At 39.7% G+C, this 58802-nt stretch overlaps 2 protein-coding genes across 2 annotated transcripts; both read left to right on the top strand.

The window, feature by feature from the left end:
• Window positions 1–5807: 5807 nt before the first annotated feature.
• Window positions 5808–6680, top strand: LOC307107896 (putative G-protein coupled receptor 141; the record flags this gene model as incomplete). Its single annotated transcript, XM_079785448.1, has 1 exon — window positions 5808–6680. The coding sequence occupies one exon, from the start codon at window positions 5808–5810 to the stop codon at window positions 6678–6680; it is 873 nt and encodes a 290-aa protein (XP_079641574.1).
• A 7763-nt stretch (window positions 6681–14443) lies between these two features.
• On the top strand, window positions 14444–51528 carry NME8 (NME/NM23 family member 8; the record flags this gene model as incomplete). Its single annotated transcript, XM_079785457.1, has 15 exons — window positions 14444–14476; window positions 14555–14612; window positions 14810–14916; window positions 17998–18069; window positions 21873–21989; window positions 27093–27159; window positions 28128–28201; window positions 31003–31095; window positions 32150–32340; window positions 40778–40947; window positions 46019–46163; window positions 46845–46952; window positions 49733–49884; window positions 50461–50605; window positions 51246–51528. 15 exons carry the CDS (start codon window positions 14444–14446, stop codon window positions 51526–51528), a joined length of 1815 nt encoding a protein of 604 aa, XP_079641583.1.
• Window positions 51529–58802: the final 7274 nt, after the last annotated feature.

Genomic DNA, 58802 nt, shown 5'->3' on the forward strand with positions numbered 1-58802 from the left:
CTCAACACAAAGGCTGAGATGACACAAAGCGAAGACTCCCAGGGCCAGCACAGGAGGGGATGTGTGGGGAGGGAACATGTGCTGTGTTTTAGAGGAAGGTGAATGGAGAAACAATTGCTAGTGCTCAGAGCTTAGCTCTTTGACCATAACTTTACTGCCATCATTTAATAATGGACAGACCATATGGAATTTATGTAGTAAACTGTACAGGGACCTGCTTCCTGCATTTAGAATCCTTTGTTTGTGTTACTGAGAGGAAAGATGAAGACAACCAATGTTGCCTCCTGGAGAGGTGTCCCTACTCCTTCCTTGTGCACTGCAGCACAACGCATTTCAGTACTGCAGGGCCGTCGGCTCAGGGGAGTGAGACCATTCTACAGCCACAGGGTGTAAGGTTCTACGATCGGTTGTGGAGTCAACACATGTCCTGTTCTGGCCAAAGAGGTGTATGGACAGGTCTGCTGGAGGGCTTCCAGAAATGTTTTTCTCCCTGATAAAAAGAGGCACTAGGGGGATACAGCCCCTTTTTCTGTCTCTCCATAACTAGTGTGAGAACCTGCAAACTGAAGCAAATGCTGCCATTTTGTACCCATGAGAGGAAGGAAAGCCATGAAATTCACAGGGAAGCCACATCAAAGTTCCACCATCACTTAGTGCTCAGAAGTAACCTATCCTAGTTAGAACTGCTATTCACACTCTGAACAAGGCATCAGATTTTGATTAACAAAATCCTTTGGGGCTTGGCCTCTCCTGGAGAAGACAGTTTATTTTTGAAGGTCCAGTGAGATGTTGAGTAACTAGACCCTGCAAAAGATCCAAGAGGTCTGTAGTCGCTGGTATAATAAGACAAAGCAATTACTTGCCTACTTAGCAAGAAGAAAATGTGAGGTTTCTTTGAAGGCTTAAGATATGCACCTCAGAATTGAAATCCTTCATGACTGTAGTAGTTTTTTTGTAAGAGTTTACTTGAGTCAAACTGATGACATATGCCAGGAACAAGATCTCAAAATCACTTTATGACTATGCTATTTGAGTTTTTCAAACATTTAGAGCATGAACTAGGTCACCACACGTCCCATTTTGACTTCAACATTCAAAACCAATATATCCCTATGGCCAGTCTCCCTTGTGACTCATGACTGGCATTTTCAAATTTTATCATATAAATAAGCAAAAATCTTCTATCTTTAAGAACCCTCTTTAGATCCTATATTCCACCAACTATTTCCCTCTTACTCTACCCACACCTTCACAGTCAATGGACAGTTTTCAAACCTTAGCTTGTGTGTCCTCTTGGCAACATCTGACACTGTTGACCTTCCCGTTCTTGAAATCCCTTTATTCTTAGGATTCCTCAACAATTCTTCTCCTGGTTATTTTCTGTCCCATCTCCTCCCAGGTCCAAGTACACCTGCTTAACCATGAAGTGCTTGCCATTCTTCACATAAAAGCTGGCAGCATATCGCTAGGAAAGAGAGGAGGTAAGATCACGGGGGCTAGGAATTATTTAATAAATTGTGCTTTCTTTAGTAAAGCTGTCCAATAAAACTTTCTGTAATTGAACACTTGAAATGTGACTAATGCAACTGAGGAAGTGAAATGTTAAGTCGATTTAGTCTGAATTAATTGATACAGCCACATGTGTCAAATGTCTACCATGCTGAACAAGGCAGTATAAGTCTTTTACACAAAGTGTGGTCCATGGATCAGCAGCTTATGTGTCACCTGGCTGCCAGTTAGAATTCAGGCCCCTACACAGACATACTGAATCAGAATCTCCAGGTGATTCATAACCATAACATTTGAGAAACATTGCTCTAGAAGGTTATTTTTAAAGCACTACAATGACAAACACATGTGTGTGGCCTAGTACAGCTTCTGGATATTATTATACCATGAAAAAGGTTCTGTCTGTGGATTTTCATGTCAGGAAGTCCCTCTGGATATTGAAGTACATGATATCTCTCACTTCAGAAAGCAGTTGAGTTTAATCTATTGATCTGAGCTACATCTCACTCTTCAGTCTAGCATGTGATATGTCATGTGTTAGTAAAACCGCCTGTTCTTTTTCTGTGTTCTGAAGAAACATTATCTTCCTTTCATAAACGAGTAGTATAAAGCAGAGCAAAAAAATTAAACCACATTACACCGTAACCTCCAAAGAAGTAACCTGCTTTTTCTATACTGAAATCAGATCGGTATTCTAAGGCCGAATCGGTATGATTCTAAGGCCCAAATCATCGGTATGATTTGGGCCTGAGTTTGCCTGAAAATTCTGAAGATATGTTGGTTTCCTACACCTTCATGTGTACTAAACACAGTATTTCCTTAAAAGTATGCTAGAGTTCTTAGCACAGCTAAATATGACTATCAAGTTAGTGCAGGAAGTGAGAAGGTTGATGTAAGAAAATGAAAGATTTTTGAGAAAAACGAAAGGAATGCTCTTACTGAAGTGACATCACCAGAGGGTCAAGCTTCGAAAGATCCATATCTCCACATGGCAGTTAATGAAGGAAGACAGTCTTTGGAAATTGAAAGGCAAAGATAGAAATATTTTTAGTTTATTGCCGAGAATATGGAAGTCTCAGAGAAAGTACTTCTCCAGGTCATTCTAATTTTGAATGTGAAGCATTTTGGGTAAAACATACAAATGTGATTTAAAAAAAATAGCATTTGAAAAAAACACACACACCTGTAATTTTTTCACACTAATAGGAAAAATTCTTCCAGATAAGTCATTGATAGAGAAAATGCAAGTTGTTACTTATAGAAATAATGTTAAAACTGTTTAACCACTAGCTATAGAAATAAACATCCGTTTGTGGTCAAGTCAGTTTATCTGGGTCCTCCATCTTGACTTGTAACTTCAGAAACCTCTGTCCACAGCTTGAACTACTCCCCAATTCATCATTCAACCCAGATCTCTCTTGACTGTAGTCGGTAGTGGAGCCTTGATTATAGCAAACTGCTCTTATTCCCTGCCCTGATGTGGATCACCAGCAAATGACCAGGGTGCCTTGAGTCTTCCACCAGAAGCAAATCATAAGAGGAAAAGAACAAGTAAGTAGTTTGGGGAGTAATTTGTTTCTTCATAGAAAACAGATTTAGAAATTTTAGTACTTGTTTCTAAAAAATATTTTGAATTGATTTTTAGAGAGAGAGGAAGGGGGAGAGAGAGAGAGAGCAACAATGGTGCAAGAGTGTAACATGGATAGGCTGCTTCCTGCAAGCCTCCAGGTAGGGACTGAGCCCACAATCCGGGCATGCCCTGACCAGAAATCCAGGAATTGAACCAATAACTTTTCGGTACATGGGACGACACCCAAGCAACTGAGTCACACTGGCCAGAGCTTAGTATTTGGTTTTAATGAGCAAAGAAATTACAAGCTATTGAAGGATAATGTTGGGGCTGTGGTGGTCATAAGGGTAAGATTCAACTTCTCCCTTTCCTATGAATTTATCACTACGCATTTAAATATCCGTAAGACAATTCTGAGAAGCAACTATAAAAGAAAGGGATCTTGTGTTTGTGAAAGATCTTTGTGCACATTAGAGGGGAGAAATAGTATTGACACTTTGATGAACTATGTCAACGAACCTGTTCTTTGTAGATACAATCTAACATACTTCTCATAACCTCCTTGCAAGATAGATGTTCCTATTTTCATATTTACAGCTGAAGAGACAACTTTATAGTTAAGTATCTGTCCCATGATTAGCCGGCTAGTAAGAGGCAGTGCAACCTGTTTCTCAATGTGTCCATTCAAAATGTGGAACTGATAAATAGAGTAATTTAGATTCTCAATGCTTTAAAATAATTTCAAACTTAAATCTTGTCTGCGTAGACTTGAGGACTGCCAAAATGTTAAAACTAAGTTAGTATCTTACTTGTTGTATAAGCATTATATATTTTATATATGTGTACTTTGTTAAAATGTATCTTTCAGCACATAAAATTTAGGTTGTTACTCAAGTTATAATTATGTTTTTAAGCTACAATAAATCCTTATTTGAGGGTATTAAATATGCAAGTTCCAATATAATTTTTCACAAACAAAACCAAGTTATTCTAAGACGATTCTGTTGTAGCAGAAGAGAAATGTTAAAATATTTAGATGTTCACTGTGGAATAACTTCTTCCTCAGATACAAATGCTCAAATTCTGCTCCAGCCAGGTGGGCAGAAGATACATGAGGAAAATGGACACAGACACTTTCTGAGGGGAAAGTCTGATCCGTGCTGATGCCTGGGTCTCACACTGTCTAATCAAAGGTCTGAAAAATATTTTTAATTGTCAGATATTAATTAAATGCTTATTGACGCAACAACAATTTTATGTAACATAACTGTGTATCTACCCCTATGTAGATTAAGGAGAAAGGGGTAAATAATGTCTTTTTGTTTTTATTATTTCACCTTAAGAATCATCACTTTTTGAAATTTATCTTTATTGTTGAAAGCATTACAGATGTCCCCCTTTCCCCCCACTGACACCCTCTCCCCCTTCCCCACCCCGTCCCCAAGAATCATAACTTTTATATGGACTTTTATTTCAGTTATAAAGCTGTCTCAAACACACTAACTCATTTAGCTTTCTAGTAACCCTTTAAAGTAAGCAGTATGGCCATTCCCATTTCGTAGCTAGAGCTCCATGCACATCCCCACAGCAGCTAACTGGCAGGGTTGGCTCTTACTTGCAGGGCAGTAGATTGCCAGCGCTCTTCCTGCTACACCATCACTACCCCTTATGCATCCACACCCGAAAAACTCAAATAAAAACTCAATAGAACCTACTCTCAAGCCCAAACTTTTTACCAAAATGTTAACACACCAGTCTAGGAGAAGATTCAGGATTAGGAAGAAGAAAAGAATGTAGGTAATATACACTGAGTGGCCAGATCATTATGATCTCTGAACGCATAATAATCTGGCCACTCAGTGTATATCCTATATAATAAAAGGCTAATATGCAAATTGTTCCCTCCACCAGGAGTTCGACCAGCAAGCAGGCCAGCCAAGCTGTCCCCTCCTCCTGGCCAGGCTGGCCAGACCCCACCCATGCACAAATTCATGCACCAGGCCTCTAACACATACACTGAGTGGCCAGATTATTATGCATTCAGAGATCATAATAATCTGGCCACTCAGTGTATATTCTATGCTGCTCCTTGCTCAAAAATTATTCACAGAAAATATTTTTAAACATTGTCTGATACACCTTCTTACAAGAATTACACATGATTGAGACTGTCTTCTCTGCACAAATTGGGTTTTCTGGCAATAGGAGGGATGGTCTTTATAGATCTGACATGAATATGCACTGTGAGCATACTGACCTGGCCTTTATTAAAAAAATATTTTTATTTTGTCCATCATGAATTTTTTGCATTGATTTTGATTCTAAAAGATATTGCCTTAAAATAGTATTCATTGTGATGACTGAGTTTTTGGCTCTTCCTTAAATTTCATGCTAGAGGCTAACATGTCTCAGGCTGATCCCGGCCTTGATACTTGAGCCTAGACGTATAGGTTAATAGAATACCTGAGTGTACACCCAAATTTTATATAAAAAAACCCTCTTATTTTGTCCCATTCACCTCTGTTTATTCAATATGTTTGGATAATCAAGTGGAGCCTCTGACAATATTTATTGGGTACACAGTTTTAGGTTTGTAAATAATTGGCTAGGATTGCAAAACTCAAAACGATTAATGTGCAGTTGCTGTAAAGTTTCAATATGTTCATTATACTTTTGTAAAACTTTTCATTTAAGGGTTTGTGGTCTTCTAAGCATTTTGTGGTGAAACATGGATTCAATCAATGCAACCACCCCATCAAACGCACACTGCATCTCAAACGCACCCTGCAGGATGATTCTGATAATCATCTACGGCATGGTTTTGCTTGGAGGTACTATTGGAACAGTATTGATGTCACGTTTGATGTTCAAAAGGAAGAGCCGATCAGTGATGGCCACTATTGTTCTTAATATCATAGTGCTACACTCAATCCTCTTAGTCAGCCTTCCGTTCCGCCTCAGCTATTACGTATTAAATGTCTGGGAGCTTGGATCCTTTACCTGCCGATTGGTTAGCAGCATAGTATACTGTCATATGTACTTCACCTTTGTTTTCTATGTGGCCATTGTCATACTCCGATTGCTCATCTATTTTAACAAACTCCAAATGCAAGAGTTACAAAAGTACCATGCGGTAGTTTTAAGCATTTTTATTTGGATGGTGGGTAGCTTAATTTTTTTGCCAATATTTTTTTTACTATACGGCATAGATCCAAGTTACTCAGGATACCGATGTTTTGAGTTCCACAAAGATCTCAACCGCAGGAAAGTCATTATTGTGAACTATTCTCTGATTGTCGTTATGATCACAGTGGTCATGACCCTCTTTCTGATACAGGTGGGTGTCATCGTTCAACTGATAAGGGCTCTTTGGCCTGGTATGTGGACCCATCAAGAGTTTAGAGCTCAAATCAAGAGCTTCTTTTTCCTTATAGTGATAGTTGTCTGTTTTGTACCCCACCATGCATTCCGGGTACACTTTATTCAAAATTATTCAGGGACAGAAAATTCTGAGCTAGTTCTTTATAATGAAATTTTTATTGCTTTAACTACTCTCTGTTGCCTGGATATGCTGTGTTTCATAGGTGGAGTTATTCATTAAACAATGTTTTGTCACTTGCTTTGTAATCAGTTTTCTGTCATTGTAACAAAATAGTTTCAATTAAATGGATTCTACTATGATTTCAAATTTTCTGCTCTTAGTCATCACCAAATTATTTTTCCATGAAAAAGTGTGAGAATTTATCTGTTTCCTTCTTCTCAAGAGAACCTTTGTCTGTTCTCTATTAACTGTATAATATAGTTCAATGTCCTTAGCTCTGTACAAGTTGACCCTAAACATCCCTTCGAGACTTAACCCCCACTTCTTTTTTCATGCACTATTTGTTTCTACTAAGCACAGCTATTGGCTTTCCCTATACACCATCCAGGCTGTTATCCTTTTTACATTTACTCTCATGGAGCTTTAGTCTTACAATGTTCTTTGTCTCCATCTCCAAACTATCTATTCTTTGAGGTCCATAGATCCTCAAGATAGTGACGTTATAGAAACCTTAACTCATTCAATTTATGTTTATGAAAATGACTGATAGCTAGTAAATTTACTGCTGCTGGCTGTGGTATTTGAAGGAAAAGAATAGCTCAGATAGTCAAGAGATTTAGAGGAAACCATTTCAGAATTGAAGGGAAATTGACGTACTTTGATTCTTACTAAGACACAGTAGGTATCAGAAAGCTGAGAGTGCCTCCCAGACATGGATCCAGTAAGCAAGAAAAAGAAATTTTAAAAGGTGGAAGACATCTGGATGTAGTCAAAGAGTACTAGAAGACTGTATTAGAGTTCAAAACATTGAGACTGTGGGACTGTTATTAACCTGTTCAAGTTACCCTACATGACCAAGCAGTGTTACATAACTAAAATCAACACTGGTGCCCTGGGCTGGGTGGCTCAGTTGGTTGGAGCATCGTCCCATGCACCAAAAGGTTGCAGGTTCGATTCTCTATCAGGGCACATACCTAGGTTGTGGGCTTGATCCCCAGGAGGGGAGCGTATGGGAAGCAACCAATCAATGTTTTGCTCTTACATCAATGTTTCTCTCTCCCTTCCTCTCTTTCTAAAATATCAATAAAAACACATCCTCAGGTGAAGATTAAAAGAAAATCAATACTGGTATCAGTTAAATGAAATAAAAACAACCAAGACAACCAACTTGGATTCTAGTTATCTGATATAAAAATCGACATGCTCTTTTGCTTTGCTTATAACTATGCTGCCTTCAAGACTAAATTCAATGAATCAATTAACCAAACAATGCCCTTACTGGTTTACAAGGCAGCCTAGCTAACACAAGAGTTTTAGAGTCATCTGGAGACCTTGGATTCAAAACTGGTTAGTAACTATGAAATCTTGGATTAAGTATTTATATTAGTGGCAAAACAGCACCAGAATGTGCTGAGCTATGGGTATTTTTTACTAATGGGCCACTGGTTGGGTTTGGCCCTTGGGAGTTACCGGTAGGAGATGCCATCCTGAGGGAGGAGTGAGGTTGCAGGATTTATTCTCTGTTCCTCCCCTAGTACCAGCAGGGCCTGCAGCCCTTCCGGCTACAGCTCCTGCCAGGTGGCCTCTGGGTTCCATTATGGACTTTTCTCCCTTTGTGACTTCAGGCCTAGATGCACTGTTGCTAGTCTCACTCCCTTCTCAGAATGTCTGGTGGCCTCAGCAACTCTCCTGGATGCAATGCTTATCACAGCTCGATTCCTCTGGGAGTTAAGCTCCCTCCTGAGTTTGACTCCTCCTTTTTCCTCTCACTGTGGGGCTGGTAGCTACTCCTGCCACCTCTCAGGGGTGTGTTTGCTGCCATGACCATCATCGCACAATGACCTGCCCCGATGCCCAGCATAGGGCTGCATTCCTTGATTGGGGAAGTGTTTCCCAGACTTAGATACTGTTTGGACTCAGGAACATAATACAAAGGCCTTTATGTGAAGGAAGCAGAATTGATCACAATGAACCATTACATTTTCTTTCTTCTTCTCCTCTCCCAACTACTTTTAGGGCTATCCTGCTAGGCCTTATTTTCCCACTCCAGATGGTATATCCCACTCCTAGAAATATCTTCCAAGCTGGAACTGTAATCTGGTTGTTTGGGGAACTCCACTTGGGGATAACTGATGAATCACATCTTAAATTCATTTCTGGGAAATGTTAAATTTTGACCGCATAAGAGAATTTTTATTTATTTATTTTTTGCCACTGTGCTATCACAGATTGGAAAACTATTGGAAAATAATTTAGGGAGTCAGAAAAGCTGGTTATGGATTGAGGGGGCTGTATCAGATACGAATGAAAATTTTGTCACGCTGGGCTCTTTAGGGGCCACAGAAGAGGGAGTAGTGGTGGCAGAGGTTAGACTTCAGTGCAGCAACCTCAGTACTTGCGTTCTGGCTAAGAAAGAATTCAGATCCAAGACTCCAGTTATAAGAGAGAGTTGATTTAGAAAGTCACAGAAGTAGAAAAGATGAGCCAGCTGGGCTGTGTGGGCTCAGGAAATAAGTTACAGTGGCAAAAGAGCCCTTGGAGCTTCGGAGAAAGGCAAAGGTAACATGCCTGGGGGAAAGTAGAGGGAGGAGGGGAAGGCACAAGCACTGCACCCTCCAGTGAGATTGGGCTGGGGAGAAGGGAGGGGAGGCGTGGGTGTGCTCCCTAGGGGGAGAGCCCATGCTGGGTCCTTTGTCTTAAGTTTTTGTCTGTTTTCCAAAGGTGGGCATTCTAGGGGAGCTCTTAGGGGAGGATCTTAATAGAATATTTAGCAGCTTTATGCGGATGCACCAAAATGAGATTTATTCCCCTGGCTTCATTCATCCTTGGGTGTGGTTGGCACAAATGGCACTAATTGATTTCTGTTATCCGTCTCCCTGAGTAGGGTGATTTAAACTATTTTTTACCCTCTGGTTAGATAAATAGCTCTGAGAAGTGTAAACCATTTACTCTTAAGTGTCCTTGGTTAGGGAAGATAGGATTTTGTGATTCACTAGATGGCTGTAAACTGCTTGGCTGTTTAACTATCTGTCTCTGTTTCCCTATTTTACTTGTCCTGGCTTACTAACCTGTCTCAGTAGGGTTTGTGTTAGAGAAGAGGAGAGAGAACCCTGCTCTGTGCCCAGACTAATCTTGGAGGGAGTATTCCTCTCCGGGCACAACAATGGGACTCATGTTGGACTTCTAGGAGGATCTAAGCACAGGCCTTCAACTCTAAACCCACAGAAGCTTCTGTATTGGAGCCTTTGAGGCTCTGATGAGAATGGGTCTGAGACTGAGAAGAAAAAACTATCCTGAATGACCGTGATGTCTGCTTGGAAGTGGGAAGGTGAGGGCTGGCTCCCTTGCTACACATTGATCAGCTTTGCTCTATGCCACGCTGTCAGGCTGCATTGTCAGGCTCCTAGGAAGTCCTTTCACTCCTGAACAGAGACCCTTTAAAGCTGGGAACGACTTAGGTGCAGGACCTCTTGGGAAGCTGTGAGTCTCAGAGCTTTATGTATCTTACAAGCGGGGATGTGTCATGTTGGAACTGTGGTGAATGATGACTGACCAGAGGAAAGACAATGCTGAGCCCCATTGGAGAGTATTAGTCCTCCAAACGGGCAAGGGTGGGAGGGCTTCAGAGGCTTGGCGCAGGATGTGGTCAGAGATGTTTGATTTCAGAGCAAGCCGCTTCTCAACTGCCACCACAGAAGTGCAAATAGCCACCATAGGGACTTTCTGAACAGTCACTTACACATTATTATGTATAAAATTCAAAGGGTTCAGACAGTAATGTCGTGAGTTGTTTTTATAAATATATGCAAAGGAACAATTCACATAAAAGCTTTAGGCAGAATATATTAAAATAGAGAGTTTTGATTCAGATTTTACTGAAGAAATTAAATAATAGTAACAAGAGAGAAAAATCTCAGAGCTCTTATAAATTTTGGCATTTAGAAATTTGTCCTTTTAAAACTAGGACCAAGAACATCTTGTTAGAAAATGTCAATTCAGTGTTGTACTAGTTGAGACAATTTATATTTTTAAAAATTCTATAGCCATCATCAGATCCTGCCTCAGAAGGAAACAACCAAAAAAAGCAAGGGGCAAGAAGTAAACATACGTGCCAACCGTGGAACACACTCTGTTAGGCACTTTCCATCATTTATATCATTAATCTCACAAACATGCTACTATAATCCCCATTTTAAGATAGAAAAATTAGGGTTGAAAAGGTTATATAATTTGTTCTATGTTAGTCTAAGGGTAAAAGGAATGCCAGGGTTTAAACCTAAATTATTAGACTCCAAAGTCTATTCACTTTCACATCAAAGAGGGAGGGGAAATTGCCTTGTGAAGGGCATTGAGCTATCTAGTAAAGGTAAGAGGGTAGCATTAAGATGTTTCTGTAAAGATGGCTATTATGATGGGGGGGAAAGATGTCTTTGAAAAAATGCCCATTAGCTTAGAAAAAAAAGCAATGCTCAGAAAATAAGTGAAATGTCATGTTAAAGTAGCAAGGAAAGCCAGATTAAATGAGAATTAATCTTCATAGTTAAAATAGTTGAAAGTAGCTGAGAAAGAACCCAAGGACAATAAAAGAAAATCTACTGTAAAAATACAGAGGAGAGTGAATTTAAAAATATTTACTGCTTTTTCTGATTCTAAAATAAATGTAATTGCATAAAATGTGGAAAATATAGAAAAAGTAAGAAAATAAGATAAAGATTACAAGTAATTTCACCATCCAAGGATAAGTAGTAATATCTTTTCAATGCATCCATCATAGTCATTTGTAAGAATTGATCATCTTTAATATAATCTCCTCTATTTGGGTCATTTATGTTGCTTCCAATTTTTATTCTAATAAAGTTGTTCAAACATTAACAAGTATTCATTTAGAATTAATATACTATAATTATACAAGTAATAGTTGATAATTTTCAGTATCAGTAACCAAATATTGCAGTATAATTAATGGCTTATTGTATCTACTTTTTGTCACCACTCTAGATAAAAACCACTATAATAGAATATCTCTATTTTGATATCTTTATATGTATTTAAATGCACAAAATATTTATATTTTATAATAATTGTATTTAAAAAGGCAATTTGCACTCTTCAAAGAATTTTTATTTCATCTACATTTAAAAAAACTGATGGCATAAAGTTGTTATAATATTCATTGCTGTTATTTTAATCGCTGTGAGGACACTAGTGATATCACATCTTTTATTTATGATGCTGGTAATTTTTGTTTACCCTATTTTTCTTGATCACTATAGCTCTGAATTTAATAATCTCATTGATCTTTACAAAATACAACTTTTAATATTGTTAATATCACCTTATTTTCTGTTTTCTATTTACTTGGTTTTTATTCTAACTGTTCTTATTTTTTTTCTTCACCTTACTTAAATATGTTATTTCTTTTAGTTCTTAAGTTGTAACTTAGATCATTATGTATTTTAAAACCTGTCTTATTGTAATATGTCTTTAATATTATACTTTCCCTTTAACCACTGAGTTACCAACGTCCAAAAAATTTTTTTATGTTGTGTTTTAATTATCAGTCCATTTGAAATATTTTCTAATTTCTCTTTTGGTTTCTTATTTGACTCACTGGTTATTTAGTAGAGTGTTGCTTAACTATTGGGTGTTTAAAAATGTATCAAATATTTTATTGTTATTGATTTCTAGTTTATTCCTACTGTGATTAAAAAATATGCTGAAAGATTCCAATTTTTGAAATTTATTATGATTTTTAAAATTACATACTATATGGTTCATTGTGGAAAATATTCCAAGTGTACTTAAAGAAATGGTGTATTCTGCAGTTGTCAGTATTTGTCAATTTGGTCAATTTGATTGATAAGGTTGTTTACATCTTCAATAATCTCACTGATTTGTGTGTACTTATTCTATCAGTTATTTGGAAAGTGTTGTTAGAATCTTCAATTATGATTATGGATATGCCTTTCTTTCATTTAATTCAGGCAATATTTTTTGCTCCATGTATTTGAAGCTCTGTTGTTTATTATATACATTTTAAAATACTTGTCTTCCTGGTGAAACTTTTTATCATCAGGAAATGTCTATCTGAAAATATTCTTGTATTGAAGTCACTTTGTCTGATATTAATATAATCATGTCAACTTTTCATGATGTTTACATTATATCTTTTCCATTGTTGACTTTCAACTCACCTGTACCTTTATATTATAAAGCTTATCTTTTTACTAAATGCTACACATCATGGGGTTTTCTAATTTTTCATTTTGAGTCCTGGGAAGAAAGTTAATCACCTACTAGAACAATTAAATACAAATGTTTAAAATAATACAACAGAACTCAGAGTCTTTACAAGGCTGACATTGGCCAGTTTTTGACTAACACTTACTAGATTTGCAAAGAAACAGGAACTTACAACCTTTGCTCAAGAAGAAAAGAGCAGGTCAATGTAGGAAAGAACACTTTTAACAAATCTTGAAAGATAATGTCAATTATATGCAAGAAGCAAAACAAACTATTAGACCCATTCGGGAGTAATATCTTTCCTGGGCTATTTGGCATTTATAATTTACATTCTGCTCTAATAAAATATAAATACATTTTCTTATAAGTAACATTGTCAGAGTGCATTTTGTCCTTGAAGTCAATTCTAGGAAGTCCCAAATCAAAATCTCATCAAGTTTATGTTTCAAAGCCTCAACATTCAAGGTTTTTGCACTCAATAGAAGTAATGTTTGAAAACCCAACTTCACCTGTTGCCTTGCATGGGGAGACTGAGACAGGGAGGAGGCAGCTGAGGGAGGAGGGGAAACAGGCCTTTGCAGTCCGGGAGCGATTTTCCCAGCCAAACGCAGGTAACCTTGGCCCAGTTCTGAACGCAGTGGTAAAGCTGGGAGGAGTGGGGGAGGGGTGGAGGCGGGAGAAGCGTGAACGGTGGGAGGGTGCGGGGGCGGGGGGGTGGGGGGTGTGTGCCTGGGCTCGTGGGCGGCCCGAAGGCTGGCAGGAAACGTTGGCGCCCCACTGCTTCCCGATCAGCACCCACAGAAAGCGCAGCAGGAGCCGGGCCACACCCCGCCCCCGCCGCCCCGGGGGCCCAGGTACTCAACTTGGTGGAGCTCACCCACAAAGGCCACAGGCCTGGACCAGGGGGCCGACTTAGATCCTGGGGGGCTGTTCCTTCCTGTTCTTCAAACAGACCCGCGGAGCTTACAGGAGGCTCTGGTTTGTGTAGGGCTTGTCGGGGGAACCCGCACGGTTTGCTGGGATGTAGTCTTGGTTGCCCTGGGTCACGCCTTCGTTTCACAGAGTGTTGCTATCACACTCGCAGACACGCTCTCAAAGCCCCGGACGCCACCCAGCAGGTGTCTGGGCCTCGCTGGTTGAGCACCGGTGGGCAGTTGATGCTGTGCCCCGTACAACTGAGCGGCCTTGTTCTAGACATGAAATCTCCTGGGGGAGGGACTGCAGGAAGACCCATGAGCATGTTCAGAGAGAACGTGTGCTGGTGAACACAGAGAACATAATGCTCCAGGAAAACAGACACAACTGTGTTTTGGAAACTCTACCTCCTTACACTCTTACCTGGCTTCGGGATTCTTGTGCTAGGAAGGCGTTTGGCTGCTGTAAGTCAGCATTAGCAGAGCGCCCAGCAGGAAGAGGCCTGGAAGACCCTGGAGTCTCTCTGGGGGGAGTACATCAGCCCACATGGAAGGGACATTTCTACGGTGCATTAAGATGTTGCTTGAACGCATAAACAGGGCAGTATTTAAATTTCTCTGAAATGTTTTCTACTTTTCTCCCCTTTTCCGTGTGATAGGGGATAAATGGCAGGCAAAAAGCGGGAAATCCAGTTACAGGTAGGCATGACCCAGCAGCAATTCTTTGCTTGGTGCACCGGCACTTGAAGGCCGTGTACAGTGCCTTCCGTTTTGCAGGCTGTCATCAACACTCAGAGCCTCTGGGAGGAGATGTTGCAGAACAAAGGCCTCACAGGTACTGGGGCTCCCCCACTGACCAGGAACCTGGAGTTTGGCCCAGGGCACCTCATGGCACTCCAGCACAGAGCACGGCTCCCTACTTCCACATAAAGCCCTGCTATGTCTTTGCCCTTGCCCCTGCCCCAGCCCCGGGATAAGCTGCTGTTTCAGAATCTTTGACTCCGTTCTTTCATAAATATCATCGTCTTCTAGTGATCGATGTTTACCAAGCCTGGTGTGGACCCTGCAAAGCAATGCAAACGTTATTCAGGAAATTGAAAAATGAGCTGAACGAAGACGAAATTCTGCATTTTGTTGTAGTAAGGATTTAATTTCCATAAAACTATTGTTTTCTTGTTACTTTAGGTGTTAAAGTGTTCTCTTTAAGGATTGTCTTGATTTTAACAACCTGTCAACTCTTCAAAATGGACAGTGTTTATGGGTAGTTTTACTATCTGTTTAGTTCAACCTGATCTGAGAACAAATGAGATTTTTACCCCATGCCTATAACATTGAGGTTATTGACCATGGTTGTGAACATTAGAGAAGTATAAAAATGGTTATCTGTTTATTGATGTTTCTTTTCATCTGACCTTATGCAGTGTGTCTCTTAGAATAAGGGCTGCAAGTACTATTCACTGAATAGCTTTGGGAAGGACTCTGGGCATTTACCAGGTAGCAGTTTTCCAATGATAGTGATTTCCCTCATTTATTTGCCTCCCAAGGGATTAAAACATTATAGCCAAACTCATTGAAACTCATTGTATTTTTCAATATATCCACATTAAATTAGTAACTACTTAGAGCAGTGGTTCTCAACCTTTCTAATGTCACGACCCTTTAATACAGTTCCTCATGTTGTGGTGACCCCCAAACATAAAATTATTTTAGTTGCTACTTCATAACTGTAATTTTGCTACTGTTAATGAATCGTAATATAAATATCTGTGTTTTCCGATGGTCTTAGGCTCTACAGCAGCGGTTCTCAACCTGTGGGTTGCCGCTAGCAGGTAGAGCTTTGTTATTTAATATTGTGGCCACCAGGCACAAGTGTCTTTTGAGCACTGAAATATGCTAGTGTGACTTAGGAACTGAATTTTTATTTTGAATTAATGTATTTAAATTAGAAAACTATACTCAATTCAAATATTGTAAAACTTTTAAAGTTGTTTGGAAAAACTTGGGTATGTGAATCTACTTTTTTTACTGTAAATGTTATGAAATCAAATTAGAGACCAATTATTTATGATGAAAATTTAGCCCATAAATTGAGATGTACACTAAGTGTAAAATACACACTAGATTTTGAAGACTTAGTATGAAGAAAAGAATGTGAAATGTCTCAATAATTTTTACATTGATCACATGTTAAGATGATCATATTTTGTATATATTATTGTATAAGAAAGTTGTATCGTTAAATATATTATAATACTAGTTTCACCTGTTTCTTGTTAGTTTTTCAATGTGGCTACTAGAAAATTTAAAAGTATGACTGTGGCTCACATTCTGTTTCCATTGGGCAGAAACATGCCCAAACCACCTAGACCTAAGTTGCAGAAGCAGATAACTAATTACATTATCTTTACTCCCTATCCCTAAAATGCACCATCCCTGAAGCAAACATGAAACCTCAACACATTGCATGTTTCAGGCCTTCTTTGACCCCTCCCAACCCAGACCTTGGGATGAGATTGCTTACTGACCTCAACCTGTGTTTGACTGTCCTTTCCATAAATAAGCAGTCTCAAGCTTAGGAACTCACCTCTTATTATTTTTTTTATCTTCAAGACAGTAAGTGGCAAAGAACCAACAAGAAAAAGAAAAAAAAAGTGAAATAAAATGAGAGAGTAGGTGGCTATAGACCATCCTTAAATCGTTTTGTCTAGAAAAGTTTTAAAAATATATGTATTTTAGAGAGAAAAAGAGAAACATTGATGTGAGAGAGAAACATTGATTGGTTGCCTCCCACACACACCCCAACTAGGGATGGAACCTGCAACCTGGGTATGTGTCCTGACTGGGAATCGAGCTCACAATCCTTCAGTGCATCAGACGATGCTCCAGTCAACTGAGCCACACTGGCCAGGGCGGGCCCTTGTAGTGCTTTAAAAGGCAGCTTTCCACAACAGCCTGCTTTACTCTGAAGAGTCAGAACTACCCGAATGGGGCTGGAATGTGATTCTCAAGTTGATCCTTGGCAGGAAGGAAAACCTAACTTCAGAGGACAGAGGATGGGGCCTAAAGGGAATTAGCACATGCAATAGAAAAAGGGTTGGTATAAGAAGATAAAAGACAGTATCAGAAGGATCTAACAGCTGGCAAATGGATCACAGACCATCAAGCATCATCAGAAAATTCTATTAATCCTGTGTTGTTAGGCTCCTAACTCAGCACACACGGCTCAAGCTGTGTGAGGATACAGGCCTGAGGTTTATGACTGTCCTCCCAGCAGTACCCAAACCAGACGGAACGCCTCAGCCTGCTCCGTAGGCATCAGTTCCATGACCATGCCTATCCCACTGGGAAGTGCTAGTAGTCTTTCCAAAATATGCCTAACTACCATACTTGCATCTGTTAAGTTTAACCAAAAGAATGTGCGCGTTGTCCTTGAATGGTTTCTGTTCTGTTATGTTTGAGCGCATTCAACAATAGTATATTCACATGAATTGATGCTGTTTTTATACGACTTCTAAAGGGTAAAGAAAATGCATTACTACTAGTTTCCAAACCTCCATTGTAAACAATGGACAGTCGCCCTCTGCTGGATATTTTACTTTCTGCAGGTAGCCAAGGAAAGGGGACCTTTCTGAACTTGTAAATTTAAATCCAAAATTAAGACCTATGACATGGATTACCTTTTACATCACCCTAAGCTGAATAGTCACATACATTTTTTCTGTTATGTTCCCTTTTAAAAGACTTGGAGACTTGTACTAACATTGTACCGATACATATAAAATTCAGTAAAAATTATTTATTGTTCTTTTATAATGTTATTAAATGCTTTACATGTTAGTGCTTTATTATGATATAAACATTGTAATGATGGTATCTGATTACTTTAAAATAAAATATTTGACTTCTGTTCTTTAATATGATAGATTACTTTCTTCCAGCCTCTTTCATTCTTTTTTTGGGTCGTGGTGGTAGTGGTGGGCGGGTACCATAAATGTGAACAGCCAGAAGTCAGGTTGAGGCCAAATGATGCAGAGCCTGACATGCCAGTGTTTGCAATTTGATCCTTAAAACAACTATAGCATACTAAGAGAATGTTGAGTAAATATAAAAATAAAATGTATGTGTATCTGTGTTTGTTTGTTTGTTTGTATATAGTGTATCTAGTGACTTGGATATAGTTTCCTATATTACCATGTGAAATATTAATATATATTTTCCAGGCTGAAGCTGACAGCATTTTGACCTTGCAGCCATTTAGAGATAATTGTGAACCTATTTTTCTTTTTAGTGTTGTAAGTATAATATTTATTTTCCCAAATGTATTATCAGATTCCAATTTCTAGTTAAAGAGCAAGTAGCATTATAAAATTACTACAGAACTCTTTTCTGGTGAAAGTCATTAGATTTTTTTACTTCATCTTTGCTTATCTGTTAATATATTTTATATAACCTGACTTCTAGGAGCTAATAATGGATTGAGAGATTAGACTACCACACACTGAGCTGATCCAGGAAAAGAAACACAAGATGTATTTACCTTTCTTAAAGAAATAATCAGACAGACTGGCCAGTGTGGCTCAGTGGTTGAGTGTTGACCTATGAACCAGGAGGACATGGTTTAATTAAGGATCAGGGCACATGCCCGGGTTGCGATCCCCAATGGGACGTGTGCAGGAGGCAGCCAATCAATGATTCTCTCTCATCGTTGATGTTTCTATCTCTCTCTCCCTCTTCCTTCCTCTCTGAAGTCAATAAAAAAATATTTTTTAAAAAGAAATCATCAGACTTTTGTATGATGAATTATTATTTACAGGAGTGAAAAATTGGAAATTTCTTAGATACCCAGTAGGAGAGATTTGGTTATAAATATTCATATATACCAATCCAAGAAAATAGCTGTGTGATCACTATTTTGTAATATATATTACTTCTATCTCTGTATTTACAAATGAAGACAGAAAGTGCATTCATCAGACTCTATTATGGGGAAAGGATGCATAATTTCACTTTTCTTCTTTATACTTTTCTATATTTTCCAAATATTCTGTGGTGAACACACAACTTTAATAATCAAAACCATAGTAAGTGCTATTTTCTAAGAGGAGAGTACACAGTTAAGTGCTAATTTGTGTGACAAGAGTGTGGCTGCTACGGAGCTAGAGACCTGGGGTGGTAAGGAAAGGCCTCGCACAGAGGGCAAGGACCTCCTCTGCTGCTGGGTACTTCAATTCTCATCTTTTCTATTAAAAATAATGACTTAAAAACACTTCTTGGATATAACTTTTCCCTTCTGTTAAATAATACTCTTGCAATGACTTCAAGGAACTGAATTACTGGGTTCATTGAGTTTACAGTTGCACTGCAGATCTGGATCTGTAGGATTTGATGAATGAGATCAGGGGTCAGCCAGCTTCTTCTGTAAAGGGCCAGATACTAAGTATTTTCAGCTTTGCCGAAATACTGGCTCTGCGTTGGGTCATAGTTTGCTGACCCCTGGCCTGGAAGTTGTTTAGGGAACCAGAATGAGTAACTGCGTGAAGCAGGAAGGGGCTTAAGCTAATGGGACCATGAGGAGACTCTAGCAGCAGCAGCTAGGAGCATGGGACTGAGGAAGAAAGACTGGAGCTCTGGGATGACCATCACCCTGCAAGTTAGCCAGGCCTGGTCAGTAGACCTTAAACGGAACATCCAGTCAACATTCTTTATCTGCAACCACATCCTTCTAATGCTCAGATTTTTTTTTTCTGACCCATTTCTCTAGTTCTCCCCCATCTTTCAAACCCTTCTCCCGTGTGACATCTGGAATTGACGTAAGCAGTTGTCTGGCTTCTAAGAACTTCACCCTGGGCTCTGAGCTTTTGTTCCACTTCCCTGACTTTCCTTAAGTCAGGTTCCTGACTTAGGGCACTTTCTCTGCTGCCCAGAACTGCTTTCTCAGATTGTTCTTGAGGCCAGGAGTAGAATTGATGTTTCTTTATTTTTTACTACAATAAACTTCTTTTCCTTATTTGTTGGAGGCCCACTCAATTTGGTTCATTCTCCCCACCTTACTCCTGTCATTTACTGGCCTTCGGATCAATTGTGTGGATGACTGACAACTTGAGCTTGTGGCTTAAAGTCTTCATTTCACACCAAAGTCCTGCCATCACGCCGGGACTTCAGGATCTACACTGACAACCTACCCAATATCCTGGACTCTCAATTTTTTTTAAATCTTCACCCAAGAATATGTTTTTATTGATATTTAAAGAGAGAGGTAGGGAGAGAGAGAGAGAGAGAGAGAGAGAGAGAGAGAGAGAGAGAGACATTGATCTGTTGCCTTCCATATGTGCTCTGAGGATCAAACCCGCAACCTAGGTATGTGCCCTGACCAGGAATCGAACCTGCACCTTTTGAGGTACATATGGGTCAACACTCCAACCAACTGCACCCCCTGGCCAGGACTGGATTCTCAATTCTTGACCACCCAACTTTCCATGAACTTTTCTTGCAGTGCACCTCATTCAATCACTCCTGCGTTTATGCCTCCGACTTTGTTATCACTTATGCTCCATATTTGTAAGCATTAGGAGCCTCAATCTGTAAGCACAAAACTATCATCAAGTCCATTGTTAGTTTATTCAAATATTCCCACAATGGCCCATTGCATTGGCCAGCATTCTTAGCTGACGACAAATTCTTTCCAGCAAGTTTCATCAGGAAGGGCTGTTTCAAGGGATATTAGAAAGCTCACATAATTGTTGGAAAGTTCCTTTTAGTGGGAAATGGCAATTAGAATGTCATTTAAGCCTTTCTCAACTAGATCCTTCTCATTGGCCTTTGACTATGAGTAAGTCTTTACAATTAAAATAGAATACTTCTTTTTGATACCATGTCCTTCCACAGCTTCCATCCATCTCTCTCCTTTAGTTCACAGCTACGTTTCTCTGAATAATTTTGATGTTTATTTTTACTCCATTTCTTCTCATACCATTAACTTCACACTCATTCAATCTATCTAAATTCTGTCTGATTATTCCACCAAATTTACAGTTGCTAATGTATCCAATTGCCAGCTTATTGCTAAATATAATGAATACTTTTAGGTCTTCATCATACTGTACCTCTCAACTGTATTGAATACAGTGACCAACCAAGTCTTCCTTTGGAAATATTTGCTTCTTCTTTTTGTGTGTGTGTGTGCGTGTGGCTTGGTTTTTCTTTTGCCTTCTCAGATGCTATCCCCTCTCCATCTCCTTTGCAGATTTATTCTTCTTTACTCAGCTGTTAACTATTGACTTTATCACGCCATATACTTTACTCAGAAAACCTCCTCCACACATAGTTTCAGTTGTCACCTCTGATACATCAATAACTCAAGTTTGCATCTTCAGCTAAACCCTATGCTTGAGCTCCAGACTTGAGTGTCCTACTGGTGTCTTGACATTTCCCCTTGGTTGTCTCAAGGGCATCTCACAATGAACTGATCCAATCCTCCCTCTCTCCAGAAAACATGGTCTGCTAGTGTTGCCTCTTTGGGTAAATAACATCTTCATTGATCCAGTTTCTCAAGCCAGAACAGAAAGCTGTTTAGCGACTTCTCTTTACATCATACCCACGCCACACCAGACCTTGGACCTATCAATTTTACCACCCAAGTTTTCCTCACACTATCTGTTTTGTTTTTTTCTTCCCAATCTCATCACCGCCAGAGACTGAGCAACCATCTCTCATCATCGCCTCTAGAATAGCTTCTAACTTGTATATCTTCTCCTGTTCCCCCTCTAATCCTTTCTCCACATGTAGGTGAAATGATCTTAACAAACAATAGTTTTAATCATGGTCACTGCCTCTGTTTAAATATTCTGAAGGCTTCCCAGTTAGGCTAAAACCAAGAGGAACTGAACCGGTGACCTATTGGTGCATGGGTTGACACTCAACCACTGTGCCACGCTGGCCAGGCACTGAGACCTTATTTTTAAATGGCTAATACAATTGCTAAGAAAGGAATGGTGGAAGTATGGATCAGGGTGGGGTTACTTAGTTTAGTTGAAGTGTTAATTTTTGACTTACCTTGAAAATGAATGTTTCCTTCATGTTTTCTTTTCCTGTATAGAATGGCAAAATTATTGCAAAGATTGAGGGTGCAAACGCACCACTTGTTAATCAAACAATTATTAACTTGGTGAATGAGGAGAGGAAAATTGCAGCAGGTGAAATGGTTCGCCCTCAGGTAATACTTTGCACTCCTGGCTATTTTGTGTTTTAAAATAGCTATGACATCTTTTTTGTTGTTTTCCTAAAGCACTTTCCCTAATTCTATAACTATCTAGGTAACTAAATGTTGCAGTTTCTGGGAAATATCTTGGCAATATGAATTAAAGTCCCTAAAAAGCACAGGTATCCTTTGAGCAATTACACTCCCAATAAATTTTCCTAAGAAGCTAATGACAAATATAGAAAAGAATGCTTATTGAGGTGTTGTCTGTTATTAAAAACTAGGGGCCCAGTGCATGAATTTGTGCACCTTAAAAGGACCTGTGGGCACAAGGGGGGTCTCGGCCCATCCTCCAGGTCCCCACCCAGGCCCTCCTGACGTGGGCCCCAATTCCCTGCTTGCTGGCAGCCCCGCTCCCACTACCGCCGCTCCCACATGCTGACAGCGTCGGCCCCACTCGCTGAATAGTCGGCCCCACTCGCACCCACTGATGGCGGGGAGTGATTGGGGCTGGTGCCAGCAGTGGGTGGGACTGGCGGCTGCTGCCCTGATTGTCCCTCAGGAGCAGGGGGAGGTGATTGGGGCTGGTAGCCACCGCTTGCACCTGCTGACAGCACTGAGTGATGGGGACTGGCGCTGGGGGCTGGCAGCAGGTGCAAGCTGCAGCTCTAACACTGGCTGCAGGTGTGAGTGAGGCCAGCGCTGGCAGCAGGTGTGAGCGCCGGCCGGGACTGCGGTGCATGGGAGCAAAGAATTTTCAGTAACCACCAGAGGCTCGCCCCGATGACAGCGACCAGCGCCCCACCTTGGTCTGGTGCCCCCACTCACCTGCTCCACCATCCCACCCCAGCCAACACCCGCTATGTTCTGTGCTCTGCTGCCTGCTGCTGATGCCTGTCATGTTCCGCTTGGGCCCCCTGATGGCCAGCGCATGTCATAGTGACTGGTTGTTTGGTTGTTTGGTTGTTCTGCTGTTCGGTCTATTTGCACATTAGGGTTTTATATATATAGATTTGGAATTAGACAATGGAGAAGATGGCAGTGGAGTAGGTAGATTTTGCTTGCACCTTCTGCTGGAACCAAACTAGAAGTAAAATGCAATTAGGGAACATTCACTCTGAATTATCAACTGAAGACTAGTTAAAGAGGAGATTTTTTAAACAAGGAAAAGCAGAAACTACCTTGGGACTGGTAGGAACAGCAGGGGTCATGAGAAAGGATGGCCGGGCTCCCAGGGGCAGCAGCCCAAGAGTGCGGAGGGATATCTTGGCTGCAGGGGGGGCGGGGGGGTGGAGGGATTCCCCCGAGAGGAGTGAGGCCTGGACCCCCACCTGAGCTTCCCATCTCAGAGTACCAGAGCTGGGAATAGCCACCTATGTAGCATCCAGGGTTGAAAGGCTTGGGGCTTCTATTCATCAGGGAGAGATGAATCCTTCCGGGGACAAATCCGCTTATTTTTTTAAAGGGTCAGAGTGCAGGATTTTTGTTCACAGCCACTCACCCTAGACTCCAGCAGAGGGAGGGCAGTGCAACTGGAGTCACCTGAGGAGAGTCTAGGCTGGGAAGCATTGGGGAAAGACATGGGAGAAAAGCTGCCAGGATCCCTGTGCTTGGTCATTGCCATTAATACCACAGCATCTATATTTCCTGAGGCCATCAGCAGCAGCCTGGAGAAGCTCATCCCATTTTTGGAATCCCTGCTCACCACACCCTGCATCTCAACCCCCCCTGAGGAGGCAGTAGTGGAGACCGAGTCTGGGTCTGTGGGTTAGTCAGACTCAGGGAGCATCGGTGATTGGCTTTGGGTGGAGCCATTTCCCTCCCTTTCCCAGGAATCTGAGTGGCACTCCCAGCTTCCAGCAGACCCCAATGACCTGCTTTCGAGGGGCTCCACCCTCCAGAGGCCAGGGAAATATTCCAGGACATGGGTGGCGGCAGTTCCCAAGGTACCTAGGGACATTTGTTGACCTGCTCCTGGGCCCCGTGCTGCTAACATGTAGGTCTTGGAGCACAGCTTGGCCCCTCCCGAGTGCAGCCAAACTCGGCAGAGGCAGACATAAACTGTGGATCACTTGAAGCTTTGATCAGGTTGCTGAGAGCCGATTATGGACAGCTTCTGACATTGACTAGCACCAAAGTACCGACTGCGCAGCCTGTAAATGGCCCACAAAATAGTCAGCCTCATATAACATAAGCACAAGATCCAAAGGGAGATCTCAGCAGGCACTAAACACCCCAACACTTCAGTGTGTTCTTTTTCATTCTTTTATTTTTTATTGCTTTATTATTGTTTTTTCTTTTATATCTCTTATTTTTCCTTTTCTTTATTTTTCTTTCTCTTCTTTTTTTTCTTAAAAATTTTCTCTTATTTTTTCTCTCCTTTTCTTTTATACTGTTCTCTTTTCCTATGCTTTATTCTTATATTTTTCTCTCCCTTTCACCTTTCATATTTATTTTTCTTTCCCTTTTTATTCTCATATTCTGCTTTTTTTTCTTTTATTATTCTTGTGCTCTTTTCTCTTTCCTAAATCGTTTTTTCTTTTGCAGTTGTTCTTGTTGTAGCTGTTGGGTTCTTTTGCATGTTTTTTCTTTTGTTCTGTCAGCATCTTAAACAGCTCACATGATATGGTCAGTGTTGAGCTTCAAAGTCATCCAGCCTGAGGGGATTCCACCCACAAACAGGACAAAGACAATCAAGACCCAGTTATAATAGGAGAGCCAATTAACCCACACAAGGAAATCCCTAGAGCATCCAGCTAAAGAGATAAAAGAAACTGCATGACTGAGTCCCACAGGAAACTTAATACATAAGGACAATAAGCAACGACAATAAAAAACACAGGATTGTTTCAGTGAAGTTTGGGACAACATGAAAGGTAACAATATCCACCCCAATATCATAGGGGTACCATACCAGGAGAAGAAAGAGAGAAAAGGGTAGAAAACCTGTTTGAAGAATTAATGACAGAAAACTTCTCTAATCTGGTGAGAGGAAAGGTCATACAAGTTCAGGAAGCACTGAGTCCCAATCAAAATGCACTCAAAGAGATCCACACCAACATACATCATAATTAAAATGGCAAAAGACAAAGAGATAATCATAAAGGCAGCAAGAAAGAAACAGAGTTTCCATAAAGCTATCAGTTGATTAAAAAAAATCCCCAAAACAAAAAGCATTACTATATCCCAGAAGGGATTGGCATGAAGTATTCAAAGTAATGAAAAGCAAGGACCAGAACTCAAGACTACTCTATCCAGCAAGGATATCATTTAAAACTGAAGGTGAAATAAAGAGTTTCCCAGAAAAAAAGAAAAAGGCTAAAAGACTTCATTACCACCAAACCAGCATTGCAAAAAATGTTAAGTTAAAGGGACAGCTTTAAGAAGAAAAAGAGAGAGAGGAACATAGGTATAAAGAAAAAAGTGGCAATAAGTAAGTACCTATCAATAATAACTTTAAATGAAAATGGATTAAATGTTCCAATAAAAAGGCACAGGATACCTGAGTGGATAAGAAAACATGACCCATATATATTCTATCTACAAGAGACCCATCTCAGAACAAAAGATTCACAAAGACTGAAAGTGAAGGGATGGAAAAAGATAGTCCATGCAAATGGAAAAAAAAAAAAAAAAAGGCCATAAAAAGAGACGAAGTTATTTATTCTCTTGCCAAAACAATGTTTATATATAAACTAGAGACCTGGGCACGAAATTCATGGACTGGAGGGGTGGTGGGGGGCAGGTCCCTCAGCCTGGCCTGTGCCCTCTTGCAGTCTGTGACCTATTGGGGGATGTCTGCCTTTCGGCTTAGGCCCAATATCCCCGAGGAACAGGCCTAAGCTGGAAGTCAGACATCCCTCTCACAGTTTAGGGCTCTTGCATTCCGAGACCCCTCGCTCCTTATCACCGCCTGCAGCGGAGACGGGAGAGGCTCCTGCCACTGCTGCTGCGCTTGCCAGCCATAAGCCCGGCTTCTGGCTGAGCAGCGCTCCCCCTGTGGGAGTGAACTGACCACCAGGGGGCAGCTCCTGCATTGAGTGTCTGCCCCCTGGTGGTCAGTGTGCATCAGAGTGACTGGTAGTTCTGGTCTTTCCACTGTAAAGGCTGCTTAAGCTTTTATTATTATAGATATATACAGAATCACAGAAGCACTTCCAGGGCTTCTCAAGTAATGAAGACCCTCACTACTGCCCCCATCCGTTCCAGTATTTTACTCCATAGTAGGCAATGAACTATTGTTTTGAGCAAGACTTTTTTTTTTAAGTTAAGGTGTTATCTTTCTGTTTCTAATTTACTAATAGTAATAGTCAGGAATGGATTTTGAAACTTATCAAATACTCTTTTGATTTTTTAATTATGTATTTACTAGAGGCCCGGTACACAAAATTTGTGCATGAGGGGGGTCCCTCAGCCTGGCCTGCATCCTCTCCAATCTGGGACCCCTCGGACCTAAAAGTCAGTTGGACATCCCTCTCACAGTCCAGGACTGTTGGCTCCTAACGCTCTCCTGCCTGCCTGCCTGATTGCCCTTAACGGCTTCTGCTTGCCAGCCTAATTGCTTCCTAATTGCTCCTCTGCCTGCCTGATTGCCCCCAACTGCCCTCCCCTGCAGGCCTGGTCCCCCCAGCGGCCATTCCCTATAAGCCTGGTCCCCCCGCAACTGCCCTCCCCTGCCGGCCCGATTGTCCCCAACTGCCCTCCCCTGCTGGCCATCTTGTGGCAACCTTCTTTTGGTGTCTATCTTGTGATGACGTGAGAGCATCACGCGAGGATGCAACGACCATGTAGGCTTTTATTAGTATAGATTGTTTTCTTGTTAATATATGCTTCTTTCTTATTTTGCTCCTTGTACTCTTCTTAAGTTTTAAAAATTTTTTAACCATTTCCATAAAGTATATATGCATTATTTATGATAGTTCCCCTACCCTACCTATTTTAAATATTCTTTATCCTATTTTAGTGGAAAGCTTGGGAAAAGCAGTGTTAGATAAGTGCAGGCACATTTCCACTTTACCTTTTATCCCTTGAATTATAAATATTTATCAGAAATAAAATTTCTAAAAATTCACTACCACATGAAAATGTAATTGTTTTATTTGCATTTTTCTTCCATAGTATCATGAAATTGCACTTGTAGACTCAAATGCAGATAATGCCAGGGAAACATCCAAAGAATCTATTGGTAAGAAAATTTAAAGTAATGGCAAGGGATTTGTAGTACATGGATGCTCACCACAGCATCACCTAACGTAGCAAAGAGATGGTAATAGCATCAGTGTCAATTGATAAGGAACTGGTAGGATAAATGATGATTTGTGCAATACTAGACTCAGTTATTAAAAGGAAACCTCTTTTTCCCAGCAGGCATGGCTCAGTGGTTGAGCATCGACCTATGAATCATAAGGTCATGGTTTGATTCCCAGTCAGGGCCTGTGATCAGGGCACATGCCCGGGTTGCGGGGTCCATCCTGTGTGGGGCGAGGTAGCCAATCAGTGATTCTCTGTCGTCATTGATGTTTTTGTTTCTCTCTCCCTCTCCCTTCCTCTCTGAAATCAATAAGAAAACAATTTTTTAAAAGAAATTTCTTTTGCTTCCCTTCCCCTTTTCTTTGCTTTCTATAGTCTGGAGCAGAGGTTCTCAACTTTTCTAATGCCGCGACCCTTTAATACAGTTCCTCATGTTGTGGTGACCCCCAACCATAAAATTATTTTCGTTGCTACTTTATAACTGTAGTTTTGCTACTGTTAATGAATCGTAATGTAAATATCTGTGTTTTCCAATCGTCTTAGACGACCCCTGTGAAAGGGTCGTTTGACCCCCAAAGGGTTGGCGACCCACAAGTTGAGAACCGCTGGTCTGGACCAGTGCCTACCTAGTCTGTTTTTTTTTGTGTGTGTGTGTGTGTTTTTTTAAATTTTATTTACAACTATTATTATTATTGTGAATGTTTCTCTTGTATGCAAATGTAGGAAGTGAACCTTGATTCCAAATAGAACCTCTTGGGTAGTTGAAATGCCACAATTAGAACAAAGCTGTCAATGGACAAAAATTCACTGGACATCAGTAGTTTACATTTTTAATTACTAAAACCTTCATTATCTAGACATAGTGCCAAGACAATGAAATTTTTCTATTTATTCTTTTCCCAGACCGAATATTCAGTATTGCTATTATCAAACCTGAGGCTATGAATACTGGAAAAACTGTGGAAATTAAAGAAAATGTAAGTAATATTTCACAATAATAGTTAAAATTAACTGAAAAATAACAACCCCTTAATTGTCAATTTAGAGATAAGCTTATCATTTAGAGTAAAATAAAACATAATGAATTTCTGGTGCCTCAAATGGCTTTGAATGTTTTGTCTTTAAAAGGCCAGAACCACTCAGGCATCCTTATTTAAATAACTCCATTCTTCTATTAGATTGTCGCAAATGTTTTTCATGTTGGGTAAAAACTTGTTATAAGCTAACGTTAGCTTGCTTTATTCCCTATATGTTGTCATAAATGTATGGTCCTTTTTAGATACATGATAGCTTAAGTATGTATTTAATATTTTGCTTTAGAGAAAAAAAATTTTAGAGGAAAATTGCATTCTAATCCAAAGGTCAACAGACATTTTCTATAAAGGGTCATTTGGTAACTATTTTCAAGTTTGTTGGGTACATGGTCTCTGTCACAACTCTGCGGTCATATGGAGAAAGCAGACACTATGTACACAAATGGGTGTGACTATGTCCCAATAAACTTTATTTAAAAAAATACGCAGTGGGCTAGATTTTGACTGCAAGCTATAGTTTGCTGACCCCTGAATAAAGACTTTGTGTTGAAACAACAAAATTATATTGAAATTTGAAAGAATATTGCATGTGCAGTAGAGGAGATCACATAGAGAGCTATTTCAGAAGGGGTTGGGTATTTCTCAATGAACTTCCCATCATGCATTCTTTCTTTAGCTATAGTAGCATTATCACTGGTTAATGATCCATGGACCATGGTACATATATTCTCTCACCCAATTATGAGTTGATTCAATTGATACTTCTCTCTAAGTATAACCCCCCCCCCCCTTTTCCAGATTCTAGTTGTATGTGGGAAGGGGGACACAGACTGTACCTCAGTGCCCCATATATTACTTATCCTATATAATAAAGAGGTAATATGCAAATTGACCCTCATGCCATCATGTCATAAGATGGCCACCCCCACATCATCACAAGATGGCTGCCCCCCAACGTCACAAGAGGGCCAGCAGGGGAGAGCAGTTGGGGACGACCAGGACTGCAGAGGAGGACAGTTGGGGGCAACAAGGTCTGCAGGGGAGGGCAGTTGGGGGGGACCAGGCCTGCAGGGTAGGGAAGTTGGGGGGGACCAGGCCTGCAAGGGAGGGCAGTGGATGGGACCAAGCCTGCAGGGGAGGGCAATTAAGGGTGAACAAGCCTGCAAAGGAGGGCAGTTGGGAGTGATCGGCTCGGCAGGGGAGGGCAGTTGGGGGTGATTGGGCCAGCAGGGGAACAGTTAGGTGTTAATCATGCTGGCAGGGGAGCGGTTAGGTGTCAATCAGGACAGGGGAGCGGTTAGGGGGTGTGATCAGGCTGGCAGGCAGAGTGGTTAGGGGCAATGAGGCAGCCAGGCAGGCGAGTGGTTAGGAGCCAGCAGTCCCAGATTGTGAGAGGAATGTCCAACTGATCGGGCCTAAACCGGCAGTCGGACATCCCCTGAGAGTTCCCAGATTGGAGAGGGTGCAGGCTGGGCTGAGGGACACCCCTCCCACCCCCCAGTTCATAAATTTCATGCACCAGGCCTCTAGTATTTTATAAACTTTTAAAAAATAATATCCATACCAGTAGTTTACTGTTACTTATTCTAGTATGTTTTAATAGCTACAATAGTGAAGATTTTCAAATTATATAGTTGTTTTAGTTGAGGCAATACTTTTAATCATCATTTCATCTGAAATTTTTGTTTTGACATACTAAACAACATTTCAGAAATGTAAATTATGAATAGCTACTACATACCTCACCTCTCTGGAATGCAGTAAAAAGCTACATAAACCACAGGGCAGAAGAAGTTTAAGAAATGTTTCAATAAAAAGAAAATGAACACACTGCATTTTTTAACTATAGCAAAGGAGAAGTTATCAAGTTTAAAAGTTGCTTGAATTTTCTTTTGTCATACACTTACTAGTAGTAACTTAGCAGACATGATTTGAGTATTTAGAAATTTTTCGAATGGAATGTCAGGAGAGGAGTCACTAAGATGTAAATATAGCTCTGCAATATCAATCCAGCCTATGGAACCAGGTCAGAGCTTGCTTTAATAATAGAAGCAGAAAGAATTGGTGCTGGGTACACCCAATCAAATTGAGGTCAAATTATTGATATAATTTCATGTAATTACTAAGTTGCTTTGAATCCAGGTTACACTTTGGACTGTGTAAATTATTTATTGTATTTCATTGTTTAGTTCCTCATTGGACTTGTTATATTAGCCTACAAACTTCTCTTTGTTACATTTTATTATACTTGAGTGTGACATGTCATTAAATTAAATTTTCGTTAAGACAAATAAAGCATGGCTAAATCTTAAATTCTGCCCTTCCCCATAATTTGCTTATTTTTGTTGTAAGAAAATTAAAATATAATAGATCATGAGCTATAACCTTAACAAAGTAAAGCCTTAAAAAAAGTGATTTCAAAAATGGATGGTTAAGAAACTTATGTCTTTACGAGTGATTCAGTTAGTTTTTTCACATTTTGAGGCAATTCACTTAAATAATATATTGTGGTGTCTCTGGATTAAGTCTTGAAAACTTAAATACTAGGGCGCTTGACAAGCGCCTTCTGTGATATTTATTTTTGAGCCTCTTCAAATCTTGTGCCCTTTTGATTGTGCTGAGGTCTTTACATGAAATACATGAAAATCTGGCTGGTATATTAAGCCTACGACACAAATGTCCTTGACTTGTTTTGCGTGTGGTCCTACAACCTCTGGATCTGACCTTGCTCTCTCTCATTGAAGATTGTCAATGCAGGATTTGTCATAGAAGCAGAAGATAATAGAGTGCTCACTGAAAACCAAGTGAGGGACTTCTATAGTCAAATAGCAGAGCAGGTAAGAAAGTTTAACAAAAACCCCACTGTGTTTTCAAATACAGTACATTTTTACAGGCTTTAGATCCTCATTATAGAAAAGCAAATGCATAAGTGTGACCAACCAAATAAGCTCTGCTCCCCCTGTTTGTGTCCATATCATGGTAATACCAAAGATGGTGACTCTGGAGAAATCTCCAGCAGTTGACCAAAAGTGGGTGATCTGATTGTGTTCTTTTGGAGTGAAGACCTCATTACATTATGTCTTCTAAGACTCCCTGCATGAGCCTGGAAGTAAATATCCAGGAATTTCCTGTAGATTTTTATCCCAGGTTGAAAGCTACTTGTCATACACTTTCCAGGAAAGCTTTAATTCTTTCTGTACTGAAAAGCCTTTCTCTCAAGCTATTTTTTAATTCTCTCTTGCTTGGCGGAATATGATACAGGCAGTGCCATGTATTGGAAAGTTCACTGGCCTGTGGGTGGGGAGACATAGCTTCTACAAAATGACTGTCCAATATGGTAGCCATTAGATACATTAAGTAAGTTAAATAGAAATTAAATAAAAAATGCAGTCTCAGTTGCACTAGCCACATATGTTGGAGAGCACAGAACATGTTTGTCATCATGGAGAAAGTTCTACTGCATTGCACTTTGTAAACTAGCTGCACCACTCAAAGCAGCTCTATTAGCCCCAGGAAAAGATTACACTAGCAACGTCAGCATTACCTGGGAGCTTTGGAGAAAATCCAATTCCTGGGCCCTACCCTAAATCTATTGAATCATAAACTCTGGGATTGGACTCCAGAAACCTATATTTACATAACAAGCCCTTCAGATGATTTGGAAACTTCCTAGAGTTTGAGAATAGTTATTAGACTATCTTTAAGATCAATCCCTGCTGGCCGTGATTTTTAATCCTTGAAAGATGTGTCTGTTAATAGGAGCTTTATAAGGATGCCATTCCCTTGCCCAGTGATCATGAAGGGGAAGATGCTAAGTAAGACTTAGGTAGTAGCTGCCTTGTTAGCTTATCCATTTCCGGAGCCTGAACAGTTTATCATTTTATTCTGTAGCCTGATTTTGAAGAGTTTGTCTCATTAATGACAAATAGCCTAAGCTGTATTCTAGTTGTATCTCGAAGCAATGAACAAGAACTTCTCTTGGAAGAGGAAACTATATTTGAATCTGAGACCGAACCGCAAGAACCACCTGAGGATCAATCTGGGATGGACACAACTACACTGGTGAAGAAGAAGTGGGACAGGTAGCTCAAGACCAAGAGTTTATGATTTTCAAGGTCTTAGTAGGTAATGAAAAGTGATGTCCAAATATCTCAAAATCGAAAGACAAGCATATTTATGTTAAAGCTACAAGTATTTCTCTCAGTCAATCTAAAGTACTGCATATTTAGTAAAACTGGGATTGCCCTGAAAGTTTATATCAAGAGGATTAACAAGGGGAAATTTTTTCACTTGTCTATCTACAGCTGGGCATAGTAGTCTGGCTTCATTGGCTGGGTCTCTGGTGGTAGACTTGGACCATGTATAATCCCTCCCAACCCTGTCTCCTCTCCCATTTCCCCACATTCTACTAACACTTTCCTTATGTCCTAAAGATACCAAATGTACTCTGCCCTTTTGCTTAAGGCAGTTAGTGGTTATACATTGCTAAGAATGAAGTAATTTTTATTTTTGTTAATGGGTTTTTAAATATTTGAAATCAAATGTTAACTTATAGAATGTTGGTTTTATGAACTAGTATTTGTGTCTTTTATTCCTCTGAAGACTCAGAAAATCCAGAATTTAATACCAAGGTTATCTGTGTTGTGCTTGAAGGAAAGGTAGGTAAACATGAACAAATTGAGATTAGCTAAGTCTTGAGGCTTCATGATGTGTGTCTCCCCATGCTGGGTAGACCACCTCCATTGCTGGTTTGGAATCTCCATAATTTTCCTTGTTGTGTTATTAATGAATTGTATTGGTTTTTCTTAAGTACCAACATTTGCTGATTCCTAGCAATGTCATAGCTTTTTAGGTAGCATGGATTCGCTACTATCACTCATTCCAAATTTTAAGTGGGATAGAAGCACTCATTAAGGTAAATCAACTGCTGACAAAGGGCTTTAGAAATAGTGCTACTTACTTTCAGAGTTTTAAGGGAAAATGATAATCAGTTGTCAAAAGATGGTGGCAGGTTAGGCGGAATCTACATTCACCTCTTCCCAGGACCAACCTGGAATTGTAACTAAAGAATAGAAAAATTATCTTGAATAACCAACTGAGGACCAGATGGAGAGAAGCCTTATAACTAAGGACATACAGAGGAGGCCACATTTTTACTTGTAGGAAGTGTGGAGGCATGAGAGGGCTGACGGGGCTCCCACAGGTGGCAGCTGAAGTTCTGGAGGGATATCTCAGCAGTAGGGAGTTCCACCTGTGAAGTCTGGGATCTAAACCCCAAACTGGGCTCCCGAGCCCAGAGCATCAGAATTAGGAAAAGTGCCTACATAACATCTGACTGTGAAAAACAGGGGTTTCTGCCTGCAAGGGAGAGATAGCTAGAAATACAGGCACCCTCCTAAAGGGCCAACACACAAAATTTCATTTGCAGCCACTCACCCTGGGATCTAGTGGAGGAAAAACAGAATGAAGAGAGTCTAGGGTTGGTGGCTCTAAGAAGAGAGCTGAGAGGTCAGCCACCAGAATCCCTGTGCTGAGTTATTCCCTCATACTGCAGAAGCCATCTTTCTTAAGCTGAACATTCCCCTCTATGCAGTATAAGCTTAGGGGGAAGCAATAGCACCACCCATTGGAATCCTTTTGGCCCTACCCTGTGGAGCTTAAGCCCTGCTGAGGAGTATAGTCAGAGGTTCTTTAAGTGACTGACCCTAAGAGATAGCCTGCTGGTAGGGGCATATCTCTGGATGCTTTGAGACTTTTGCTGGCCTTCCCCTGGGCCTGGTGCTAGTAAAAGCAGGCCTTGGTGTGAAGCTTGTGTCCTTTCCACATGCACCCAGGCCCAGGAGAGGGAGCTACACACTATGGATCATTGATAGCTTCAAACAGGTTGCCCAGGTCCAGTCACAGATACTGTCTGACATGGCCTGTACCAGAGACCCTCAAAAGAGGCCCAGAACCAATACACTCAGAGGCCATCTCCAGACAATAACAAATCAGGATCCAATAAGCTTCACAAGCAGCATATCCACAGGGAGATCTCAGCAGCCACAAATCACTGCTGAGGCGAATTCCACCTCATGTGATCAGCGCCTGCATAGCAGTTTGCATGCTCTGTTGGAGGTTGAGCCTCAACTATCAGCCAGCCTGAGGGGCAATCCCACACATGAACATGCCAATAGCAAACAAGACTCAATGACAATAAGAGGGCCACATAACACACACAAAGGACACTCTTAGAGCACCAAGCTCAGGTGATCAGGGAGACTGTGCCACTGAGTTCCACAGGTCACCTACTACGTAAGGCCACCTTACCAAGACTGGGAGTCGTAGCAGATCTACCTAATACATAGAAACAAACACAAAGAGGCAGCCAAAATGGGAAGACAAAGGATCAGGCCCAAAGGAGGAAACAAGAGAATTCTCTAGAAGAAGAGTTAAATGCAATAGAGGGAAGCAATTTATCAGGTATAGAGTTCAGAGTAATAATTATAAGGATGCTCAACAGCATGAAAAAGGACACAGATACCATATAAAAGGACCAGCCTCAAGAAGCCAACATAGAAAAATGACTCTCCACCCAATGGAGCCTAGCATCCAGAGAAAGGAAGAACTACACAAGAATTAAAACACAAGCCCAGTGAAAAAAAATTTCTAGGGACAGAAAAAAATCTACACTAATAAAAGAGAAAGATGCAAACTGACTGTACCTCCACAATGCCCACCAGTCAATCAGGAGTGAGTATGCAAATTAACCCAATAAAGATGGCAGGTTAATTTGCATACACAGGCACGGAGCAAAGATTGAAGACTGAAGACTGAAGAAGACTGAAGACTGAAGACTGAAGAGGCTTGGCTCCTCTGCTGTGGCCAGAGTGGAGAAGCCTCGAGGCTTGGCTTCTCCCCTGCAGCCGGAGCGAAGGTCGGGGTCCCGGGTGCCCGAGGAAAACCGATGCTGGCAGCCAGGGGAAGGAAGGCCTATTGCACAAATCTTCGTGAAACGGGCCTCTAGTCCTTCAATAAAATACTATTATTACTACTACTACTATGGCAACTACTGCGACTACTGTGACTACTGCTACTAGTACTTGACTTTCAAGTGCTACATACACATGAAAAAAAGACTTTCAAATTTGAACTATAAAATCATGATTAAAATGATAAATTCAGTGAAGAATGAGAGGGCTTGATAGTAATTTGAGACTCGAATTAAGGATGTGGAAAATCAGATACAAGAAGTAGCTCAAAATACAGGAGGGAAAAAAAAGACACAGATATCCTGAGATCAGACATGAGAAATCTGAAGAATATGCTTGGGATAGCATATTCTAATCAGAGACATTCTATACAGAGAAGAAAGAACAGACAGACAAGCTATCATTCAACAAATAATAGGGGGGGGGGGGGGGAAATTCCCTGAAATGAAGAAACACATGAGGACATCCTGGAAAAAAGACTGTACACTGTGTCCAGAGAGAAAGAACAGGCAGTGGAACACTTAATATGTTCGAGACTCAGAGCAGATAATTTTCTTAAAACCTCTCTCCTCTTCATGACAGCGTTATGCTAAATTCTAATTATTGAATGAGACAAGTAACAACGGACAAAAAAGGTACATGGTAAATTGTCTTTTATGGAATTTCGTGTATATATGAACAAATAAGAAAAAAAGTATTATAACAACAAAACTGAAACGATAGGTTACTACTGTTTAATTATGTTCATGTGTTTTCTTTTTTAAAAAAAGAAGTATCAGTTTTGTTTGTAAGCCTTAACTTTTGAAGACTTGTCACTGACGGTCTCAAAATTGACTTCCACTGTATATTGGTTTTTAATAAAATTTCTGTTTCATAATCAATTTCAAAAATTGAAATAGCTTTGTTATTTTTGGACTGATTCTTTCATGCAGAGTACAGTGAAGAGTAAACTGTCTATTAAAGATAAGTAATAAAAATGTGCTAATTTGAAGCCTAAAGATATATTTTTAAAATTCAGCACTTACCACAGGAATTGTATAGAATGTAGACAAACAAAGTATCTTTTTTTCAAGGAGGAGTAGTTTATTAACAACATTGTTTAGAATTGTTGGTGCATGATGATAATAAAAGCAGCTCAACTTTTAGTTGATTTTCCTATTAGCTTAAATTTTCTCTCCAGACAACACATCCCCAAATGCAGTGGTCGGCAAGCTCATTAGTCAACAGAGCCAAATATCAACAGTACGATTGAAATTTCTTTTGAGAGCCAAATTTTTAAAACTTAAACTATATAGGTAGGTACATTGTTATTAACTTAATGAGGGTACTCCTAAGCTGGCCTTTGCTAAAAACTCAGGGGGCCAAAGAGCCTCATGTGGCTCGTGAGCCGCAGTTTGCCGACCACTGCCCTGATGAGTTGCACGTTAGGTCACCCCTTCCACCAGCTCCATGGTTGGCAGCAACTGAGAACAAGTTACTTACAAAGGAAAAATCTCTGACTGCTGTGGACTTGTCATCAGACTACTAAGAGGAAAAGACCCCAACCCCTGCATGCTTAACAAAGCCCAGAGAGTACTTACCTGGTGGAGCAAAGGGAGATGTTCAAGGAAATGCTTAGGAATATATCACCTATATAGCCTATGTTCAGTAATGAAAATAGGCACCTCAATGTTGGGGGGGCGGGGATAAAAGAAGGGAAACAGTTGTTACCAGTGAACCTTGGAATGTAAGAACACACACACACACACACACACACACACACACACACACACACACTACTACATAATTCTGGGTTTTAATAACTAACAAAGGACTTTTTAAATAGTAGAAAAATCTGACAAATTCTTAATTATCTCAATAAACCTAGGAGTTACTGAGTATGCTTCAAAAAAGAAAAGATGCGATGAATAAGATAACTGAAAGTATTTTTTTAAAACTGAAAGTATTCTAAAGTTCTCATTTGAGTTGCCGAAGGGAGGATGAATGGAGTGTTAATTGGGGAAATAGTATTCCAGAATGCAAGAGGTATTTGGAACATGGGTGTTTATGGAAGCAGTTAAAAGACAGCAGACATTGGTACAGTGGATACGTATAATAGAATTTCCATATTAACAAGGGGGAAACATAGAATGAATAGTAATTTGCTCAGACCAGCAAAATAGGGGAAAGAGAAAAGAAAGTACAATTTAAAATAAGTCATCAGAAAGAATATATGTATGTTCATAGCAGTGCAATTTACAATAGCTAAGATTTGGAAATAGCCAAAGTGCCCAAATAGATTTAAAAAACACCCAAAACTATGGTACATTTACACAATGGAATACTACACAGCCATAACAAGAAAGAACTCTTACCATTTTCAACAGCATGGATGGACCTGGAGAGTATTATGCTGAGGGAAATAAGCCAGTCAGAGAAAGATAAGTATCATATGATCTCACTCATATGTGGAATCTAATGAACCAAATAAACTGATGATCAAAAATAGACCCAGAGACATAGAAGCATAAACAGACTGTTGAACTCAGAGGAAGGCAGGGAAGGGTGGGTGGAAAGAGATCAACCAATGAATTTGTATGCATATATTCATAACCCATGAACATAGACAATGGGGTAGTGAGGGCCTGGGCGGGGGGAAGGGGGTGGGAACAGGAGCGGGCCCGATGAGGTTAATGGGGGAAAATAAGGACCTATGTAATATTTTCAACAATAAAGATTTTTTTAAAAGTAGCATATATATATTAAGATGGAAGGAATATGGTCAAGTATATGGCTATCTTGCTAATTATGAAAAGGTTAATTATCCCATTAAATGAAGAGATTGTTAGGTTAGGGTAAAAAAGATTAAATTAAAAACTATTATAGTAATCACTGATATAGAAAACATTCATCAATGGGTACTAAAAGCATTGTGTGAAAAATATATACAGTTTCAAATAGTGTCCTCACAGAAATCTAACTATTTACAAAGGGGAGATTGTAGCTTTTCAGTGGGGGAAACTAGGGGGTACCACTTTAACCACATTAATATCACCAGTAGTGGGAAAAACTGGCATTGTGTACCTCTTACTGTGATGTACCAAGAAGAATACAGCACCACTTATGTAGTACTAGAGGCCCAGTGCACAAAATGTGTGCATGGGGTGGGGGAGTCCCCTCAGCCCAGCCTGCACCCTCTCTAATTGGATATCCCTCTCACAATCTGGGACCACTGGCTCCTAATTGCTCACCTGCCTGCCTGATCACCCCTAACTGCCACCCCTGCCAGCCTGATCGCCCCTCACCGCCCCCCATGCCATCCTGGTCATCCCCAACTGCCCCCTAGCAAGCCTAGTCGCCCCTTACAGCCCCCCTTGCTGGCCTGGTCACCCCCAACTGCCCCCCTTGCTGGCCTGGTCACCCCTTACTGCCCCCCCTGCTAGCCTGGTCACCCCCAACTAACCCCCCGCCCCCTGCTGGCCTGGTTGTCCCAAGCAGCCTGCTTTTCAGTCGTCTGGTTGTCCCTCACTAACCCCCCTGCTGGCCTGGTCGCCCCACGCAGCCTGTTGTTTGGTTGTTACTGTTACTGTGATGGCATCCCAGACAATTTACATATTCATCTATTATTAGTATAGATTCCTGCCAACAGTTCAAACCTGAATGTAATAGGAAACTACTGGGTCATCCAAGAGTTTGAAACATCCAAAATGAGAAACAGTCCACAAAACAACAGGCCTGGACTCTTCAAAATATCACTCTTAAAAAAGACAAAAAAGGCTGAGGCACTGTTAGAGATTAAAGGAGATTAGGGAGTTAGGACAACTATATGCAATGTATGATTCTGGATTAGTAATAAATTACTATAGGTAAAACAGTATTATAAAATTGATGAAATTTAAATATGGACTGTGTATGAGATAATAGATTTATACTAATGCAAACTTTCCTAAAGTATTTAGGAGGTTCACTATATCTGCACCCTACTCATAAGTGGTTCAGCCAACACACACACACACACACACACACACACACACACACACACACACACACATTGGGGGATGAGAGACAGAGATAAAGAGAGTGAGAGAGAACATATATGGCAAAATATTAAGAGTTGATGAATTTAGAGTTCATTATCCTAGTCTTGTAACTTTTCTGTCAGTTTAAAATGAAGTTTTAAGAACTGCACTCATATTTTTTTTAGAAGAAAAACACACACAAAAAAAGAAAAAGAAAGGGATGGCAAAGAAATAACCAGGAAAAATAAAGTGAACATGATGTAAAAGGCAGCATTTATAAAGAAGATATAGTAGTAAAAATGCCTCAAACAACCTAACAGTTAACAATATAAAGATAAAATTATTATAAAAATAAGAACTGGATAAAAATATGTTTGGTAAAAGATCTCAGTACCCAGAAGACAAAAATAAACAAGGATATATAGGAATGGAAAGTGCATATTCAATAACTACATATAACAAATGACTTACAATATATAAAATATAAATATACCTAGTCTTAATAAATATATTTTTATTGATTTCAGAGAGGAAAGGAGAGGGAGAGAGAGATAGAAACATCAGTGATGAGAGGGAATCATTGATCAGCTGCCTCCTGCACGCCCCCTACTGGGGATCGAGCCTACAACCCAGGCATATGCCCTTGACCGGAATCGAACCCGGGACCCTTCAGTCTGCAGGCCTACACTCTATCCACTGAACCAAACCGGCTAGGGCAACAATTGTTTTTTAAATTAAGATTTCACCACACATATTTGCTGATTTTATTCCAATAAAATTGTAAATAAACAATAAAAAGAGGATCAAAATATCTTATCTATATGAAAATATAAAGTATGCTCCTAAAAAAACCTTGGATTCAAAGACAAAATTAGAAGAAAAAATAGAAACTATCTGAAAATCTTTACACAGAGGAAAGAAAAAAGTTTTTAAATATTTCTTTGGTCTTTTTTACCCTCTCATGAAGTCAAACATACATAATTTCATTTAATTGATCTTTGGATTGGGTCAACAAAAAGTTGAATTAAACACTTTATTTATTTATTTATTTATTTATGCTTATTTCATTCATTAATTAATTAATTAGTTTTATTTATTTTTTAATTCTTTATTGTTGGAGTATTACATGTCCCCTTCCCCCCCATTGTTGTCTCCCAGCCTACCTCCGCCCCCCATTGTCTGTGTCCATTGGTTATGTTTATATGCATACAAGTTCTTTGGTTGATCTCTTACCCCGCCCACCCTCTCCTGCCTTCCTTCTGAAATTTGACTGTCTGTTTCATGATTCTCTGTCTCTGGATCTATTTTTGTTCATCAGTTTATGTTGTTCATTATATTCCACAAATGAGTGAGATCATGTGATACTTATCTTTCTCTGACTGGCTTATATTTTTGATGTGATAGAGAAATGCAATTTATCTTTATGTGAAATTAAATTTTTATTTGTTTTACTAAACTCTAAATTATTTGTAAACATATTATCAGTTTCAATTTTCTGTCATGGCTATTAAACTTCACTTTATAATCTTAAATCATATTTTGAATTTCAGCACTTTAGAAGAATATCTGGATAAAGAAAATATACATCAGTTTTGTGATGTTGAAGAGGATGTAGATAATGTTAATAAGTTTATTGATATTTTCTTCCCTGATTTTAAAAACATAAAATTAGAAAAGATACTGGCATTACTTCGACCAGATCTCTTTCAAGAAAAGAAAGGTAAGAAATAAGGTACAAATTGTTTATTTCATAAATGGATTTGAATAAACCCTAGTGTAATTACATTAAAATATATTATTTTAGGACTTAACTTTGAAGAAAAAACATCTAAAGAAATTTAGTTAATATTAATTTACTAATTTTCAATAATAAATAATAAAACAATTTGCAGTAAAGAGTTTACAAAATATTTTCTAGCTTATAAATGTGTTAGAGAAGATTTTAACGTGGCAGGGATTATTATATAATAAAAAGTGGCAGTTTTCATTTCTGAAATGCCTTAATTCAAAGCTTGGGTCAACCCCTCATTGATAGTATGATTTGAAAAAGATGCTTTATTAAGTCTCTTTCTTCTAATTCAGAATATTATTGAATGCAAACTTATTGAAAAAGAAGAAAATAAAATTTAAAAAAGAACAAAAAAGTCAGATGAAAATAAGAAAACATAAATACAGTGCCTACACTTAAAAAGTGCTAATTATTTTTAATCTAATCCCATATTCACATAGCAGAGTGGAATGCAGAGTAAGAACAGAAACCATACATTCACACTATTAATTATTTTTCATACACTAGGTATGAAAAATACTTTAATACTTGGGTATTGATCTTGCATTCTCTGACTTGCTAAACTCAGTTTTAGAAGCTTTGATGTGGTCTCCTTAGGAATTTCTATGCAGATCAGGATTTCTCAACCTGAGACTTACTTAAATTTGGGACTAGATAATTGATAATTTTTGGTTGAGGGCTGTGTCATGTGCATTGTAAAATGTTTATAACACCCTTGGCCTCTACTTATCAGATGCAGCATCCCTGCACACACCCCTCTACCCACTCACCACACTCCGTTGTGACAACAAAAAATGTCTCCAGACATTGTCAAGTGCACTTTTGGGGGATAAAATTTCTGGCCAAGAACTACTGATGTAAACAATAATAACACTGCAAATCAAGACAATCTGTATACCTTTATTCCTTTTGCTTGCATCATTGGCTAGAACTTCCTGTATGATGTTGACTAGGAGAGGTGAGAGTAGACAAATTTGCCTTGTTCCTGATCTTATAGTGAAAGCATTCCGTTTTTTACCATCCCACCTAATAATAGACAAATATGCAAATTGACCGTACCTTCGCTATGCCCGCGATTGGCCAGGAGGCATGGGGGGGCAAGACTTGGGGTGGCCGGGGTGGCCGATTGGGCCAGCGGGACGCTGAGCTCGAGTCGCCAGCGGCAGCTCGAACTCAGCGTCTGCGCCATGGCTGTGCTGCGGCACAGAAGGGGCCTCTGGGGCAGCGAGCTCACGTCCCACCGCGGACCATCAAAAGCGGGGGAGCTGGGTGCCTGTCTGCTCAGGCACCAGGCCTTTCAGAAGCCTCCGCCGGCCGGAGGCTTCTGAAAGGCCTGGTGCACCAGCGGACAGGCACCCAGCTCCCCCCCTACACGTGCATGATTCAATCATGCACTGGGCCTCTAGTCCTATATATAAAAGTGTAATAGGCAAATCGACCGAATGGCCGAACAGCGGAATGACCATCCGGACGACCATTCGGATGACCATCCAGGACCACGCTATGACATCCACTGGTGCCAGGTCAGCCAAGGCGGGTGCGATGCTATAGGTCGGGGGCCCGGCCATCGCCCCATGGTTGCCCCCCAGAGGGAGGCCCAGGCCACCAGCCAGCGGTGCAATCAATTGGGGGGCTCCATTATCACTGCAAAGACGGAGGCCCAGACCACTGACCAGTGGGCTGCGGCAGGTGGGCAGGGTCTCCCCCTATGAGGGAAGCCTGGTCCTGGGTACCAGAGGGAAGCCAATGCCGGCAGCCGGGGGAAGGAAGGCCTACTCTTGCACATATTTCATGCATTGGGCCTCTAGTTAAGTATACTAGTAATGTTAGTGCTATATATCCTTTATCAAATTAAGGAAATTTCCACTTATTCCTAGTTTGAGGATTTAAAAAAAATCATGAATGGATGTTGCATTTTCTAAAACATTTTTTTCTGTGTCTACTACCGTGATTATTGCTTTTCCTTGAGTTTGATAATATGGCAATTACTGTGAATTTTGTAATGTTAAAGCGGCTTTGCATTCTCCAGATAAGTCACATTTGGTTGTTGTATATTGTCCTTTTTACATACTTCTGGATTTGGTTTTTAAATATTTTGTTGAGGACTTTCATGCTTATATTCATGAGGATTATTTGTTGTTTTCTTGTAATGTCTTTATCTGGTTTTGGTGTCAGCATAATGCAGGCCTCATAAAATAAGTTGTCACTCCTCTTTATTTTCTGGAAGAGACAGTGTATAATTGATATTACATCTTTCTTAAATATTTACCAGAATTTACTGGCAAAACTATCTGGTCCTATAGTTTTCTTCTTTGGAATGTTTTGTTTGCCTTTTTAAATATTTCTTAATATTTACATACTTGTTAAGTGAATAGATTTTTATAAACTAGGACAGCTATAAAATTATGGGAAAAATAATATAGTACAGAGTTCCCATATGCCTGCTTAACAGTTTCTCCTATTAACATATTATTGTGATATGTTTTTACAATGAATGAATATTGATACATTGCTATTGGCTAAAATCCATAGTTCACATTAAAGTTCTCTATTTTGTACATTCTATGGGTTTTTATAAATGCATATCACGTATCCCCTTTACAGTACCATACAGAGTGGAGTCACCTAGTCATTTCTCCCTTCCGCCCTCCTATCCTTAGGCCACCACTGATCTTTTTGGTGTCTCTACTAGATATCGTTTTGCCTTTTCCAGAACATCTAAGAGCTGAAATCATATAGTTATGTAGCCTCTTCTTTTACTGAATATGAATTTCAGATTCCGCCATATCTTTCTGTGACCTGATAGCTCATTTCCTTTTGTTGCTGAATAATATGCCATTTTATGGATGCACCAAAGTTTTTCCAGTTACCTATTGAAGGACATCTTTGTTGCTTTCAGTTTTTGGTAATTATGAATAAAGCTGAAATAGGCATTAATATATGATTTTTTGCATATATAGACATAAGTTTTCACCTCAGCACGGTAAATACCTAGGAGCCTGAATACTGGATCATATGGTTAAATTATATGTGGCTTTGTAAGAAACTGTCAAATGCCTTCTAAAGTGGCTATACCATTTTCAATTCTAAACAGCAAGTAATGAGAGTTTCTGTTGCTGTGCAGGTGGTTGTTTAGATTTTTTCTATTCTAATAAGTATGTAATGGTATCTCATTGTTGTCTTAATTCACAATTGCCTAATGACATATGATGCTGAGCATCTTTTCATATGCTAACTGCTATTTCTATATCTTCTTTGGTGAGATGTCTCTTTAGATGTTTTTCCCCATTTCTTAATGGAGTTATTTGTTTACTTATTGTTGAATTGTGAGTTTTTTGCATATTGTGAATACACATTCTTTAAATATCTGTAGTTTGCAAAGATTTTTCTAGGTTTTGGGCTCTGTGTTTTTTAAACAGTGTCTTTTATTGAAAAGTTTCTGTTTTTAATATAGTCCAACTTGTCAGGTATTTTTATTGCTCTTTTAGTGTTTAAATTAAAAAATCAATTTAAACACTGAAAGGTTATCAGAATTTTTTTTCTCTGTTATCTTTCAGAAAGTTTACAGGTTGGAATTTTACATTTAGGACTATAACCCATTTCAGTTAATTTTTGTGAAAGGTGTAAGGTCTATGCCTAGATTAATTTTTTTGCATGTGTGTGTCCAATTGTTCCAGCACCATTTGTGGAAAAGACTATCATTGCTCCACTGTATTACCTTTGCTTACTAGTATTTGTCACACTTCAGTTGACATATTCATGTGGGTATATTTCTGGGTTCTCTATTCAGTTCTGTTGATCTATGTGTCTATTATTTTGCCTATCCCTCACTAACTTGATTCCAGTAGTTTTTTAATTGATTTTTTTTTGAAAGAGGAAGGGAGAGGGAGAGAGAGAGAGAGAGAGAGAGAAACATAGATGTGAGAGAGAAACACCGATCAGCTGCCTCCTGAACACTCCCAAATGGGGATCAAGCCTGCAACCTGGGCATGTACTCTGACCAGGAATCAAACTGGTGACCTTTGGGTTCATGGGATGATGCTCAACCACCTGAGCCACTGTGGCAGGGCTGATTATGGTAGTCTTATAGTCAATCTTGAAGTGGGTAGTCATCAGTCCTCAAAAATTGCTTTTGTCTTTCAATATTGAGTTGGTTATCATGGGTTTTTGTCTTTCCATATAAACTTTAGAATCAGTTTTTCAATATCCATATCCACAAAATAACTTGTGGACACATCAGTTGGTTGCCTCTCACACATGCCAGGGCAAAGAATCGAGCTTGCCACTGAGGTATGTGCCCTTAACCAGAATTGAACCCACGACCTTTCAGTCCACGGGCCAACATTCTATCCACTGAGTCAAACTGGCTAGGATGCATTTTTTGTGTACTAATGTAAATTGTATTGTTTTAAATTTCAAATTCCAATGTCATTGTTAGTATATAGGAAAGTCATTTACTTTGTGCTTTAATTATAACTTGCAATTTTGCTATAATAGTCTCTTATTAGTTTTAGGAGTTTTGTTGTTGTTATTTCTTTGGGTTTTCTACATAGACAATCATATCATTTATGAACAAAGACAGTTTTATTTTCTCCTTCCCTATCTGTATATCCTTTATTTTATTTTCTTGTGTTATTTCATTAACTAGGTTTTCCAGTCTGATGTCAATAGGAGTAGTGAGAGGTGAGAGCCCTGCCTTGATGCCAGTCTTAGAGAGAAAGCATATAGTATAGAAAATATTTGCTAATGAGATACTTGTGTGTGTGTGTGTGTGTGTGTGTGTGTGTGTGTGTGTGCGTATTCTTATGCCATGTAAAATTGGAAATACCATTATAATTTAATATGTTAAGAATACTGTTCACCTTAAATTAAAATCTAATGAGGTATTTTTGCGAATTTCTAAATTTCATAATAGAATAAAATGCATTATATACCCTCATGATAATATATTCTATATTGTGTATATAACCAATAACCTAGCAATTTAAAACTCTTCATTTAGAGGATGTTTTGAGTATTATTCAAAATGAAGGCTTTCAAATACTGATGCAAAGACAACTGGTGTTATCAGAAGAAGAGGCACAAACATTGTGCAAGGAATATGAAAATGAAGATTATTTTGAAAATGTGATAGAAAACATGACCAGGTAAAATAAATTTCAGGTGTAGAAAGCACAGTCTGATTTATTTTTGAATTATTTAAATCTCCTCTTAACCTTTCCTTCTGCTCAAGTTGCCAAGCCTCTCAATTTTGTAAACAAGTGCCGAGTCTGCTTTTTGAGCAAGTCTCCCTCCCATGGCGATTCTCTGCTCAACTGTCTGTCTTGACTAGTCCTCCTGGACTGTATTGGAGCAATGGAAATATCCCAGGTGAAATTGCTGGCGTCGAGTTGAGTTAAATGCCAGAAATCCAGGGTGTGCAGCATCATCAATTCCAAGCAGAGAACTGATTGACTCTCAAGGGCTTTGGTAATCCTAAAGATCTAGGAGAGGCATGAGATGCTAGAAATCGGTCAGGTTTCTAAAAGTGTAAGTGAAATAGCAGCTGGGGCAGAAATCCAGCAAGAGGATATAAATCAGCAGGAGAATAGGAACAATATAGGAACCATTCTATTAGAACCAAGACCCCCTCTCCCCTTTCATTTCTCTGCTTCCATCCTTTTGTAAATATGCTCTTAAGAATACACCAACGGAAATTAATTTTAGATTCGATAAAAGAGTTATCCTGACTTTTTTGGTAGTCTATTTAACAAACACACTTGTATGATCTATATATAATTGGCTACTGAGTCCGATTTTTATTAACTTTGTTTTTAATTTTCTAACAGTGGTCCATCTCTAGCTCTTGTTTTAGTAAGAGAAAATGGTTTACAACACTGGAAAGACTTAATTGGACCCAGTACCGTTGAAGAAGCTAAACAATCTCATCCAGACAGGTTGGATTCATATCATAGGTCCCAAACTGTTTTCATAGGCGCCATTATAATTCCCTTTTAGATATGGGATATAGGAACAACAACTCTGGTTCAAAGGAGGTTCTCAGGGCAGCAACTCTTCCTGGGGCAGAGTGGACTGCTATTGGCTGGAAGCCTGGCCCAGCGCCAACCTGAATACTGCCAAGGTTTTGCAAGAGAAGGCTGCAGGCTGTTTGGTTTGGAGCTGGGAAGTAAGTGATAGGTACCCAGGCAAAAGGCCAACTCTTGGCAGAAATTGCAACCCCATCCACTCTTTAGGAGAAATTCTTTTGAGAAGGGTGTGATGGCAGCTTCAGGTTCTTTAGTGGATCAGAAGCATTTCAAGACAATCATGACTGACCAAATACGTAGTCTCTACTTTGGCAGGAACCATTACTCAGTTAGTCAACTAAACTTTGCAATCAATGTAACACATGGTATGCTACCTGGCACATAGGGGGTATACTCTGTAAATATTTTTTTTACCTTAACTGTTAGGCTTGCTATCACCTGGGGGATGTGGATAGTATCTCATGCATCTACATTCTTGGGAGGTAGCTATGGAAACAAACTGAATTGCAATTTGCTTGAATTCTCTGTGCCAGTTGCAGAGTAGGATTCAATACAGGGAAGAAAGGCTCTTGCTTCAAGTGAGCAAGAACAGAGATGCTCTATCAGGCACAGCAAACTCTACACATTTGTTTACACAATAACAGTACTTATGAAACATCATTTACATAAATATTGAAATAATTTTCTTTGGGGCAGGATATCTTGAGGCTGACTTGTCTTGAATGGGCACCTTTTGTCCCCTATTTAGCTCTACTCACTTATGTCTTTGCTGCTGTACCAGAAAATTACTATCCAGGATAATGTGGGTTGAACACTGTAAATAGCGTGAGCAGAGCGTCATAGATCCTCTGAATGAAATGTTGCATAGAATTGAATGCATGGCATTAGAGAGAGAGGGACTACTCTCAACACAAAGCCTATGCCTGCGGGCACACTCTTGTAGCAATTGTGGTTCCGGGTGTGGAGGGAGTGCACCAGCAGAGACATTTCCTCCAGGTGGAAGCACCACTGGCTGCCTCCCCCGCCCCACTGCTGTTGTGAGGATTCCCATCCAGAGCCCTATGACCCCTGTCTTGCCACAACTTCACAACTAATCCTGACCATTCTATTTGAATGGTTCCCCTTTTCCAGTTTCATTGGTTCCACCCAGGTCTTTCAGGTTGTTTTAGAGATAACTGTCAACAGAGCTCTGTCCCTTTTCTGCACGCAAGTATCAGATTTTGCACCCTGCATTGCTTAATCTGAAATATGGTCACTTTCGTAAAAGATAAATGTAGTGACCCTCTATGCTATCCTTACACATGCACACACTCACACTCACAAATGTATACACACTTTTTTCAATAATCATGTCTAACAGCGTAACAGAGGGGCTGGTTGTAGTTCTCTGCCTTGAATGGAATAAGTGCTGGTGATAATTTAAGCTCTTTTGTCAACCGTTGTGCAAATTCCCCATCCCTGGCAAGCACAGGCTCCCAGGAACTTAGGCCACAAGTATCTCCAAATCAGGGTGTGAGAATAGTCAAGGCCTGAGTCAGAAGGTAAATTTGGATAAATAAAAAATGCGTCACTGAAACCAGAGAGGCACAAAGAGAGTCTTGAAGCTGAAGCTAGAAAGCCAGGTTTCCAGTGATGTCACTCTATTAAATAAATAGGAAGGGACACTATTCACCATCACTGGGTTTTGAGGATTAGCTGCTCAAAAGTGTTTGTAAAAGGCAGAAAATACAATGAACAGTGAGCATCTCCTCTGTTAAAATATACATACATACATACATAGACAGATAAAGATAGAAAAAAGGGAAAACAAAAAACATCAAGGAACAATTCACTTAAGAGATATATATTTATCTATTGTACATAAACAGAACCAGACTAATTATCTAACCCAACATGAATTGTCCAGGACCATCAGCATCACTACTGCTTCTTTTTTTAAAAAAAATATATTTTTATTGATTTCAGAGAAGAAGGGAGAGGGAGAGAGAGATAGAAACATCAATGATGAGAATCATTGATTAGCTGCCTCCTGCAATGCCCCCTACTGGGGGTTGAGCCCCAAACCCGGGCATGTGCCCTTGGCTGGAATCGAACCTGGGACCCTTCAGTCCACAAGCTGATGCTCTATCTACTGAACCAAACCAGCTAGGGCTCTACTGCTTTATACATGAAGTTGTCCTGTAGGCTCCTATTTTGTTGCTGCTCTTGCTTACTGGGAAGGTTGCACTGCATTTTCTCCTGGATTTAAAGTTTATAGTTTGGTATCTTTAGTATAGAGTCAAATGCCATCTTTAGTATTTGATACTATTTAGTGATCAGGATTCTATAGATCGTGCTTTGGCACTGTGCTAGGGCTTCATTCCTCCATTCACAGTTATCTGTCAACCTCCATTATCAGGATTATTTAAATGTCTCCCTCCCTCCCTTCTTCCCTCCCTCCCTTCCTTCATTTTACTTATGACTTTATTTTCTTTCTTTCTAAAGACTATTACATCCTTGGAATGAAGTAGCATGCCCAGACCACTCTGTAATTAATTACTTTTTAACATGCCTAGATCAGGGATGAGTTGCTTTTGCTTTATAATTTTGAACAATTTATATGAATAGTGTTATATTGTGCTGTATGTTATGTTATGTTATGTTATGTTGTTATGCCATAACAGTTTTTAACTTTGTTTTCTTTTCCAAAGTTTATGTGTACAATTTGCAATGGAAAGTTTGCCTATCAACCAGCTGTATGGAAGTGACTCATTAGAAGCTGCTGAAAGGGAAATCCAGTATTTCTTTCCTCCTCAAAACACTTTAGCACTGATTAAACCTCATGCAACACATGAACAAAGAGGTAAATATTTAAAAATAAAAGCCAATGTATACATTTTCTTCAAATTTAGTGAAATTTTTCAAACTACAGGAAAGTTGAAAGAATAATGCCAGTTCTGAATATAGCCAGAATATAGCCACCCAAGTTCAAGCTGTGGGTGGAACTTTGACAAGATTCACGTTATTTAATTCCCTCAATAGTTCCCTTCTATTTCAGGAAGAAGAGTTCAGATTGGCTCTCACCTTCAATTGCAGTCTAGCAAGAAGTTTCTTGGCACTGGTAGCATAGAGTGAAACATGTCTTAACTTTTAGCTCAGGAGCTGGTCCCCTCCGCTCCCACTTTCATCGTCCACTCGATGTTTCAGGTGGTTTCTGGAAAGATGCATCTCAGAAATGAAGCACCTACAATAACATATTAAAGTTCTTCTGAATGTCAGTCTGGTGCTTGTTAAGTTCAATTGAGTTTAGCATAGTTTTGTTTTTTAAAATCACAGTATGCAAGTAAAACTATCACCATCCTTAGTTATTTCAATCTACTTGAACATGGAGCAAAAGTGGAGGCAATCTGTATGATTAGCAAATATCTGTTTTCTCTAGAGGCGATCTTCAACCGTATTAAAGAGGCTGGATTTGAAATAACACAAATGACGGAAATTCTGCTACTCAAAGAGCATGCTGACAAAATTTATTATAAAATAGCACATAAAGACTTTTATAACGGTGTATTGGAGATGTTATCTGAGTAAGTTTCTGAAATGTAGTTCTTTGCATTATAAGGTAGTAAATGTTCATTGTAAAAATGGAAAAATATAAAAATTAATTAAAACATTTCATCTAATCTCATTCATGAAAAGACACCTTATTAATATTTTGGGTTCATTTCCCCCCCTATTTCTTTCCTTTCCTCCATATCTTTCTCTCTTCTTCTCCTTATTCCTTTTTCCCTTTCTTTCTCCTCCCTTCCTTTTTTTAAATTTAGGTCTTCACATTAGATATAGAGGCTATCTGGGTTTAAATTCCTGTTTACCAATATACTTTACCTGTATCTTAGTTTTCTTATATGTAAAATGGGGATAATAATAGTACCTAACTCATATGTTTGTTGTGAGGGCAAAATAATTGATACATTGAAAGTACTTGGAACAGTGCCTGGAATATACCTATAGAATTAAACCATGGCATTTTTCTACCAGCGTTTTACTATGCCTGTTGGAAGAGGGATAAATGAAACAAACAAAAAAGAGAGCATTAAATCACACTAATAAGTATAAAGAATAAAGAAAAGCTCTCTGGATGAAGCTGTGGCATTCTGTCTCTGGCCACGTATGCAATCTGTACAGTTGTAAGTGGCCCAAGTCTTCTGAAAGCACTGTTATTTGCAGGGGTCCTTCTTTGGTCATGGTTCTGAGCAAGTGGAATGCTGTTACAGACTGGAGACGATTGATGGGTCCCACAGACCCAACTGAAGCAAAGTTGTTGTCCCCAGACTCTATCCGAGCCCAGTTTGGAACAAGTCCTTTGAGAAATGTTGTCCATGGATCATCTAATGCCACTGAGGCAATAGAAGCAATTCATAATGTGTTTCAAGGGATTGTTCCTGAGACTCCTGAGAATCCTGTGAATCCTGAGAATCCTGTGAATCCTGAGAATCCCAAGGAAAACTAAAGTACAGTACCTCTTTAATAACTGTTATTTCCTTTTCTTTGGTTGTTACAGTGACTGGGTCTAGGACAAGGTTGTTCTGATCAGAACATTCCTATGTTCCTGAATTAAACTATTTCCTGCCAGACATATTACATTGCTCCACAGCAACCTTGAAGCCTCAAAGCCAAACCTTGTGCAGGGACCTGGGACATAGTGGAGTAAGCAAGATATCCTTGGGGTTGCAAGCCTTGGTATCAAGCTATTGGTGCCATCTCTCAGGACAGTCTCATGCAGTCCCTCTCCTTGACTCCCCTCCATTTCTCCTCTTTGAATTGTCAAAGTCTCATTAAGCAGCCTCAACTCTATTCATTATTTGGAAACTCGGAACCTACTAACTACCTGTGGGTGATATATGATAATGATAGGATATTAGAAACCATAAAGCAAAAGCCAGTCATTTCTATTCCTTGGCAAAGAGCTACTTATTTGCGGAGCATGTGGATTGAATCTGCTTAGTTACTGATGGAAAACTTGAAAACTTTTCTATCCTCGGCAATGTGGGAAGTGGAGTATAAGATAGGAGACTTTTGCCATCAAACTTATTTTCTTTCTTTCTTTTCAAAGAGCAGCCTCACAGTTGTACACATATATGGCTTTGGAGGCTGACTTCAATATGACCGTACAGACTCTTCACATGTGCAGTGTTGTCTCCAGTTGAATGAGCCAAATTGAGAATCTATCCCCTGAGCATAATGAGAAAGCACCGTGAAATGGAGAAATCCTTCCACACCCATTCAGGTTCCTCAGGGAAAGAAGAGTACATCGTTCTCTTAATAGTGTCATTTAGTCTATGCTTTCTCTAGATGTAAGAACATTGTATCAAAACATTAAATGCAAAAATAAAAGTAGATTCTGGCATAGTACTGCTCACCCCATAAGTCTTATTTAATTACTAGAGGCCTGATGCATGAAATTTGTGCAAGGGGCTCAGCCCCTGCCATGGTGGCTTTGTCCGAAGGTCATCCAGAAGGACGTCTGGAAGGACATTTGGTCTAATTAGCATATTATGCTTTTATAATTTGTATAGTTATAGATTATTATAGACTAAAGCATGATTGTACAACCTATAAACATTTATGTTGAGAAAATATGTATTGTATATCTGCTTGAACTGTGGGTTTTTGGTTAATAGAACACTGGTTGAATGAAGGTTGATACATTCAGGGAGATGCAAATGTAACGGGGAGACAAAACTCACAAAAACTATCTAATCATAACCACCATAAGACAGTACATCATTAAGCATGACAGTGATGAATAACTTGGGTTGTGCAACTACATTCTGTTTATAGCATCTAATAACCTGGTTAGATCTATCCTAACATTTGCACACTCCTCCCTTTTTTTGATGAGGGGAACATTATGAATAGTATCAGGGACTTCAAATTAGTGTATAATACAGTGCTGAATTGACAGGTGTGTATTTGATGGGTAGGAGCTTGAGAAGGTAAGAGATGAAATAGATCTTGAGTAAAGGGTAGGATTTTCAAAATCGAAAGTAAGGAAGCAAGAAAGTGAATTTAGTTTTAAAAGTTTCTAAATGGGTATATCTTGATATTTATACATATACTAGAGGCCTGGTGCACGAAATTCGTGCACGGGGGGTGGGGGTGTCCCTCAGCCTAGCCTGCATTCTCTCCAATCTGGGACCCCTCAGGGGATGTCTGACTGTGGGCTCCTAACCACTCACCTGCCTGTCTGATTGCCACTAACCACTCTGTCTGATAGCCCCCTCACGGCTCCCCTGCCAGCCTGATTGACACCTAACTGCTCCCCTGCTGGCCCAATTGCCTCCAACTGCCTTCCTCTGTGGGGTTGAGGGGATTGGGGGACTCCAGCTGGATGAGGCAGGGCTGAGGGGACTGGGCGCCACCATCTTGTGGCTGTGGACACTGCCATCTTGTGAGGGTGTGGCAGTCAACTAGCATATTCCCTCTTTATTGGCTGTGGGCACCACCATCTTGTGAGTATGTGATGGTCAATTAGCATATTCCCTCTTTATTAGCTAGGGTAAGGACATTTTGATGGTTGCTTTTACTATGCCTACTATACTAGTTCATACCATTCTAAGGGAATGAATTGTGGGACTGTTTCAGACACTCAAGACTCATTTATTCAACTCATGCTATATGCTGGACACTGTTGCAGGGCTGAATACACACAGTCCTTGTCCTAAAGGAGTTCAGGACTCTAAAAGAAGAAGATTTAAAAAAATCAGAGTGCTTTGAGAAGATGCATATAGGAGATGGTGAGGGAGAATGAGATACAAAACCACCCAGGCAGGAGGCATTGCAATAATCAAAGTGGAAGATAACAGCAATCTGTAGAAATTGTGAGTGAGCGATAAGTGGAATGATCAGAGAATCCTTAAAAGGCTGCATTGCATCCACAAGACTTATGATTGACCACCACTCTATCAAATAAATGGGAAAAGACAATGCTTCCTGGCTTGAGTAACTGACGAGATGCTTGAACCATTCCAAGATAGGGGACCCAACAGAGAAAAAGAAGGAAATACCATGAGTTCTGTTTTGCTCATGTGGGGATGTAGGCATCTGAATTGAGAATAAGTCAGGCCCTCAGTGTAGCAGAGCTAAGAAGGCTCCACTGGAATGACATCAGCAAAATGGTAGAGTAGGCAGCTATAAACTCCCATCCCTCCTTGGGGACATTGAAGGCATAAGCAGAAACTGTCAGAACAAACTTTGTCAGAGCTCTGGAAAATAATCAAAGGTTTACAGTAACCAAGTGAGTACTGAAACAATAAAGGGGCAATTTAAAAATGGTATGAAAGCTTTGTGACATTTTTACTTGCCCCATTACTTCCCCAAATTGGTCACATTCTTGAAGGTTACAAGCCTGTGTTCTCAGCATGGGACTCCGGTCTTTGGTGCCAAAGAGAATATAGCAGATATTATTAACTAACTAGAGGCCCAGAGCACAAAATTCATGCACAGGTAGGGTCCCTAGGCCTGGCTGGCGATCAGGGCCAATCTGTGGGGCCACCGGCAGGGTGATCAGGGGCCCCTGCTGGCACCCGCCTTGGCTGGCCTGGGGCCTGCAGGCTCCTGCATTGAGCGTCTGCCCCTGGTGGTCAGTGCGCATCATTGTGACCAGTCGTTCCACAGGTCATTCTGCCATTTGGTCGATTTGCATAGTAAACTTTTATTATATAGGATTGTTGTGTTTTTCTGTTCTAACCTATCTGGAGGCTACCTGAAGGATAACACAAGGAATGTTGAAAACAGGGATGCAAACACGTACACCAATGTTCACAGCAGCATTATTCATAACAGCCGAAAGGTAGAACTCCCCAGTGTTCATCAACAGAAGAATGGATGAACAAGTATGGAATATATATTCAATGGCCTATTATTTAGCCATGAAAATGAATAAAGTATCGATACATGCTACAAAATGAATGAACCTTGAAATATTATGCTAAATGAAATAATCTAGACACAAAAGGACAAATATTGTATGATTCCCTTCATACGAGGTACCTAGAATAGACAAATTCACAGGAACAGGAAGGATACTAGAGGGAAGGAGATGTGGGAGAAAGGGAGACACTGGGAGTTACTGCTTAATTGGTAAAGAGTTTCTGAATAGGGTGATGGGAAATTTTGGAAATACGTTGTATTGTAAAATGTACAAAATCTAGTCACATGTGAATTATCGGTAAGGATGTTTCTCAAATTTTTAAAATTGCATTTTCTTCAGAATGCATTTTTACAAAAAAACTAGGGTAAATTAAGGATCAGCTTTCTTTGGATTATGCAGAGGAATAAGCATCGTGGAAATCTTCACTTTTCTCACTTCTTTCACATTCCGCACTCCTTCAAATGAAATACCCTTATCTGCTGTTTACATGCTTGAGAGAGTTTGGGTATCCATAATATAATTGTGTTCTTGGTGCACTGTTATTAAATGGTCTAGAACTTCAAAAGCGTTAAAACAATAAGCTCTCTAAAAATTAATAATGTACCTCACCAGCAGATGGCAGGCTTCACTCAGTTGTCTATATATGTGTACAGTCTGTACAAAGATTTTATAAGCAAGATATTGAGAAAGGTTATTTCTTTTAGGTTACAGAATTAGTCTTGAGGTAACTAGTAGAAATCTAATAATTAATGATCAAAGAGATATAGTCAATTACACATCAGTTTTTGTTGATCTTGAGGGTATTGAATTTAGTGGGTGGGACACTACAACATGAGGCAGGCCTATGAGGGCTGGGATTAACCATACCTGGAAATATCTTCTTGTCCCTGGGAGAAAGGTTAGAAAAGGCTAGAAATTGTCAGGGCTCCAGCTAAAGGGGCTGATTTTGAATCTCAGCTGAACTTCAGGCAGAAATACCACACGTGTTTTGGACTATTGTCACTGAGGCAATTGAGGACTGCCGTATCAGTGGGCACACAGGAGAGCTCTGAGATGAGTTTTGTAAGAATGACAAGAAGCACATGATAGTGAGGAGAAGGGTCCAAATACAAGGACTAGCTCAGAAGGCAGGCCAATGGTATGCCTGTGAGGGAAGCGCTTCTATCTCAACAGCCAAGCAGAGCTGTGTCTTCATGAATTTCACCATTCAGAACAGTCCCCATTATGTAGTACAGGCTTAGACATGCACCTTGACTCTGAAACCAGTGTCTTTGAGTGCCCTACTAAGCCCCTCTGGTGTCTTTCCAAGAGAGGGCGCCTGAAGCATTCCTGATTTGATCCTCATAATATCCCCTCCCTGGATCCTGTTCCCTGTAAGCGGATGCTCAGTAGAAAATGGAAACATTTCCTAAAACAGGCTATGCTGTATTTTATGGTCCTCTCCTTGGGCTTTCTTGGTGCTCTTTCTTTTCACTGGAAGGACCCCTGATTCGGATGCTTGCCTGAACTGCGTCTGAACTGGTTCACCCTTGGAGGCTACTTTGGATGAACCTCCCAAGCCAGTTATTGAAACGCTTTTAATAAAGAAATAAATTTTACTGGGCCATTTTCCACATGTTACTCAGCTGCTAAAATATTTCAATGATATAATAAATATTTGAAATTTTTAGAGGACTAAAAATGTTAATGAATTTGAAAAAAAAAGCCACCCATATGATTCAACAACAGCATTTTAGATTTTTCTCAGTACCATCATGGAATTTTATTCATAATACCATGTTTTGCTTAACCTTTTGCAGTCGGACGTCGAGTGTGACTCGATATGGTTAGCATCGGTAGCAGCTCTTTTTATACTCTTTGAATGTATCAATAATTTGAAATATAAAAAAATCCAAATAAATAAGTTTGTATGAAAAGAAACTCCAGTTTTTTATTCTACTGCCATGCTTTGTAAAATCTGGGGTATTTAAAAAATTAAATCCCAAGTAGAATAAAGGAATCGAGAAAAAAGCAAGCGAGTGCAAAGGGTTAATATCAGTTCTTTATACTGTATTGTATTATTCGTGTTATTACAAGTTTGTGAGATTTGGTTTCAGCCCTCTGGTTGTGAGTCTGCTGTCAGCTAAATTTTATTGTTAATAAAGTATGATCTTTTCCTTCTCAAAGTATATCACCAATGTGATCCAAACTTCTAATTATAAAATAGTCCTCGTCTAGATGTTGCAGCTACATATGTTAGCATTATTGGATTATAAAACTGTTCTCATAGAAATATTGCAGCTAGGTATATTAGGTTTATGTTTATGCTATCTGAACAGGTAAAGGCAGAATTACACATCATAGCATTTCTTATTGCCATTAAACACCTCTAAAATATTTGTGGATTTTTTTTTTTTTTTGCATTCTAGTATAAAGAGACCTTTCTTGGATAGAATAAATACATAAAATCTGTAGTAATACTCAACACATTTTCTCTTCAATAAATTTTAAATCTATACCAATAAAAGGGTAATATGCTAATTAGACCAGACATCTTCCAGATGTCCTTCTGGACAAAGCCACGGTGGCGGGGGCCGAGGCAGAGGTGGTTAGGGGCGATCAGGTTGGCAGGGACGGGCAATTAGGGTCGATCAGGTTGGCAGGGGAGCAGTTAGGGGGCAATCAGGCTGGCAGGCAGGCGAGTGATTAGGATCCAATGGTCCCGGATTGTGAGAGGGATGTCATGGATTGGAGAGGGTGCAGGCCGTGCTGAGGGACACCCCCACCCCAAGCAGGAATTTTGTGCACCGGGCCTCTAGTAAAATATAAGAGACATCAAAGTTTTTGAGGTTTAGGGATTTAACTAGTGTATTGATGACAATTACAAAAGTCGACAGAGGCATTTTATTGCCTGGCACAACCACTTTATAGATTTTGCTGAAAATGTAGTGGCAAAATCTCAATATTTTTATCACTGTCATACTGTGATGGCCATGAGGATGTGAGTCTAGACTTCAACCACAGGGGTCATAGTTCTCCAAGTATCCGGACACCACAGTCTGAAATCTATTGCTACCTTTGCATCAAGACCAGGCTGTCCCTGGGCTGCTTCCGGTTAATGACAGAGCAGTAGGATACAAAGGCAGAGCCATCCTAGGAGATGAGGGACTCCCTGATGTTCCCAATAGACTTGCCAAACCATCTTTAACCTCGAGGCAATCTGAAATGCTTCCTTTCCTCTTTCCAATTCAGCTCCTGCCTATTCTCTCTCTCAGGTGTTTTCTCTAATATAATCCTTTCACATTTAGTTTAATTCCCTCTTCGTGTCTGCTTCTCTGATGACATAGATAAACAAACACATAATCAATGAAACAGTTTTCATGTTTGCATGTCTATGTAGCTTAAATTCATCTCTCTTATTTTTGTAGTATCGTCTAATTATAAAAGCAACATGTTTATTAGAAAAAATATCAAAAAACCTATTCATGCCCCATTTTTTTCTGGTCCTGAGAATTCAATAATAGTAGAAAAAATATTGTCACAAAACTTTGTCCTACCCTAGCATGCCTGGGAACCACATTTAAAAGTCCATTCTCACAAGTTATTGGCAAAACAAACTCTCATACATTTATGCTATGCAGCTGTGAAAAATGAAGATTCCATTGCATTTCTTATAGGGAAAAATATTATGTGTCATTATTAAATTCATATATGCAAACAGGGAGAACATATGAAAAGATTCGTATAAAATGCTAATTTGACATTTAGTGTAGCTCTTTTGATATTTGGGGTGCTTTTGTTTTTCTTTTTGTTTATCTCTTTTGTTTGAATAATAAAAGGGGGATATTTCTTTGCCATCTGAGTGTCAATAA

Source organism: Cnephaeus nilssonii (assembly GCF_951640355.1).
Source record: "Cnephaeus nilssonii genome assembly, chromosome: 12".
NCBI lineage: Eukaryota > Metazoa > Chordata > Mammalia > Chiroptera > Vespertilionidae > Cnephaeus > Cnephaeus nilssonii.